Here is a 71,482-nt window from a genome sequence, read left to right as displayed (position 1 = left end):
TTTGTTCTTCCCAGTCTTTCCTCCAGGACCCCTGAGAAGCCCTCAGAGATTTCATTGTGATGAAACTTCTAAATGGGAGGCATTCCTCACTGTAGGAAACTAGCCTAAAACGTTTTGACTTACAGCATGTGCAACAGCCCTCTATTCCTAAAGACAGACTCAAAAAAAAAAAAAAAAAAAAAAAAAGGAAAGAAAGAAAAACACTTGTGCCTCAAGTTGGACTTGGTCTACCCCAATATACCCTCCACAACTAAAACTGATGTACTAAGTTGGGCGTGCTCAAACCTGCAACCTCACGGGTTTCTAGAATGAGTTGGCAAATGGTCAGAGGTTCCTTTTATCTCTACTCCTGCTCTCCCCTTTATTTCACCATTCTGCATATCAGCTTTTACTGCGCTTAAACTTCCTGGGCTTCTCTCTCAGATCTTTATCAAACTTCAGCAGAACTTCCTCCCACTCTGCCTTCCTACACGCATCTCCAACCCTGCTGCCCCGCCCCATCTCCATAATCTATTCACTGTTTCGTGTAGCTTCTGCTACCCCGCCTAAGCTCCAGGAATGGGTCACACTACCATCCCTCCACCCAGTTTCCCTTGAATCCATGGATCAAAGACACAGACACAGTTGTTTTCAGCTTGCCTTTGGACACAATTGCTGGGCATTACTATCTCTCACCTGGAATAGCAAGCCTCCTAAATATTATCACCACACCTCCCACCTGTCCTAAACTTCATTGTTTGTTTACATCTCTATTCATCCGCCTGTAGGAGCTGCTGCTCCTCCTGAGACCTCACATGGCTGCTTGACCTTTCTCTCTCCAATCATGGTGACCTCTGTCCTCTTTTCCTTTGTTTTCCTCCAGGGACCAGGAAATCCTGCCTATTCCTTCCACCCAGCAACTGGCTCATGGCTTCTTTACTGACAGATCAAGAACCAATTAGGAAACAGGACCTTAACATCAGAACCACCCACCCCTACACCTCACCTTTTCTGTCCAATAAAAAAGTATATATAAAACCTCCTCTCCCAGACATAAATTAAACAAAACCATAACAATCATGTAAATTACATAGTAAGATAGAAATATAAATGACATCTAGTCTATCATATTTTGCCCATGGCTTCTTTACTGACAGATCAAGAGCCAGTTGAAAAACTTAACATCAAAACCACCCCTACACCCACCACTGCCCTCTAACTTCCTCAACTTTCTTAAGTTTACACTCTCTATGTCTTAGGACTGGACTGCTGCTCCATAGATCTCTTCCCTGCCAGCTCAGGAGCCCCATTGCAAAGTGGCCAGCCAGCTTTCAGTTCAAGTTCAGCCCTTCAGCAGGCCAGACTGTATAAAGCTATGTTGGGTCCTAACACTTGCTCTTTCTCCTTGGCCTCCACATTAATTTATGGGTTCTTTAGGATGTCTAGGCTTTTAAACCAGTGAGTTCACTTTTACATAAAAACAAATGCCTTTTATATATATATAATATTAGCAAATTATCAATCGCTGTTTAAGATTACTGAGAAGCTAGTTCTGAATATGGAATTTGGCCCAAACATGTTTGTTTCAAAATGTCCACTAAAACCCTTCTCTTGGGTCAGGCTGGTCCCAAGGGAAAAAATAAAACAACCCAAGAGTAAAGGCATTGTGCCTTTAAGGTCAGCAAATAGGTTAACTATTTCCAGCATAAGTTATTATTTATCTCATGATATATACATGTCTATCATAAAAGCAGCTAATGGCATGCTCATCCACAGAGAAAACAGGAAGGACTTTCTACCTAGAAGTTTCTTGACCAACAATGACAAATGTGATAGTCTGACGGGGTTTCCTTGGTTGATTTTTACAAAAGGTGGTAAATGTTTTGCTGTGTATCTGCTATGTATACTCATTCAAAGCCAAAAACATGGTAATGATAGATGACACCATGTATTGTAGTTTTCTATAAGATTTACCGGAGAATTTACAAAGCCTCGAAGTTTAACTGTGTGCACAGGTAAATGTAAACTTACTGCATGTTCCTATTGCTTTGCTTTTCTATGGCAGAGCCATAGCACAATGACCTTCTGAGGTTTACATTTTTTCCATTTACTATTCTCTAGATCAAAGGAACTTAAACCCAGTTTACATGCGGCACATGTTAAGGCTCTCCCAGTAAAGATAATCCTCTGTAAATAAGTAAAAGGAGATCACCAGTGCTTACTCTGCTTGCTTTCTACTTGGGCTCTGAAAACTGAAAATGCACTTAGAGCAGGCAGGAGAAAGGCACATGCCGCTCTACATGACATGCTCCCTGACCTCTGACCTTTGTTTTCTTCTTTTTTTATAATTTATTTTTATTTTGTGCCCATTGGTGTTTTGTCTGTATGTATGTATGTGTGAGATCTTGGAATTAGAGTTGTGAGCTGCCATGTGGGTGCTGGGAATTAAATCTGGGTCCTCTGGAAAAGGCCTCCCTAAGATCAGCCCTAGGCAAGCCTGTATGGCACTTTCTTACTTAGTAATGAATGTGGAAGGCCCAGCCCACTGTGGGTGGTGCCAGCCTGGGCTGGGTTCTAATAAGAAAGCAGGCTAAGTAAATCATGGGAAGCAAACCAGTAAGCAGCACTCCTCCATGGTCTCTGCATCAGCTCCTGCCTCCTGGTCCCTGCACATGCTTGAGTTCCTGTTCTGACTTCCTTCGATAACAAACTGTGATGTGGAAGACGAAGCCAGTTTCTTTAGTCTTGGTGTTTCATCACAGCAATCGTAACCCTGACTAAGACAATTATTTACTTCAAAATTTCTAAACCTATAGGTTTTATAGCTGGACAGTGGTGGCACACAACTTTAGTCCCAGCACTTAGGAGGCCGAGGCAGGAAGATCTCTGAGTTTGAAGACAGCCTGGTATTCAGAGAGAGTTCTAGGACAGCTAAGGCTACACATTTTTTTTTTTAAAGAAAGAAAAGGATTTAATTTTGTTTACTTACTTTGGGTACCTAAATACATCCAAGATAAATTTATGCCACAAAAAAATGTAGGTAATAGATATGCTAGTTACCTTGGTATAATCACTTGGTAAAATAGTCACATATAAAAACAACATAAACACACACAATTTTTCAGCTAATAGATTATTTTTAAACTTTAAAAGTATCTCCTCTTAAGCATATTCTGAATGTTAATAACTTATTTATATAATAGGTAATTGTGTTAGTCTCTCTGGAAGCTAGAGATGGGCTTCTGAGCACTAGGTTAATTAAGGAGAGAAGATCTGCCCACTGTGGGTGGCTTCATTTCCTGGCTAGGATCTTGGACTGTATAAAATGAAGAAAGAGGAAATGTGGGATAACTGAGTAGGTTAAGGTACTTGCCACCAAGCCTGACAACCTAAGTTCAAACTCATGGACCTACATGATGGGAGAAAACATAAACCTATAGGGTGTCCTCAGCACTCCACATATGGACTATGTGCATGCAAATACACACACACACACACACACACACACACACACACATGTGCAGATATATTCTCTGTGTAGCTCTGCCTGTTCTGGAACTTACTCTGTAAACCAGGCTAGCCTCAACTCAGAGATCTAGCTTCCTCTCAAATACTGGGGTTAAAGGTATATACCACCACCACCACCAAGGAGATTTCTGCTTCTTGACTACGGTTCCAATGTTATCAACTCAAGTTCCTGTTGCATTACCTTCTCTGTCACAGTGAACTGTAGTCTCAAACTATGAACCAAAACAGACCCAGTCTCCTTTATGGTGCTTTTGTGGTTGTTTTGTAATCATAGAAACAAGATAAGTAATTAGCACGATTTCTTTGTTTGGTGGTAGTAGGTAGGGTTGTTTTATTTTTTGAGACAGGCTCTTCCTCTATAGCTCAGGCTAACAGCAATCCTCCTATCACCTCATTAGTGTAACTAAAGGTCTGAGCCACAACATGGCTAGATTAGTAAGTTAAGTGAATGTTTATTTCTGCCTCATCTTCATTTCCACCTCAAGTTCAAAATATATCCAAAATATCACTTCTTCATTAGTCCAAATAATTTCTCAATTAGATCTTTTTATTGTTTTGGGTTTTTTAAAAAAGAGTTTATTACATTTACATGTGTGCATTTGTGTTATATGTATATATACACTTTAAAGTTTCAAATGATGTGTCTGCCTACAGGTATATGCATGAGTGCTGGGGCCCACAGAGGTATTGAATTCCCTGTAGCTGGAATTACAGACAGTAGAGCTGTTTGATATGGGTGCTAGGAACTGAGCTCAGGTCCTCTGGAAAAACGAGTTCTGAGTTCTCTCTTAGTCAAGGTTTCTATTCCTGTATAAACATCATGACCAAGAAGCAAGGTAGGGAGGAAAGGGTTTATTCAACTTATACTTCCACAATGCTGTTCATCAGGAAGTCAGGACAGCAACTCAAACAGGGCAGGAGTTGGAGGTAGGAGCCGATATAGAAGCCATGGAGATTTTTGCTTACTGGCTTGCTTCCCCTGGCTTGCTCAGCTTGCTTTCTTATAGAACCCAGGACCACCAGCCCAGAGATGGCACCACCCACAATGGGCTGGGCCCTCCCTCCTTGATTACCAGTTGAAAAAAATGCCTTATAGCTGGATCTCATGGAGGCATTTCCTCAGCTGAGGCACCTTTCTCTGTGACAACTCCAGCTTGTGTCAAGGTGACACACAAAACCAGCCAGTATATCTCTTAAGCCCTATTTTGTTTGGGTTTTTCTTTTCCTTTCTTTCTTTTTTTTTTTTTTTTTTTTTTTTGTTTGTTTGCTTGTTTTGTTTTTTTTTTTTAAGACTTATTTAATGTATGTGAGTACACTGTTGCAGTCTTCAGACACACCAGAAGAGGGCATCTGATCCCATTACAGATGGTTGAAAGCCACCATGAGGTTGCTGGGAATTGAACTCAGGACCTCTGGAAGAGCAACCAGTGCTCTTAACTGTTGTGGCATCTCTCCAGCCCCTACTTTGGGTTTTTAAGACAGGGTTTGACTATATAGTCCATCCTGGCCTGGAACTCGGGATCTTGCTGCCTCAACTTCTTGAGTGTTAGGATTCAGGTCTGTGGTACCAGTCTGGCTCATTAGGCTGTGTTTCATTACAACCGCTTTTCAATAAAGCTGAGTGCTGATTTCAAAATGCAATTTGTGGGTTTAAGATTTTAGCTCAGTAGCATTATAGTTGCCTAACATGGGCAAAAGTCTCCAGAAAAAAAAAAAGAAAGAAAGAAAGAAAAGAAAAGAAAAGAAAAGAAAACCCCCTGTGACTTTCTCTCTAATCAGAACCTTTAAATGACCTTCCCATCTTACTCAGACTTAGTCACATTTATAATGGATCCCAGTCCCCACAACATTTTTGACATTAGCTTTTCCAAGACCTTCCTAAGTCGATTCCCAGACATACTGCTCTCCTTCCTACTATAACCCAGGCACGTCACAGTTAACTGCCTCACTCTGTTCAGATCAGCTTAAACTCCATGTTACCACAATTCTTTTCTCTAGAAGGCACATAACCATCCGACACTTTATGTAGTGACATATTTTCTGTCCTTTCCCATTAGGATGTAATTTCCGAGAAGTGGATGGATTTATTTTATAGTGATATCTCTAGCACTGAACCATACCTGACACATAGTAGGTACACACACACACACACTGAATGAATATAGACATACCGTGGGAACTGACCACTTTCTATTGGTTGTTTGCTTGTTTTGAGATAAGATCTCACTATGTAGCTTTGGCTGGCCTGGAATTCCCTATTTTGTTTTGTTTTCCTGAGGATCTTATCTGCCCCCAACTATCTCCCCAACACAGAGGATCCTTCATTAGCCAGAAGCTCACTGATTAGGCTAAGCAGGCTGCCTAACCAGCAAGTCCCAGGAACCTGCCCTGACAGTGCACACCACCATGCTCAGCCTGACTCCATGAGAACTGGGAGTCAAACTCAGGTCCTCTAATTTTACTCTATCATTTTCCCAACTCAAATGCTGAGATAGCTAAGCGTACCAACCAACTTCTCTGCTTCCTATACCACAAGAGCGTGAGACAGACATCTAAGAGCCAGCAGGTGGCTTAGTGGCGAAGTGTTTGCTACATAAGCCCGCCTTAAAGATTAAGATTGAAGAAGAGAACCGAGTCCACAAAGTTGTTTTCTGACCACATGTGTGTGCATGCTCATATCACACACAAAATAACAAATTAACCTAATTAAAATACCTGAACCAAGTGTGGGGTTGAAAAAGGAGACCGTGTGTTACAGGCCAACATGAAATCCTGTCTTGAAAGGAAAACTGAAGGATTAAAAAAAAAAAAAAAAAAAAAAAAAAAAAGACCAACAGAACAGGCGTGCACTGGAGGTTCAGTCATTAGAACCAGAAGTTCAAAGCCATCCCCAGTAGGGTTTGAAAGACTAGTGGTGGGGCTGGAATACAATATAATACTTTGCTTCCCCCTTGATAAATAATCTTACTTAAACATTGCAAAGTATTTAGACATTATGCAAAGATCCAAATCCAGCACCCAGTAACAAGAATCATTAATCTTCTATATCCCTGAAAAGTAGTTTAACTTCATCACCTTTTATACATTAAATGCTATTTAAAGGGATATGAGATTTATTTCAATTTACAGGATTAAATCTTAGTATACAAGAAGCCCTGGGTTCAATCCCCAGCATCAAATAAATGAGACATGGTTGCACGTGCCTATAATTCCGGTACTGGGGAGTGAAAGCAGAAGGAACAGAGTCATCCTTAGCAACACAGCAAGACTGAGACCATCCTGGACTACATAAGACCCCATCTTCATGGGAAAATAAAGCTGCCTCCAGCCTGGAATGCTAGAAGGTACTATGCATGATACATGGGGGATAGAGGAGAGAGTAATCAACAATGTTACTCAGCTTTAAACTTACTGAGCCCTTTAAACTATGACAGAAATTATCCTGGTGAGATATACCCCCTGATGTAACAGCAGCATGAATGTTATGGGAATAACCAACCATTTTCTAATTGGGTATAAGACCTGTTCCACAAAATGGAACTCATGCCTGTTACCTTTAACTCAGCCTAAAACTTGTGACTGGCTAGGTCATGTATAGGGTCATAGGCCCTAAAGAACCTAGCACTACTATTCTGCTAAGTGGACACAGTAATAAACTGCCCACTAGGTTCTTATCCTTATACCCATAAATTATTACATCTCGCAATCTGTATCATAGAGGCTTCTTTTTCCAGTAGATGGCAACTAACAAAGAGACTTACAACTGGTCAACATGCAGAGAAGAGACCAAGCTCAACCTTAAATAAAACATCTCTATATTACTCACCCCCACCAAAGCTCAGGGATCATCACAGAAGGCATGAAAAAGATTGTAAGATTCAGTATGACAGGGCCATTGAACACACGAACTCACAGCACCTGAGACTGCATGCACAAGATCAAACCAGCCACAATTCCAGCCCAGACAGGAGAGGGGATCAAGAAACCCCACCCCTAGCTAGGGAACTGGCAACTGATGACCACTGGGGAAGGAAGTGTCAGTTTTCTTCAGGGATGTAGGTTACCCATGAAGCAGATGGCCCTAAGCCATGCAGATATAGGCAGCACCAAAAGAACACATTGGGTTTTTCAGACTTTTTATTTTATGTGAGTACACTGTAGCTGTTTTCAGACACACCAGAAAAGGGCATCTGATCCCATTACAGATGGTTGTGAACCACCATGTGGGTGCTGGGAAGTGAACTCAGGACCTTTGGAAGAACAGTCAGTGCTCTTAACCACTGAGCCATCTCTCCAGCCCTTTTTTTAGATTTTTGTTTATTATTATTTTATGTGACACACTGGGTTTTTTAAAGGGACTGGAAAGATGGCTCAGTGACTAAGAACACTGACTGCTCCTGCACAGAACATTTACAAGGCAGCTCACTACCACTTGTGATTCCTACTCTACGGGACCTGAAACCTTTTTTAGGCCATTATGGGTAAAAGACATAAAAGTGGAACAGACATTCATGCAGGCAAAACACCCATATACACATAAAATTCATTTATTTTTAAAAAGAATACATACGGTTAAGAGGAAAAGGTGGTAGGGGGAATACGGGAAAAAGTGGAAGGAAAGGAAAGGGAAATGGATCTGACCAAAACATATACACATATAAAATTCTCAAACAATTGAAAAGCCCCCCCCCCTTTATAAAAGAAACCAAGCCTCCCTGAGGACTACCTTTCATGGTACCAGAAGATTGACACACAAACTTCTAAAGGGAGGAAGCAACCAATAGAGCCCTCCCTCCCCCCACCCTCCCACCCCCCCCCCCCGCCATGATGCCTATGAACTACAGCAACAACCAGCCTGGCACGACAGCCCTAAGGGTATATTAATAGCATTGGCGCTCTCGCACTAACCAACGGCTCTCTAATTAGAATCTCTATCTGCTCAACAACAGAGGAATCATGCCTGGTACTGAAACCTAGTCTCCTTAGCGTCATGGATCTTGGAGGAGTGTCATTGATGGAGAACAATCACTTTTCTAAGCCAGCACAATCCCTAACTACTTCGTAAACATTTGTCCTTATACCCACAAGTAAGTGTAGTCTTCACTCATCAAGGAAATCTCTTCAAAATACACAGACTATTAAGAAAATCAAGCCGGGGGCTGGAGAGATGGCTGTAGTGGTTAAGAACACCGTCTGCTCTTCCAGAGGTCCTGAATTCAATTCCCAGCAACCACATGGTGGCTCACAACCATCTGTAATGTGGATCCGATGTCCTCTTCTGGTGTGTCTGAAGACAGCATATACAATCAATCAATCAATAAAATTAAGAAAATCAAGCCAACCAAAACCCAGAGTTGTGGAGCCCAGTCCCTATGGATACATCTACAACATTTGAACCTAAGACTCAGGGAACACTGAGGAAGAGGGTATGGAAAGAGGGTCAAGGAATTTCTGACACCGAGTCTCCTATTTAAGGTCAGAAGCTGCACCCATAAAGTCTCACCACTATGACTGCCTAAACATGAGCTGACCAAGTACAACAGACATGAAGTTGATGAGGAAGTCCTTAAGGCCTCAGCCCTACACAAAGAACTACAGGCAACTGAGGAATGCTGAGTGGGAAAAATTCTTCCTTAGGGAAGAGAAAACCAACTGGTTATCCAATACCAAATGGCTAACCTTAAAAAAAAATGTTAGGAAAGAAGGAAAGAAGACAGTAAAACAAGTGCTGGTTAAAGGCAGAGAGCAAAACTACTTTATGAGTAGCCTGAATGACACATAAAAGGTTGTCTAAACTAATCAGCTGCTTACTTTTCCACTTAGGCCTATGACTATGAATGGCTGCAGAATATAATAATGTAATTCACACACTCCTTCCCTAGTCCCTATCAATCTCCTTTATCTCAACCCAACAGCACTCAATCACAAGCATACTGAATCAAAAATAAAGGAACTGAACAACAGCATAAGCTTGGAAGAAATCTGAAACCACTTCAGCCTCAAACTAAATTTTTTGCCTAATGAGAACAGCCCTCGGATGCACCGTGACTCAGCATTTTATGATCCTTAGATATGGAATGAGATGCAGGTGTTTCCTCCTTCCTGGCATTAGCTACATAATAGAACTAAAATAAATGGAGTATCTCAAAAACTCAGAAAATGTCCAAGGTTCTACAGTGCTCACATGGTCACAGGTTTAACAGCCTCATGATGTCAGGAATGACAGCATGTGTCAGACTGACGCACAGAGCTGTTCTGAAGTAACTTGTGGCCCTACAAAATTAACAAAGTGCTGACTACAATCACAACTCAGGAATGAGCAAAATATTATAAATAAATAAATATAAAAACCAAAAATAATTTAAAGGCAAGTAATAAATAAAATAACAGAGCTGAAGGAATTTCCAGAATATCACAAGCTAAAACTTAATCAAGTGGAGATTTCCCCCCCCCTTCCCAAAAAAAAAAAAAAAAATAGGTAAACTAAACTGAAAGTGAGACCAAGGGGAAATCCTGCTCTTTTCATGGACAGAAATGAGATGAAAATAGTTAACTACACAGAGGCACTTCCTTTCCTGTGCTGGAAAAACCGACTGAGAAGGGGAAAGAGAAATGGAACTAATTAGCAAGCATGTGAGACCATGAGAAGGGACTGAGGAACAGTAACCACAGAAGAGAGGAAGTGGTGAAGCTCAGGGAAGCCCGACACTCGAAAGAATAAGGACAGTGCAAATAGCCTGTAGGTAAGTCTGCCACAAGTAAAGCCAATGGCACTGCTTTTACTCCACGTCTGAATCACTGGGACTACAGGTATGAGCTGCCACACTGCATTTATGTGGCTATGGGGATAGAAATCAGGGCCTCAAAAGAGCCAATTTATTCATTGATTTATTACAAGGCCAAAGGGCAGCCTAAATAAAAAATTAGAGTATTTGAACCAAAAGTTCCCTTTTGTTTTTCTATCTTTTCCTCTCTCTCTCCCTCTCTCTCTCTCTTTAAAGAGGCTGAACCCAGTATACAAGCATTCCACCAACTAAGCTACAACCCCAGACCATAAATACTATTTAAAAAATACCATCTTGTACTGAGAAGATAACCCCCAAAAAGTAAACTGCACAGCACACTGTTAAAAAAAGGCAGACCAGGCTACTGGCTTACACAATCACATTTCACAACCTTATACTGTCTCTCAAGAACATCTCGGGCTGGTAAAGAGTGGAGAATTGGCATTTCATAGTAGTACAGGAGACAGATCCCTTTCAATGGTAATAGGACTTATACTCTTGAATTAATGGGGGGTCTTTGTAAAATTCAAAGTCAGAAGTGAGGATGATCTGACTTCAGCATCTGTTACTAGGGCTGTTTGGGCTGATCTGGGTGTGTGTAGGTGAGGGTTCCTTCTCTCAGTGTTCCATGTATGTCACTTGCTGAAACTGGATATTTGGTCAGAAAGGATGAACTTCCCCAATAGAGAGAGGCTAGTCTTTGGCCAAAGGTATAGAATAGCTCTAGTTCCTCGCTAAAACCTCCAAATAAGTTCTTGAAACCAGATACATAATCTATACCCTATTAAATTTTTTTGACTCACATGTGAGAACAGCATTCACGTCCTAAATCATACTTACCAGGAAAAGGAGCATAGTGGGGCCTCACATAAGACTGTAAGGTTTACTAGGTTAGGAATCAGGGAAAACATTATAGGTGAAGGAGCATTTTAACTGGTAGAAGGAGCATCTGACTTCTCATAAGCCTGCTCAGAGCTGTCAGGTTTAATTTCAGAAGTCCTTAGCATGGCAGTGAAGGACCTCCAACACTTGGACAGGAAGAATCACAAGAAAGGCATATCACCTCTACTGACAGACATGGTCAATGAGCATTTGCTTCCCAGTTCAGGTTTCAACTGACCAGAAGTGTTTTACCGTCGGAAAACCAGTTAGAAGGCAAGCTGTACATCTTGGCACTCGGTAGAAGCACAGAAATCTTCTGAGCTAAAGCAAACGAAAATCGACTGACAGCCACCAAGTACCGGCACGCTGCCATACTGCCTTTTGCCAATCAAACCTTTGGCGTTAGCTAATTTTAAAGCTGTCAAGTGGGACACTTGAACACATGATCCCGGTGGAACAGGGTGACTTTGGTTTATCTGGATGCCCCCAAACCAACTGGGAATGTGTTAAAGGGCGCTATTGGCAATGTGTAAAAAGATTTGACCTCTCCTTCGCTGTGACAGGATGACTATGCCTTTAAATCCTCGTCTGCTAGGTATACATCTGAGTGTGTATGAATGAAATAGTTTCCCCTACGCAGAGGTGCTGAGGGGGAAGTTAGGAGATGAAATGAGTTAGTGAAGGTGTTGATAAATTCACATTAGGGGTGTAATACGCCATGTGGGAACCTCACACACTCACACCCACGTGCAGTTTTTCACCGCGGCTCCCGGGGTACCACCCCAGGAGGATTCCGGCTTCTTTCCCGCAGGCTTTTTTCCCTCAGGCTTCAGGCGCACCGAGAGTTCCTTACGAACTCCGCGCACGGCTTCTCTTCACTCCGAGGTCGCTCGCGCGTCTCCTACCGGCGTCAGGAAAAAGACCCCACCTGCGGCACACCGGCGCCCACCGCCCAGCAACCCCGCCCCGGAGGCGGGGCCTTGTGGCAACGTCATGGCGCTGCGCCGGGTCAAAGTTCAGCCCCGCCCTCCTCCCCGCGCCGTCTCCTTGGCCTGCGCCGCCGCCGCTCGTGGTTCGGGTCGCGCTCCTTCCGCTCCGCCGCCTGCTTGCGAGTGCTGCCCGGCAGGCCGCCATGGCGAACGTGGCCGACACGAAGCTGTACGACATCCTAGGCGTCCCTCCCGGCGCCAGCGAGAACGAGCTGAAGAAGGTACTGGAGCGAGCCGGCCGGCGGGCGGGGCGAGGGCGCGGGGCCTGCGCGGTCGGGGCGGCCTGAGCCGGGCTGAGGCGCGGCGACGGCGGGGGCGCAGTCGGCTCTGCTGACCTTGGGCCTCCGCCCGCCGGCCGTGCGCAGACGCGGCCCGCCACCTCGGCGCCCCGGGCCACCCGGAAAAACAGGTCGGACCGCGGCGCTCGTGCCGCCCGGCCGGGGAGGAGCTGATCCCCGGCGCCGGTGTGGGGCTGAGGGCCGCAGCCTGGGGCGCTGAACAGGCTCCTCCCTCTGTCTCCCTCGCCGGGCAGCCGGAGCAGCATGGGTCTGTTTAGAAGCTTTGTTCTTGGGCTGGAGATGTCAATACCCCGTGGCCGCTTCTGGGATGAGTTGTCGTGTGTCCCAGCCAAACACCTGAGTGTGCACTCACTAAAAATAAGACAGGTCTCATTGTTGTCCTTTGTAGTAATACAAAATCATCTTGGGACTTAAGGAATTAATAAAGTCATCATCTTCTCTGGCTGTCGGTTATCCAATCTGAATGTATAAACTGAGAAAAATAAGAATGCCCCGCTAGTGCTGGGACTGGTAAAGTCCAAAGAAAAAAAGACTTCCTGTTACTCTACCGGAAATGGTAGGCTGTGTTATATAATTCATGAGTCTGTGTAAAGACTTACATGGTGCTTACCCACATCACTTAATTGTAAGTATGTAGCTTCAATACCACCTAGGACTCCAGTTAGCCGACTGTGTGCCAATTAAACATCACTTAGGACCTCCTGGGTGTTTTCCTGTTTGAGGGCAGGCGGAGGAGCCAGCAGCCAGCCTGGGGAGAAATACTTGGTAGAAGTATCCTTTGCTTAATTTGTAGTAGTGACTGGGTTTCTCTAAAATATAGTCACCCAGTCTAAAATTTGTTTGGTCATTGTGCTCTTGGTTTGGTTACTGGCCATCAAAGGCATTTGATAAAAGTTCAAAAAGAAAGAAAACAAGAAATAATGTTTCAGTATCTTTTTCTTTGTTTTGTTTTATTTGTATTTTCAGTAACTTTGGTTACATTATTGACAAGTATGCAGTATTGAAGTGGAAGATCAAATAGTGACATTTTTGGACAGCTGTTGTAACTTTAGGACATTGCTTCTTAGAAAAGTGGATATCTTAAATTGTTTGCTGTGTATAACTCTTTTCCAAAATCTTTTTGAAGGCATACCGAAAGTTAGCCAAAGAATACCATCCTGATAAGAATCCAAATGCTGGAGATAAAGTAAGTTATTTGGAGTTTTATTCCTGGGGGTTTAGTTTTAAAGTGAAATTTAAAATAGATTACCCTCCCAGAAATAAAGGAGTGACGTAGGGAAAAGTCCATTTATGCCTACAGAGTGAAACTTTTGCTATTTTAACTTACTTGAAAATGACCACAGTAAAATCTAATGCTTGTAATATTCTCCAAAAATAAGAAAAATTATAGCTACTGAGCTAGCTCAGTGTTAGAGTCTTTGCCACAATGGGAGGAAGGTTGTCCTTTGACCTCCATACCCGCTCCCACACTCATGTGCATGTGCAGTAATAACTTCCAGAGGACTGTCTTAGTTTTACAATGAGGATTCTAAGATTTCTAGCAGTAGGTGAGGACTAGAAGGAAACCAAGCGAAACCCAGAGCTTTTTATTGGAGTTAGTGAGTTCTGGTTTTTTGGAGCCTTTCTCACACTCTTGCATTTAATGCACTTGTTTTTATTTTTACTTCTACTTTATAGTTTAAGGAAATAAGTTTTGCATATGAAGTATTGTCAAATCCAGAGAAGCGGGAGCTCTATGACAGATATGGAGAGCAAGGTCTCCGGGAAGGCAGCGGCGGAGGTGGCGGCATGGATGATATTTTCTCACATATTTTTGGTGGAGGATTGTTTGGCTTCATGGGCAATCAAAGTAGAAGTCGAAATGGCAGAAGAAGAGGCGAGGACATGATGCATCCACTGAAGTGAGTCTCTTAAAGAAATGCTCCAAATGCTGACACTTCCGTGTTACTGCAGAGTAATTTGTCCTCTATTTTAAAATTCGTATTTTAAACTGTGGTCTTATTAAGTAACAAAGTGAATTAGTTAATTGGACGTATTTTGTGTCAGACCTAAAAGGGTGGAGGGGTGCTCTAGAAATGTGGGTCAGTTGGTAAAGAGTTTAACTCGCAGACACAAAATTCTGATTTAAGCCAGGTTGGGTGGTCTTTACCTATAATTACAGGACTGGAGGGGTAGAGGCAAGAGGATCAGACTTCAAGGTCATATATACAGCTAGTTTGAGGCCAACCTGGGACACACAACTCAAAACCAAAACAACCAAGGTCTTAAAGAATAGTTGGTTTTTACTGAGATCTTTTTTTTTCACATGCTGTTGAGGTAGCCTATTATATGATTGAAAATTTCAAGTGTGAATATTCTTTGAAGTATTTTAAGTCAAAAGAATAGTTGCTTGTTTCGATTATTTACTTGGAAAAGTCCCTCATTACTCGATCTTCAGTGCTAACTCTCCTAAATTGGTTTCCATGGAGCCTACTGGCTTCCAGCCTGGCATAACCGTCAACATATAAGCAGTGTGGACTTTGAATTTGAACTAAGACTCCATAGTTCCTCTACAGTCTGAAAATAGTCATTTTTCAGATTTTAAATTTATTTTTAAAAATTTATATATTTTAAAATTATTTCACTAAGAATGTTTTTAATAACAAATGCTAGAAACTGAATTGAGGTGGGGAACACTGAAGTTTTAAGACAGGGTCTCATGAGCCAAGGCTGATTATGAATTCCTGATATCCTGCCTCCACATCAAAAGTACTGGAATTACTACGGTGTATGATCATGCCTGGCTCTTAGTTGTTTATTTAAAATATTTCAGTTAGAGTTTTTGTTGTTATGGTGGGTGGCAGCAGGTGCTAGCTACCCTGTACAAGTGAAGGTCAGGACAGATTGTAGGCTTGATTGAATTGCTTCTGTTAGCATGAGGGTTCCAGGGATTGGACTCAGGGAGGCAGGTTTGCAGGTAATCCATAGCCATCCTACTGGTCTAGTTTTTTGTTTGCTTGGATTTATTGATTTATTTATGTGTTTTGCTTGCATGTATGTATGTATGTATGTATGTATGTATACTACAAGTGCCTGGTTCTCGAGGAGGTAAGAAGAGAGTGCCAGGTTCCCTGAAACAAGAGTTCCAGATGGCTGTGAGCTGCCATGTGGATGAAATTGAAACTGGGTCCACTGCAAGAATGAGTTCTCCAGCCCCACCATACATAAGTGCCAAGGATTGAACCCAGATACTTGTGCTGCAGGCACATTACAACTGATCTGTCTTCAGAGATCACCCCTTCCCCTTTATTTTAAACTAGAGCTTGCTAGGTAGTCTAAGAAATGTCCCTCCTACGTCTCGTCCTGAATGCTAGGATTACAGGTGTGCATGGTCATACATGCCTACTAACATTCTTTTGAGTGGCTTTATTATTCTACTTCATGATGATTAGGGATGTGCAGGGGCCTAGAATAGGTACTGTTGCTGTGTATTTCTTTGTATGCTCTTTTATCTCTAGCAGATTCCTAGCCAAGCATTCATAGCTTTATTTCTTTTTGAGATAGTATCACACTGTAGCTAAGGCTGACCTTGACTTCTTAACAGTCCACCTGCATCGAGCTTTCAAGTGTTGGGATCATAGATGAGAGGTAGTATCCCTGACTTGACATCTGTATTTTGAAGCTGATAAAACCTAATTGCTTTAGAGAAATTTTGCCAGTTTAAGCCTCTCTGGAAAGTGTCAATGTGGTCAAATTATTACTTAACAGTTTTTCTTGGTCTTGTAAGACTTAAGATGTAGATCAGTATATTGATATTTGGATGTGATGGTGTATTATTGGTAATTATTCATCTATAAGTGTTTTTTTTTAATTTTTGTTTTGTGTGAACATTCAAATTGGGGAGGACAGCTTGTGGGGAGTTGGTTCTCTTCCACCATGATCAAATTTAGACCTTCAAGTGCCTTTATCTGCTGAGCCATCTTGCCTGCCTATGAGTGTTACTTTATACTGTCTACAACATGTGAAATTTAAGCTTAAAGTAACAATTTGGTGAAAGGCTGAATACCATAAAATAGTGTAGGTGACTTGGAAAATGACTTGACTATTTTTTTTGTTCCTTTACCTGAATTCAAGGATTTTAAATTAATTAGGAATGCTTAAAGGCTGGGTGTGTGTAGATCGATGGCAGAGCCCACTTAGCACATGTGGAGTTTGGGGAACAAGAGACAAGCAGACCTCTTGATACTTTGAAGATGTGTTAAAAGTTATTCAGGGCCACCATGCAATGTCCATCATGAACACCAGGATACTTCCATGAAGAGAGCTTCTCTTCTGAGCTCACCCAGCAGTTGGTACAAGCCACCAACAAGCTAATCCAATACATCACAGCTTTTGGCTGATCCTATAGAAAGCTGCTTTATGACTTACAGGTTGATTGCCTATGCATCAGCCCAGATGAGATCTGTACCAACTGTTACATCATGAACTTGTTCAACCATGTCTGTAATGCTCCCATCTTGAGTGCTGTCCCTCCTTACCTGCACTGACATTCGCAGAGCCTTGCTGCACAACACAGTATTCTGTGCTCATCCACCCTTAGTGATGTCTGCTTTCTAAACAAGAAAAATAAATGGTTTAGAGGAGGGGAAAAAAAGAGTTGTTCAGATATGATTTAGCAGGGTCTTTAGAAACTGAAAAGGTTGAAAGTTTCTCTGTTGAAACTATGTTCTTTCCATTTTTTCTGCTACAGTATATGACTTTTTAAACATATACAACTTAAGTGCCTCTTTTTTAATTTTTAAAAACTTATATGTATGACTATATTCCTGCATACTTGTGTGTGCCTTATTTCTGTAGAGTTAAGCAGAAAGTCTGATCTCCTGGGACTGGATTTACAGACAGTTGTAAGCCTCCAAATGTGGTTACTGGGAATTGAACCCAGATCCTCTGGAAGGGCAGCCAGTGCTCTTAACCACTGAGCCATTTCTCCAGGCCCTTAAGTGCCTATCTTAAGCTATAATATACATTTGTAATCTAATTACCCATAGTGTACCCTTCCCTCCAGTACAGCTCTAACTCTAGAATCAGTGCTTACATGACTTTGGCCAAGTTAGTTAGCTTTTCTATGCTCTAGTTTTTATCACATAAAATTGGGTGGTAATTACAATTAGAAGCTAGGAATATAGCTTAGTTGCTAGAATGCTTGTCTGGCACAAAGGAGTCCCTGGGTTCTCTCTGTGCTACATAAAACTGGGCAAGATGATACGTGCCTGTAATCCTAGCACTTGGGAAGTAGAGGCAAGGGGATCCATATTAGTTTAGGGTCAGTTTTGGCTGCATTTTGAGTTTGAAGCCAGTGTGAGTCACAAGATTTGTCTTTAGAGAATTGAAATGATCAGTGTATAAATAGCATCAAGTTGGTTCAAAGAATTATTTTTGCTGGGCAGTGGTGGCAGTGGATGTCTTGGCTCTCTTTCATCTCAACACATAGGAGGCAGAGGCAGACAGATCCTAGGAGTTTGAGGACAGCCATGGCTACACAGAGAAACTCAAGAAAAATTTTTAGTGCAAGCGTGTGTGTGTGTGTGTGTGTGTGTGTGAGAGAGAGAGAGAGAGAGAGAGAGAGAGAGAGAGAGAGAGAGAGAGAGAAAGAGAGAAAGAGAGAGAGAGTGTGTGTGTGTGTACAAGTGCTCGGGCAAGAAGAGGGGGGTGGGGGAGGGAGAGATCAGAGGCTCTAGAGCTGTGGTTAACAGATGGTTCTAAATGTGAGGGCTGGGAACCAAACTTATCCTAAAGAGCACTGTTAATACCATGTCTATAGTCAAAGCTATTGAATTCTGTTACAAAAAAGTCAAGGTGAAATTTGCTCTGTAAGCTATTTTAATAAATATTGGCAAAATTTGGTTGAACCTGCTTTTTTTCTCTGCAGAGTATCTTTAGAAGACCTGTATAATGGCAAGACAACCAAACTACAACTTAGCAAGAATGTGCTCTGTAGTGCATGCAGTGGGTAAGTGTGTTGTTGCTTACACCGTCCCTGCTGTTTTGAGTGGCATGCTCAGACTCTATACTAGGTAAAATTTTCATTTTCTTGATTTAAAGCTTAATAAGCAGCTGGACATTTTTTGATACCTCTAATGGTCACTTTAATAATGTTGCTGGGGAGTTACAAAGCACAGTTTGTATTTTTTTAATGACTGTAATGGTTTGTAGGCAAAAATGTGATTCGTACTTTTGTTTTAGCCAAGGTGGAAAGTCTGGAGCTGTTCAGAAATGTAGTGCTTGTCGGGGTCGAGGTGTGCGCATTATGATCAGACAGCTGGCTCCAGGAATGGTGCAGCAGATGCAGTCTGTGTGCTCTGACTGCAGTGGAGAAGGTAAACGACCAGTGTCTTCTTTGCTTTTATATTTGAGTATGTTGGGAATTACAGAAGTCGAAAACATTGGCAGTTTGTTTTAAAAGATGGATCTTATGTATGTGGGTACACAGTCACTCTACTCACACACCAGAAGAGGGCGTCGGATCCCATCACAGATGGTTGTGGGCCACCATGTGGTTGCTGGGAATGGAACTCAAGACCTGTGGAAGAACACTTCTCTCCAACCCCCTATAATTTTTTAAAAGTAAGCTTACATTTATTTTATTTACAAAATGAAGATCTAATAGAAGATTGAAATTTATTATGCCATTACTGTTTCAGCATAGTGTCTCTAACCTAGGCTGGCCATGAACTGTATTCAAGGATGATCCTGAATTCTTAATCTGCCTCCACCTCTGAAAGCTGAGATACTATGCAAACTCAGCTAGAAATTAATCTAGCTCATGGCGTTCTGGGAAGGGGGGTATGAGCAATTCTGAAAAGTCCTAATCAAGTTCTGAATCTATTTTTAAGTTGGCTTTAAATTAAGGGAAGGAGAGGTGTGGCCAGTGTAACTAAGAAATTAAGTTGTTAATTAGATTGATTTATGTGGAGAATTTTGCCTCACCAACACTGAAGAGTACGCCCAAATCCTTGAGTATGCATTTCCACTTCCTATACCTACTCTATCCCTGGTAGTGGGGATTAAACCTAGGATCCTTACCACTGAACCATGTCCCCCAATCTTTCCTTTGACTGGTGGTTATTAGTATAGTTGTAGGACTTCCCTTTTCCAAATTGTTCTTGGAAATGATGAGTTCATTTTGAGAAGGTACATATTGGGCTGAGATGATAACATAGCATGAGGGCCTAGAAATGGTTATAGTTCCAGAAACCCTGTGTTAAGGCCAGTGGTACACTTTTAAGAATCTGTGCTAAGGAGAGAAGCTGATCTCAGGTGCTCACTGACCAGCCAGCCTAACCTACTAACCTCCAGGTCAGCTTCATTGAAGAAGACAGCTGAGGAATGACACCTGAGGTCTCCTCCCTAGCTTCGTGTTATATTCCAATGAGGAGTCTCTGCATTCTACGGTGTTAAGATTGCCAACTTCCCTACCAAGAAACCAAAATCAGCTGAAAACTAATAGTTTAGTTAAACATGGTGTAGTCCTCTATGCAGGAAGTAGAGACAGAAGGATAGTGAATTTTAAGCCTTTAGTAAGTTTTGACACTCGTTCATGGTAGCTTTAACCAGTGGCACCCAAATTACAAAGGTATCTTTGTATTAAGGGCACTGTCAACACACCTTAATGTTGGGGTATTCTTTCTTACTAGAAGCTTGAATGACCTCTCTTTGCAGGGGAGGTCATCAATGAAAAAGACCGCTGTAAAAAATGTGAAGGGAAGAAGGTGATTAAAGAAGTCAAAATTCTGGAAGTTCATGTAGACAAAGGCATGAAACATGGACAGAGAATTACGTTCACTGGGGAAGCAGACCAGGCTCCAGGAGTGGAACCTGGAGATATTGTTCTTTTGCTACAGGAAAAGGAGCATGAGGTAATTTCCTTTTTATTTATTCATTTTTTTCCCCTTTTTGTTTTATTCAGAATTGATCTTGCTTGTGAGAAATAGGATAGATCTGTTTGGATGCTTGGAACCCAAATAAAGGTGTTAAAGGAGTGTGGCTGAGTTAATTTTCAACTCACAGTGAGCATGGCTTACTTACTTATAGGAACTGACTAACAGACAAACCCACCGCGGTGTAGTCAGAGCACTATCAGTGTTAGTCTTTGCCCTGTTCTTATTGTAGATTAGCACTGCGCCCTTAAATGGTCTTGTCTCTACCTCATTTTTCTTTATGTAAAATAGATCCATTGGGCTGATGGTGTTATATTGGTGTGATGGGAGCCAGGGGCTTATGTCACAGTATATATCAGAGGACAGCTTTGTGGCATTAGTTCTTCCATGGTGGGTTCTGGGGTCAAACTCTGGTTGTCAGTCTTTTGTGGCAAGTGCTTTTTACCCTCTGAGCTATCTCACTGGCCCAGTTTCTAGATATTTGAAACATTTTTAATTAGTTTCTAATTGAATGTATATTGGTTATATCCATTTGAAGCAAAATAAACTTGTCTAGCAATGAGGTCAGTTGTGTGAAATTTTGATCATACCACTGAACATGTCTTACATTACTCCATTTACCCCCTTTCTTTCTGTTTTATACCCTAGGCTGACCCAGAACTTGCCATCTTTCTGTGCCCTATACCACATGCTTAGCTCACATACAGTTTTTTTTTTTTTTTTTTTTTTTTTACAAGAGCACAAATCTACTTTTATTTATTTACTCTCCATTAGTTTAAATCCGGGATGGTACAGCATCACACGGATTCTGTGTCCAATGGCCTTTGCAGGAAGGTTGCTTCGGAATTTGGCACGAACCATACCACTGTTTCCATGGGCCCGAGTTACTTTTCCCCAGATCACTCTGGTTTTGTTTGGTTTGCCTCCAGGAGTCACTGTATTGTTTTTTGCTTTGTACACATAAGCACATCTCTTGCCTAAGTAGAACTCGGTTTCATCTCGGGCATAAACGCCTTCAATTTTAAGAAGAGCCGTGTGCTCTCTTTGGTTCCGGAGACCTCGCTTGTAGCCAGCAAAAGTGGCCTTGCACCACAGCCTTCCGGACATACTTGCGATCTTTGGAAGTCCTGTTCCCAGCAGGCCTCCACAGGCGCCAAGATGGCGGAAAGCTCACATACAGTTTTTAATACCTTAGTAGCACATTTATAATCCCAACCCCTAGGAAATCAAGACAGGAGAATAAGTTTGAGATCATTCAGGGTTATATAGGTAACTCTAGGTCTTAGAGATGGCATCAGAGGTAGCCTTGGCAGGGTAGCCCCAGTACCGACTGTCAACATCAGCTTCTTGGGCACAGAAGCAGAGACAATGCCACTACCTCTGTGGGCAAGGATGACCAGCACAGGGCCTTATACCTTGCATAGGATATTGTGGGGCTTTCTAATCTTGGTTCTCCAGTACCTTTGATTCTGTCTGATCTGGCCAAACCAAGTCTGCTTTTTCAGCATTGGCATGATCTTTAAAACCTCATTCTTAAAAGATGCTTTCCAAGGGCTGGAGAAATGGCTCAGTGGTTAAAAGTACTTGCTGCTCCTATTGAGGACCCCAGTTTAGTTCCCAGCAACCACATGGTGTCTCACAACCTTCTATAACTCCCATTTCCAGAGGATCAGGTGCTGTCTTCTGAGATCTCTCTCTCTCTCTCTCTCTTTCTCTCTCTCTCTCTCTCTCTCTCTCTCTCTCTCTCTCTCTCTCTCTCTGTGTGTGTGTGTGTGTGTGTGTGTTTTAATAGTTTACTGTAAAAGATTTATTACAATGGCTTATAGGCTGTGGTCCAGCTAGTCAACAATGGCTGTCTACTAATGGAAGGTCCAGGAATGCAGTAGTTGCTCAGTCTCCATGGCTGGATGTCTCACTTAGTCTTCAGCATACATCAGAATCCTGAAGGAGGAGGCTCTAAAGCCAGTGAGGAATGGACTTGACAGTAAGAGCAAGGCAAGGAGAGGACAGCTTCCTTCTTCCATGTTCTTATATAGGCTGCCAGCAGAAGGTGTGGCCCAGATTAAACATGGATCTTCCTACCTCAAAAGATCTGAATTAAAGGTATAATTTCCTGTCTCAAAGATCCAGAGAAGTGGGTCTTCCCATTTCAGATGATTTGATTAATTAAAAAAAAAAAAAATCCTTACAGTAAGGTCTGCAATTTGTGTTTTAGTTAATTCCAGATGTAGTCAAAATAATAACCAAGAATACTAGTCATCACAATTAACATAAAAGAGATAATTGCTAGGTAAATTTAGTAATGTCAGATTCTTTGATGGGCAGAGATCTTCAAGGCCTTGTTAGGCAGTCCAGCTACAGTGATGCACTCCTTGCCTTAGGCTTTGCCTCCATGTGTTTCACAACCTCAGTGCTGCATACCTAGGTGGGGCTGAATCCTCTGGTAGCCTCTGTGGCCTCCCAAGCCTTCTCCATTTACTATTTGGTGTTTTCCCAAGGAAGGAGCTGTATTTTTTAAAAAGTAAAATCATTTCAAAATTACAACAAGGTCATATTGAAAAGCAAATTTTAGATTTTGAGTTATTCTCACAAATTTGTGACTTGATTCCTGGACCACCCTTTCTGATGTGCTGGTCAGATCTTATGAAGAGGAGTGTGCTACTGGGTATTTCAGTGTTGCATGTTTTTGGATGACTGGAAAATAAGGATAGTATCTAAAATTCTGCTTTAAGATCTCTTTTTTCCTTTGTGTTTTTTTCAAGACAGTTTCTCTGTGTAGCCTGGCTGTCCTGAAACTTGAACTCACAAGTTCTGCCTGCCTCCGTCTCTGCCTCCCAAGTGCTATTACTACCCATTTATTCAATATTATTCAATATTCCTGTGCATAATGCCTCTAAGACTCAAGAGGTGGTAGGCTAGAAACTGTAGCCACATCACTGAAAGTATAAACGGTTTATGGTTTAGATACCACTGGGGCATTCTGAGTGTTGCACATACCATAATCCCAGTGCTTAGGGTTAAGATTGTTGACAGCACTAGTAGTGCATATGGAATTGCAGTGGACTGCCTAGGCTAGAAAGTAATAACGGGTAGACGTTAAGCATTCTAGATTTGGTTTTACTGTGACCAGGGCAGTAGACGTGTGAACCAAGGATGAGGTTTAGCCAGCTTGGTTAACTCACCTCACTTGGAAGAATAAAACCACAAACTTACTTGCATTTTGAACTAGAACATAGGGAGGGCTTCTTGTATATGTTAAGAAAGTCATTGTCCATTTTGCAGCTTTGGGCTTTTTTCCCTTTGAATACTATCTGGAAAAAAAATGAGATTGGATGGGTGCAGTGGCTGAAACTATAAACGGGGTAAAAGCTAATGAGCTTTGGGGGTATTATGTCGTGTGCGTTCGTTCATCCTACTGTGTTGCTCTTCTGTGGGTGCTGGTGTCTGTACAACACAAGCATAGATTTGGGTTGTGTTAGTTTCTTCTCAATAACTGCTTCAGAAATTACTGAAACTCCTGAGTGTTTTATCTGTGTGCTTCATTCATCTTTTCACAAGTCCTCTGGCAACAGAAAGAGAAAGGAGAACTTGGGCATTTTTAATTATACATACTTTAAATTGGGTGCTTCTGTACAAGAACATGGCATTACTTTTTGCTCCTTTTGTAGCATTAACAAACATTGAAACGCTGGCATTTTGTTATAGCATTTTTTAAAACAGCATTGAAGCATTCTGCTTTTTAAAGATCTGACAGTCCTGTTAGAAGAGACCCTGAGTAAATGTGCATAACTAATCTACAGTCTTTGGTTCTCACTTGCAAACTTGAGCATCACATTAGAATTCCTTGCTGGACCAAAAATGTTTATTTCTAACATGCTCCCTGAAGCTGTTGAACCTGATGTTCTAAAGCCACGTTTAGGAGAATTTATTTTATGGGTAAATTTGGGAGAACCATTTAGGAAAAGAACAACATTTTCAGTTGTCCTTTGAACCAACCAAAATTGTTCTTCAGATTTTGCATTTCAGATTTGTGGAACCAGTAAGAACACCAATTGAGTAATGGAGAACTCTTTGACAAAAATAGAAGTGTGAGGTGAACCCTTCGGTGGGCTAGAGGTTAATAGAGTAAAGGAATGGGAGAGTGCTGGGGGCTGCTCCATGGACAACATGAAGACCTTAGCTCAGATCCCAGCACCCACATAGAATGTTGGCATGGCCACATGTGTGGATGACAGAGACAGGAGGATTGCTGGGTCTTAATAGCACTAACCTAGTGTAGGTTTAGTGAGACTGATAGAGCAGAACACCAGAAGTCTTCCTCTGACTTCTACATGTCCCTCCCTGCATACACATCTACATATATCACACTCACAGACCCATCTGAAGAAAAGGGAAGCTTATTAATGGAAGGAATCTTCCTGTGTTTTGCGGATAGGCAGAAATTTCCCAGAATTTAGGTGTTAGTTCTTTTTGTGCTTCTTTAATGGTGTGGGGTCAGTTAGCATACAAATGGGATTTAATGGTCTGGCAGTCGCTTTGGTCCAGTTTCTAGTAGTCTACTTGTGGCCTATAGACATCAAAGATTAGCTTTGGGTAGACATTAAGCTGGCTTACTTAGTACTCAGGAAAACCAAGACACTTGTTGGGTTTTTATTTTTTGTTTTTTTTTTTTTTTTTTTGAGACAACAAAACCAAAGGGTCTACAAATTAGGCTGGCTTTGAGCTCAGAGCCTGTCTCCTGAGCACTGTAAGGCATGAGCCACCACTCTGGCACACTTTTTTTTTTTTTTTTAAACAAATTTTGATGACCTTTTCACTAAGTTAATTTTATTTCAGTTTAAATATAGGTTTGGCAAATTTTAAGTAAAAATTACAAGTTGAATTATTTTGAAATTGATTTTTTTTTCTTCCTCCCAGACATTGAAGCCCAGTACATTCTCAGTACTTACTCTGCCTTTGCAATGCTGATGCAAAAACTCAGCTCTCATCTTGTCTCAAGGGGACAAGAGAATTTATTCTGTAGCCGAGTGTGAATGGCTATAACCTGTAACTCGAATTCATGTTACAGCAAAATCAATGTTACAGTATTAGAAGCAGTAACCAAACAAAGTCACAAATCAAGATACTTTCCAAATACATCAGTAGAAAGTAGGCAATTACAGCAAAGTACAGAACTCTCAGCTGTCGGCCTCGGATGTTTGTCAGATGACTCTTAGCCTTGGGTTGGTAGAAAGTACAGTTCTGTTAATGTATTCTGAAAGGTTTTATTTAAGTCCTACATAGTGATGGGCAGAGTAGCTAATTTGAGGGACTAAAGATAGCCCAAGATAAATTATCAGGCTCTGAACTTGTAGTGTTCTGGTTTTATCACTCTCATAGAAGATGTAGCTTCTCCCTGGAAACTTTGATTGATAGCAGTATGTAGTGTATAGGTGTATGCTGTAAGATGGAGTAAGTCAGCTGTAGTGTTTGCTATGTAATTTGCATTAAGCAAGTTTTGATGTTGAGAGGGTATTTTTTGTTTGGCGGTTTGTTTGTTTGTTTGTTTTGAGACAGGTTTCTCTCTCTAAGAGCCGTCCCTGGCTGTCCTGGAAATTACTCTGTAGACTAGGATTCCTCTGTTTTCTGAATGCTGGGATTAAAGGCATACACTACCATGCCTGGCCCAATTTTTGGTTTTTTATGTATATGCATGTTTTCTCTCATTGTGTGTGTATGTACCTCGAGTGGGCCTGGTGCCCAGAGGGCCTTGGATTCTTTGGAACTGGAATGTGGATAGTAGTGAGCCACCATGTGGGTGCTGGGAACCAAACCTGCAACAGCAGCAAGTACAGCTGATTGTCTCTCCAGCCCCAAGTTTGAATTTTACATGAGATAAAACTTCTTTGTACATATGAAGTGCAAAATTGAGTCCTTAGCTTTTCCTGGCTGCACCTTACTGGTTTAGCTTTTTTTCACAGAACACTGATCTTAGACTCCCTTCTTGCCTCTTTGGAATCACGTAATAGAAGTTTCTGGCATACTCCTTGAGAGTAGCTAGCTCTACTGATAAAAAGCTTTGACATGAGGGACAGTGGCATTTCGGCTCTGAAGGTGAATGGTAGAGTTAAGATTCTGAAATTGACTTAAGCAGGGTGGTGTGATTCATGCTTTTGTTTTTGTTTTCTTAAGTATGTTTTGTGTATACTTTGTAGGTTTTCCAGAGAGATGGGAATGATTTGCATATGACATATAAGATAGGACTTGTTGAAGCTTTATGTGGATTTCAGTTCACATTTAAACATCTTGATGCTCGTCAGATTGTGGTGAAATACCCCCCTGGCAAAGTAATTGAACCAGGTAAATGATTTCATCTTATCCAGGTCATCTGTGTTTTGTTAACAATTCATGTTTATAGTGGGTAACAAAGGAATATTATTGAGTATCTTTCTTGGGTAAAATTCTTATCTAATTTCCTTTTTTAAAATAATAGGATGTGTTCGTGTTGTTCGAGGTGAAGGAATGCCACAGTATCGTAATCCCTTTGAAAAGGGTGATCTTTACATAAAGTTTGACGTGCAGTTTCCTGAAAACAACTGGATCAACCCAGACAAACTTTCTGTAAGCTGGTTTTTAATGTTCTTAAGCAGCTGACTTGTGGCTCTCCCTTTGGCTTTCTCTCATTTTTTTTCTTGCTTTCTTTTGTGTTTCTTCTCTCTTTATTTTGTCTTATTATAGGGTCTCCTGCCACCTGGACCCCAGGCTGGCCTAGAACTCACGGTTATATGTATTTCCCATCTCAGTCTTTTGATTGCTGAGATTAATCACTTTTGAGACAGAGTCTCTATAGTGGCTTCTCTTTTAATGTTAGCATGGTTGATGGTTTATGGTTGATGTTTTTTCTGTTTGTTTTGAAAATTATGTTGGCTGATGTAAATGTTTATGGGACAACCAAGCAAGGTGGTTATAATTGACTGAAGTATGAGGTACTGGGAAGGCTTTGAACTCTGAAGAGCACATCCCTCAGCCAGCACTGTCTGAGGTGAAGTTTCTAGTGTTTAAATATTTATTTTGTGTGAATGTTGGCTGTGTAGTTGAGGCCTTGTGTCCAAAAGTGTGTGTGCATGCACATCTCCTGTTTTTGTTTCATGAAGGAATTAGAAGATCTCCTGCCATCTAGACCAGAAGTTCCTAATGTAATTGGAGAGACAGAAGAAGTGGAGCTTCAGGAATTTGACAGTACTCGAGGCTCTGGAGGTGGTCAGAGGCGTGAAGCCTATAATGATAGCTCTGATGAAGAAAGCAGCAGCCATCATGGACCTGGAGTGCAGTGTGCCCATCAGTAAACTGCAGGCGATGCACAGGTGGATTTTCTTTCCACATTTGCCGGATTTGCCAGCTGCTGGAGTACCTGACGAGTCCAGAGGAACTGATGGACATCTGCTGATCTATGTGTAACTTCTAAAATTGGTATAGTATCCACAGAGTGTATAATTTAAACTAACCACAAAGCTTTTCATCTTCATTTCGACTGTTCTGTAGCAGAGTAAAGCACTTGAAATAAGACTCCCTTTCACATGTGGGTTATAAGTTTCAGTCCTGGTATCTGCTTGATTTTTATCAGTTTTGTGTAGACTTTATGTTTCATATTTTAAACTCAGATCCAGCATTGTAAAGTTTGTACAATTTGTCCTGAAGCTTTGTGTTTGGCTGCACCTGCATAAGCTGCTACAAATAGAATAAAGAATTCATAGCCTGTATCTATCATTTAGATGCATGGAAAATGGGCTTTGCACACAATGGGTTTGAAGCTGACTGGGAACAATGGAAAAAATTACATTAGCCATGGTTGTAAAGTTTTTTGGCTTTTTTTTAAAACCATTTTGTGAAAGGTTTCTGAAACTTGATAATAAAAAGCAGTTGGTGTAAATTATTCTGTGTCACATTTTTAGAAAGAACATATTTTGAACTGTTAAAGTATCCTTACACTGAGGAGTGAATCTTTAAACAGCCTCTAAAAACCCATCAGCCCGAGGCTTTTGCCTTAGGTATCTGCCCATTTTATAGTTAAATAACACTAGTGTTGGTTGAAACAGGCCTTATTCACTTCGGTTGATGCTCTCTAGTATCAAGAACATCCTAGTTATCTGACTCTTCTTTACCTGAATATTGGGACAAACCCAGGCCTCTTACCCTCTTGCATCCCACTTTTTGAAAATAAGGTAATAGGTCAAAAATAAAACCATGTTTACATAGACCTGTTAAAATGCTGTCTTAATTAAATATTATGAAAAGTTGCTCTGTCTCATTAAGTTGAATATCTGACTTTAATTCTCTATGTAGACAACTAAGATCCTTAGGCTAGCAGAGATTCGCATGCATTGTCGCTGAGCCAGCGCCTCACTTGGATTATATCTGTCCTAAGGCGATAATGAAAGGATGTGTTTCCATCTCCTGAGGATGAGGTTTTCACTCCTGGAGTATTTTTAAAACATGTCAATTTGCGGTCCAAGTCATGCTAGGTACACACCTTTTACATTTGTCAAAGAAACAACAAAACAAAAGTGGAAATTCAGATTTGTCAATGTATTATACCATCTCTGAGCCTAATAGCACTTGAGTACATTTCTAGAGCTATTAGAACTTGGATGTAAAAATGTCCCAAAACTAATCAAGACCTGTGAGGGTTAAATTACTGCCCTGTCCACTCTACCTCCATTGTACAAAAATACTTTACAACAAGCCTGGGCAAAACTCAACCACATAATAGTTTTGTATTTGAAGTTATTTCCCCACGACACTTTAAGCTTAAGATGCAGTGATAATATAAACTTTGTAGCCTTTCCAATAAAGGTTTATAAAATCAGTTGCTCAGCAGTCTTCAGTTCTTCTGCCTAGGTTGTGTGTGTGTGCGCATTCTCGTGTGGTGCTGGGGACTGAACTCAGGCCCTTCTATGTGCCAAGCAGCTGCTTTCTCAGCTTTGCAATCCCCAGCTGCTCAGGATTTTTTGTTTTTGTTTTTTGACTAGAACAAAGAAAATTGCAAGCAGAAAACCTCTGACCTGCAAGTGCTTCTAACTGAATCACTTTCCAGTTTCTCCATACCATAAAGTTTATCTTTAAGGAAATACCCATTTCCTATATTTTAACATCTCAGCACCAATCACCAGTCTCTTAATTCTAGAGTTTTCCATCATGCCAAAAAACAAACCTCATGTCCTAATTAGTCTCATTTCATTCTCTCTCCAACCCTTTATGCAGTCACTAATTCTGTTCAGATACACTGCACTGAAATGTGTTACTGAGATTTATTATGATAAGTACACTGTCTTGTCTTCAGACACATCAGATCCCTTTACAGATGGTGGTGAGCCACCATGCGGTTGCTAGGATATGAATTCACCCTTTGGAAGAGCAGTCAGTGCTCTTAGCCACAGAGCCATCTCTCTAGCCCCCGAGATATAATTCTTACCCGTTTTGTAGGGTTTTGGGGGGGGGGTTGTTTTGACAGGGTTTGTGAGTGTGTGTGTGTGTGTGTGTGTGTGTGTGTGTGTGTGTGTGTGTGGCCCTGGCTCTCCTGAAACTCAATCTGTAGAGCAAGCTGGTCTCAAACTACCTAGCATAGAATTACTTTTTTTTTTAAAACCAAGCATTCAGTATATGAATATATCACAGGTTTTATTCATATCCTGGAGGATATTTGGGATACAGTATTCAAACTAACTATGAACACAAGCATGTTTTGTGTGGGATAAATTCATTTAGGTGTGTACCCAAGAGTAGAATGGAATTGTCATAACACCATCTAAGGAACTACCAAATTGTACCTTTTTCTTTTACATTGATGTTCTGCCTCCACATATGAGGAGTGCGGGTGTCATATTCCCTGGAACTGGAATTACAGTTGTGAACTGCCATGTGATTGCTGGGATTTGGACCCTGGTCCTTTGGAAGAGTAACTAGTACTATTAACCACAGAGCCATCTGCCAGCAATGCAGGGACCATTTCCGTTTGACCCACATCTTTGGCAGCACATAACGTCACAGCCTCCCGGTGGATAGAAGGCATCCTTTCATGTGTTGAATTGGTCACTTCTGCATCTCAAGTACTTTATTCTTTTCCGAGTTCCAGAGCCCTGCATAGTCATCTCACGGGCACCTGCATTAGGCACCTGTTGGCTCTGATGACGGTTGTAATTCATTTGTTTTTCAGGGCTTTAGACATTTGAGAAATACTTGTTTTGAGACAGGGTCTTTGTTTTCTAGGCTGCCTTTCAAGAATTCAGGGCAGTCCTGTCTCAGCCTCCCAAGTGCTGGGATTAAAACCCCACTCCTGGTCCTGGTTCCAGTTTCTTACCCTTCATTTCAGCAATTCCTTTTGAAATGTATACTTGGGTTCCTACTCTCCTCAGTTAGATTGTTCTCTGTACCATAGTTAGATCCATAGGTAGCTCCACTTCTGGAGGGTGGGCCTTGTGCACAGCTGCTCCTTAGAGCTCCACTCTCCCCTGCTCTGCAGACTTGTTGAGACCCAACCAACCAAAAATACACCAAAGAAAATCTAATAATGCACAGTATGATCCAGTTACTTAGTTATGTTTCTGGTGAGAGATGTGGACCAATTTGTGAAGGTTAAGTACCTTTTTTACAGCTAACGTGGAACAGCCCCAAAGTTGAGCAACAGATTGCACTTGATCCTGGCTCTCTGATTAACCTTGCATTGCTCTACCTTGTGTTTCTCTATGTGAAAGAGCTCACCTCCCTGTCGTGGTTTCTACAGCCCCTTTGTGAAGTAGGATTCTATGTATCTAGAGATGTGTGAAGGTGGTGAATCCATATGCATTCTACAAAAGAACTTGATTAGAGGGATGAAGTCCCTGCTCCAGTAGCAAGCCACTTCTCCGGAAAACTCTTGGTTCTATGGTGACCTAGGGATGATGCTGTAACCCATCTGGCAAAAATGACAGTTTGTATCTCAATCTGAGAAAACAATGGATCACCAAAGAAATGGGAATTTCTCCAGGAATTTCATGCTGGGGGAAGGAAAGAGTGCCAGGTGGAACTTGTTTCCTGGAAAGAGATTTCACACAGTTCTATGACCTGTAAATCCCCTGACAAGATAAGACTGAAGCCCAGACAATTGGGCAGAGCCACACCTTGACTGGAACTGGTTAAATGTTCAGATCCTTAGCCCTGTTTAAACTTTGATTCTACCTGAGGACCCTGAAGATGGACCTGAGGAACCTGCTGAACTCTTCATCCCATTCACAATGTGGCCACGTTGAATAAACCTTTCTCTGCTTTCCACTTGTTTTGGCTCTCTTCATTGGCTTATTGGGGATAAGTGGTCAGGCTTGACTTAGGCACAAGTGACCACCAAATTCAATAATGCCAAGTTGTAGCTTTTTCAGCACTTGACTACAGCTCAGCAGCTTTCTCTCTTGGCACATCTTTAGGATAATATTTTGCAAGACTTAGCCACAGCCACCACCACTGTCATCACCAACTGGTTTTGTTGCAGCTGCAAGAACAAGTTTCTCTTCAACTTTGAAGTTAGCTAAGTGTTATATGCAGGGCCTCTCTGAAATGCATGGCAGAGAGGAGTACCTATCTGTGCGTTCCACCTAACCAAAGCCCTGAACTTGCCCATTGTGATTGTCTGCAGGGTAGGATCTTAACTAAGAAACATGTCTCATGGCCAACATGTCTGTGTGGGCAGTTCTGGAAGGGACGAAGGGAAGAAGCTACTTCTCCAGAGCAGGCAGCACCCTCTGGCAGTTGGCCTAGGTTTAAAGAGGCCAGAAAACCAGTGTTGCTTGTCTGTCTGCCTTTGCTTCTTGCTAAGTGGGTGTATCAGTGCCATTGCTGACCTGACTGCCACCACCTGTGACATTGGAATCCAGCTTCAGACTGAACTGAGACCTGCAGGAATTAGTCCTGCTGAAATACCCAGCTCTCTGAACTGAGGAGCTACTGTGCTCTTGGCATGCAGTTGGTCTATTCGGTTCCTATCACGTGAGCCAATCTTAACTGCTCACACTATCGGTTCCCCTCCTGTACAGATACCATGTGGACACACTGCTCTTGGACTTTCAGCACCGATGTAGAGTTATTTTTAACCACACCCATGCATATCAGGTGTGCCTCCACATTTCCAGTTCCTAGTGTATAGCTTCCTGGCTTTTCACTTGCCATCTTCCAAGATGGGAAAGAGAACCAGCTCTTCCTTATGTTTGTAAATTATTGTTTTATTTTATGGGTATTTATTCTGTGTTTTCTGACCATGCCTAGAGCTTGTGTAAAAGCCAAGAGAGGGTGTTGGTTCCCCTGAAACTGGAGATAGGGTTGTGAGGCAGATTGCAAATTTTCTAGACAGGTCATGAAAATCAGTGTAAGGGCACTTGCCTTACATGAGTACTGGATTTGATCTGTAGCACCAAACACACAAAAATTCTTGTGTATAGAACATTGGCATAAAGTAGATTCCAAATGCTTACAGAAGTACTTGATGCTTTTTTAACTTAAATCTTAGATGTGGAGGATCTGAAGGAGCTGAGAAATTCTGAAAGAACATTATAGCCATTAGTACAGGATTGGGAGACAAAAAAAAGTCTTTCCCCTTTCAGTGGCCTTTGCTTTTCTATAGCTTATTATTAGCTGGGGTTATAGATTATAGGCAAGACATAAGTTATGATGCTTGGCTTTTTTTTTTCCAGATAGGTTTTTGCTGTGTTGATCCCCAGTGCCTGGAATCAAGTTCTCCCAGTCATCCTGGGACTATTGTGCCATCAAGCCTGACTCAGATATGTTTAAAATGAATATAGTCCTGCAGTGCTGGACACCAGCAGGTTTTATGCAACCTTTTTTTTTTTTTCTAAACCATCAAGGCTCTCATGATGATGTATTTGGCTTCTCAAACAAGTAATGGTTTGTACTTAAGTATAATTTTTAAATATAGAAAGCTGTGCTATAACTCATAATAGAACAAAACTCATAAAATGGGGATCTGCATTTAATGGCCTCTACTTGGGATAAATGAGGACACTGGCTGCAGCATCTGTAACTTGGACCAAGACTGAAGTAAGTCACAGAGGTCCAGAAACTAACGGCCAATTTCAGATCACTGGTATTCAAATCCATTTTGGTTCATATTGTCTCACAGATGGAGTGGATTGTGTAATGACCAAACAAACACAAAGACACTGTTTTGTTGGTCTTACACTTCAACCTAAGACCTGAAAGCCTCCAGCTATGAAAGCAACATAAACAAATACTAAAATATCAGTAAGGCACATACCTGAAGAGCTGATGTCAACCTATCACGTGATACTCAATTTGTACAAGAAATTATGAGCATGGGGCAGTGGTTTAGGATGCATTCAGTCAAGGACAATGCTGTATAGATAGCTGAGAAAATATCAGCATTTATTAGTGAGATATCCATGTAAAAAGCCCAGTACCAACCTCTGCACCAAACCTGATATCACCAGGAGCTGATATCAGCTCCTCTGTGGGCCACTGGCTGTAGCTGGATTGGAATCTTTAAATTTTGGCCTTTTTGTGGGCATCTAAAGATTACTTCTACAGAGTACATCAGGGAAACTGAGCCATTCCTTCTGAAGGTAGAACTTGTCCTGGCCCCAAATATTTTGATTCCTGGGGTCTCCAAACAACTCTTTGAGAAGAACATAGTAGGACAAAATGGCTTCCTCACATTCTCTTCTCACCCATTAGTTCAGAAAGATACATCTTATAGCTGGAACTCCTGGAGTCTAGTTCCCCATGTATGGTTCAAACACTTATGAGATCCCTTTCTCTTGGGCATTTGAATAATTGTCTGCCAAGTTGGTAGCTAGTTGGGGAAGATTAGTAGTTGTGACTTTGCTGGAGGAAGTATATCACTAGGGTTGGACTTCTTTCAAAGGGCTCTTCCCCTTTTGAGTTAACCCTGTCTGCTTCCTGTTTGTGTTTAGAGATGTGTGTTCCCAGCTACTGCTCCAGCCAATACACCCACTACTTGCTGCCATGTTGCCTGGCCATTATAGAATTTCATTCCTCTGGAACCATAAGCCCTACATAACCATAAGCCTTCCCTTCTACAAGCTGCCTTGGCTCTATGTCACAGCAACAGGAAAGTGAAGAAAGCTGGCTTAATCCTGGACCCCAATCACAATCTGGATCATCAGTCCATGAATGTCTAAACGAAGTCACTGTGGAAGCCTTACTGCAGAAACAAGCCCGGGGGACTTCACTTTTTCCCATAGAGGCTCGACCAATGTTCAGTTTCTTGTCATCAGCAAGGCAATGCCAAGGCTTCAGAGAAAGAAAAGCAAACTGGCCACATTCCTATCATTTCTTTAGAGACCCACATCTATCTCAAATGCATTCACAGCTTCCTTATCTTTTCACATATTAATTCATTGAATACCACTAATTACTAAGTACAAAGGTCAAACTAATGAGTCAGCAGGAAGTCAGAATGCCTTTGCTAGTGTTACATGTTTCTTTTTATTTTTATACTTTTTAACAATGTCTTTTTTCTGTATTGCTGTTTTGCCTGCATGTATGTGTACCACATGCAGCATGGTGCGCTGAGATCAAGAGGGTATTGGCTAGAATTGAACTAGAATTACAGATGGTTCTGAGCTGGTAACCAAATCTGAGTCCTGTGCAAGAGTAGGAAGTCATCTTGACTGTGGTGCCATCTTTCCGGATTCTTACTATGGTTGTGTAAGTTTTTGTTTTGTTGGGATGGAGAAATAGATGGCTCAGGGGTTAAGAGCACTGGCTGATTTTGCAAAGGTCGTGAGTTCAATTCCCAGGAACCACATGGTGGCTCACAACCATCTGTAATTGGAGTCTATGCCCTCTTCTGGTGTGTCTGAAGACACACAGTGGTACTCACATACATGGAATAAATAAATCTTTTAAAAAAACATTTTCTGTTTTGGTTTGGTTTTTTGAGACTGAGTTTCTCTGTCGCCCTATCTGTCCTGGAACTCACTTTGTAGACCAGGTGAGCCTCTGTCTCCCAAGGGCTGTGGTTAAAGGTATGAGCCACCACTCCCTGGCTATTATAATTTTTTGAGCACTAGCTAGAAAAACCTTTGAGTCTACACAGGCAGAGTTTAGTGGTTCAAGCCCATGGGAACCTGGACAATAACTCCCAGAGAAATGGGGACAGAGGGCCTGGCTCATGAGGTTTCAGAGAGCAGGATCCAGTGAGATCATTCATGGGTATCCTGGTAAATAATCCACCTGTGCCTTAAGAGACTGAATCTGGTGGAATTTAAAGGCTTGTTGTCTCAGTCCAGGCCTCTGCTGACGAAGAATGTCATGGTGGGGAGCACATGTCGGTCCAGAGAGGAGGGACTGAGGAGCAGGCAGATCTTTTTGAGTTCAAATCCAGCCAGGTCTACACAGTGAGACGTCTCAACATTATCCCCTCCTTCCATCTAGAATGATATCTGCAGTTCCTGATCTGTATTTAATATACTCAACTGTACAATAAAGTATAATTTAACCTCCTAGATAGCTGGTGTGTGTTCCCATGTGAGTTCCTGTGAGGGAAGATACATGTCTGTCCACTTAGCTACCAACTAGCTGTGACTCCCACAAGCAGCTCACTACCCAGTTCCAGCTCCAAGGGATGGGATGCCTCTGGCCTGTGAGCTCCTGTACACACACACACATACACACACATATACACACACACACACTTCTCCTTGAACACACATTCCTCCATCCTCACACTAAAGTGACCTGTGGCAAATGAGGTTTGTTGGCATTGCACTGTCTCGACCCCTTCTCTATGAGGAGTATCTTGTGATTCAATGTTATTCAAGACTGGTGATCCTAACACCCCTTCTCACTCCTCTGTACATGGTCCAAACCCCCCCCCCACACACACACACAAAGCACCCGATTCTCACAAGCCATAAAAGCTGACTTAGGAAAAGGACACATGGGACTATGAGATTTTATATATGCAACCGGGCAAGGCAGCCTCTGCCTGAGTGAACATTAGAAACAGCCAGTTTCCCTACAACTTACACAGGATAGTCAGTTTCTTTGTTTAAGCTATGTTGAGTGGGTTCTTAATGATTCCTAGTAAGAGTCCTAGTTGTGTGTGTGTGTGCTCTCTACATTTTAATAAAGATATAGAAAGCATAGTTTTAAAAAATTTAAAATTTGAAAGCATATTTCATAATGACTGTGGAATGGAAAACCTGGGTAAAACCAATACAATGTCTTATATTGACACAACTTGACCCATGGCTTCTCCAGCTCCTATCCCCACCTCACCAGCCTTATGAAGACTCTATCTCTTAGCAAGAGTTCATCAGTTTTAACATCTTGTTGGAGCGGGGAATGATGGCACATTCTCATAAGCCCAGTGTGGAAGGTAAAGGCAGAAGCCTCAGGAGCTCGAGGTCATCCTCAGCCTACAGAGTGAGTTTAAAGTCAGCCTGGGGTACATACGTCTATTATACTAGGCGGCCAGATAGTAAGATACCACTTCAAAACAAAAATAGAAACAAAAAACCCACGAAGCTTCTCCAGCTTCCTGTCTTCAGGGTCAAACCCCAAGAAGCAGAATCTACTGGTTAGAGTTTGTGATTTTTAGGCACATTTAGTGTTCAGGAACACATATATATATGTCCCTGTAAAACATATATTTATGCATATATAAAATATATTAAATATACAAGATATTAAGATATATATATGTATGCACACACATGGATAATGAGTGACATCCACTCAACCATTTATTGCTTCTGTTGTTTTCAATTTTGACGTGACAGGGTTTTACCATGTAGATTAGACAGGACTCTCGCACACCCGTCTGCCTCTGCCTCCCCAGTGCTGGGACTGAAGTGTATGCCACCACACTCAGCCCCAGGCAACTTTTAGTTTTTATTGAGGGAGCTGATCAGTCACCCACCACTCTGGGTGTGTTTTATTGTTCAGAGCTCGGAAGAACTAACAGTAAGTAGCAAAGAGCAGGCAGGCCTGTGTCTGCTCACATCCAAATGGAAACAGTGTCTCTGAGGTGGGGCTGTCCAGGTCCAGCCTGGCAGGGCTTCCACAGCCCCACCCACATGCCACTCTTGAGTGATGCTGGAACTGAAAAGGCATGGGAACAGAACCTGTAGAAAATCCAAACTACCATAACCAGCATTCCTATTTGATGTTAATCTCTTAGAACAGCTAAACTTTTATTTAAAAAGCAAATCAAGCATATTTGTCATCTTTTAAAAAAACCTTGTAAACATTGCAAAATTTGAAGGATTATTTATAATTTGAAGACACTTATAAAAATTATTGGACTTGTTAGGACTATAAATACTAACCCTTCCACCTCCACCCCCTATGAAAAAAGCTAGTTGTTACAAAAATATAAAATATATACTAGCTTCTAGTTAACCTTTCATGGAAGAATCTCAGAACTCTGGAGCACATCTGGATGATACGCCTAACAAGCCTTTGTGCTACCTTCAGCTTTTTAAGGAAAAGTTGTAGAACATTACATCCTGTTATGGGTGTGGCTACTTCCTTCATGAGTGTTCACAACTTGAAGTTCTTTTTCAAAACTGCACCCCCTGCAGTGTGGAAACATAGGCAGGAGGCTGGTTCCCATCTTTCTCTCTGGCTCCTTAAGCTCTCCTGACTCACTGGGTACCCAGGCTCCTGAGGTGGAGCTCCTCCATGGCTTCCCCCTACTCTCACTGAAGAACACAGACAGTTAAGAGATGGGAGAGAAGCCCGGCCTGGCTTTCCCAGTAGCACCTGTTTCCTTGGCGTGCACATGGCCCACCCAGGTGTGCTAATTCAAGGAATATACTTGCTTGGTGGCTGCTGCTTTATGACACAGGGATGGCTGATTTTGATGCTGTCCACAGAGGAGGGAGGGAGGCAGGAAACTGATGTGAGGAGAACACTGAATCTGACTGTATGCTCCTTCTTGGCAGCCAGTGTAACCAGGCACTGGTGATCAGTTAGTTACAAAGGAACCAAATTCAGCTTAAAACAATTTTAAAAAAAACTTTCAGGGCCTTGTGAAAGGATTGCCGCCATTTTCTGCCCTTGCTTATCTCTGCTGCCACCAGCAGAGGGCAATGGTATGCATAAAGGCTCAGCCAAACCTGGAGAAAACTTCTAGGTAGCCAGAGCAATCTAACATGGTATCTGATGACCCCTGTCCTACTACTGATTTCCTACATATTTTTGTCTGTGAAACGCTGCCTATCTCTAGACCAGAATGCCCAGCTTCCTCTGAGTCCTCACTAGACTCAGGTTTACTGTCCAAATTGCTACAGTTTCACACTGGTAAGGGTTTTATTCCATAGCTCTCACTGGTGACGTCTGGATTCCCAGCCCTTATCGTGTTCGGTCACATATTTCCCAGATCTGAAACACCTCATTTCAATGTAGCCTGGCTGCTTAAAACCCAAAGGAACTTTCCAAACAGAACAGCGATTCAGAGAATCCCAAGTACATCCGCCAAGCAGGTTGACTCTACTTTGGTTGCCTTAAAAACAAAACAAAACAAAACAAAAAAACAGGGCCTGCGAGACATTGCAAAAAATCACTGTTTGCTCAGAAGAACTCTCAAACATCAAGGCACAAAGAAAGAAGTCTCCTTGGGAAAATGATGGACAGGGTTGGTGACCTACATGAGGTCTGAGGCAGAGTTCATGAGGAAGGCCTGGGTGGTATTGGGGTGTCGCTCTGGCGCCTGAGGCATCCTCATGAGTACTTCTCCAGGAACTTTAGGTGAAAATCTTTCACCTTGTGGAGCACTGTCTTCAGTTTCTCCACTGGAGGGAGAATTGTCATTCTGTCAGAGAAAAGGAAGACGTCAGCCTGGCTGCTCACAGGATGAACCCAACAACACCCCTTGCTGAGTGGAGACAAGTTGGGAAGGGTGAGGAAAACGGCTCCACCTTGTTTGCTTTGACAGCTCAAGGCCTGGAGAGCACCTAACCTTGTGAAACTACCTTAGCTCCTTAGCGCCTTTGTCCTCACCAGCTGCCCAGAGTCGGGAAGCCCTGGGACCGAGCAATCCCCTTGCCTCAGCCTCCAGAAGGCTGGGAATACACACACACACACACCACAACCGAGGTTTACACACAGACATCTCTACTCCAGTCGGACCTGTGTACTAAAGCAAAACACTGGATTGTGAGTCACCAAAATGTATTTTTCATTACCGCAGAAGGCTGCATCATGGTTTCGTTGCTGTGGTTGTGTATTTATTTTAAAATGGGGTCTCTATGTAGCCCCAGATGTCTTAGAACTTGCTATGTAGACCAAACTGACTTTGAACTCAGAGAGATCCACCTGCCTCTGCTCCCTTTTTCCTCTTCTTTTATAAAACAAGGTTTCACATGGCATTAACATTTAATCTGAAGCTCAGCCTGCAGCTCAGGCTGCCTTTGAGGTCACAGTAATCCTTCTGCCTCAGCTTCTTAATGTGATCGCATTACAGGCATGCCTCACCACATATGGCTTCAGCAGCACATTTTGACTGGCATAGAGACCTTTCTAGAACATGACCTTTTTTATTTTTCTTCCTGTTTTGTTGTGCTACGGTTCATGCACGCTAGGCAAGTGGTCAAACTATCTAATCCTAGAACATGACTCTTAGCCTATCTTTCAGAAATCGAACCTCTCTGTCTGTCTCTCCGCCACCCTCTTCTGTGTGTGTGTGTGTGTGTGTGTGTGTGTGTGTGTGTGTGAGTATCCCAGTATTCAGTTTCTGACAGTAAGTCAAGCTCAAATCACAGGTTTGTTTCAAACCTCTCCCTGCAGTCCTGACAACAGTCTTCCCAACACAAGGACACTTTTGGTGAGGTGCTGGGCATGAAGGCCAGGACCTCACACTCATGTGATCTACCACTGGGCTACACCGCAATCTTAGCTCTCCACTTCAGATGGACCATGAATCACAGCAGAGAAGCCGGCCAAGGATAAAGGGCCAGGTAGGCAGTCAGTTTCTCTGAGGACACAACCCCTATCTTTGTGGAAAGACTTGGCTCTAGATGTCAGCATCTCATGACAATTCTTTTTTTAGCATCTGCTACAGGAGACATAGGGGCTGTGAAGAAGTAACCACGTTCTGAGGAACATTTACCTAACGACTCTGGGAATCCGTGTGTCCATCTGTACAGAGATGGACCAGGCATTGCTGTGAACAAACAGCCTCTCAGTTTGTGGCCCTAATTCTGTCTCAGTGTAGAGGCGTTGGGGTCCAGGATAGTGGCATGGTCCACAGTGCAGCCATGGGCCAGGCTGTCCTGGTTGGTTTCTCTGTCAACTTGACGAAAGATAGATTTATCTGGGAAGAATTTCACTCAAGAAAAAGACCCCACCCATCTGATTCACCTAGAGACAAGTTGGTGGGGGCTTTCTCTTGATTAATGATTGATGTAGAAGGCCCAGACCACCATGGGCGGTGCCACCCCTGGACAGATGTCCTGGATTATATACAAAAGCAGACTGAGCAGGCCATGGAAGGCAAGCCAGTAAGCAGTGTTCCTCTGAGCTGTTTCAGGTCCTGCCTTTAGGTTCCTGCTGGCTTTCCCTGAGCATGGACTGTAACCCATGGCCAAATTCACCATTTCCTTTCCGAGTTGCTTGTGTAGTGCTTTTTATGATGGTAAGAGAAATCTAACTAAGGCACTGGCTTTGTCCCGTGCATTCAGAAGCACAGGCCGTGAAAGGGACAGGAAGCAGCAGAGAGACAGGACAGTCCAGGAACACTTAGATGAGCTGTAAAGCACTCTGTCTTCCTTCTTTTCTGACAGAGGGACTGATCTTGCCATGATGGGAACCACTCAAAGAGAAGAGAGGCTCATACCCTACAGTCTCTAAAGCAAGAACCCAAGGGACCAACACCCCCGGCACCCCAAAGAAAGTCTCATACCTGAAGTGGTAGGTGCCTTCTCGCTGCCCAAAGCCACTGCCAGGCACAACACAGATGCCAGTCTCCTCCAGGAGTTTCATGCAGTAAAACATGTCCGGAGCCATTTTATGGGACTGTGGGAAGAGAACAAAACTTAAGAGCACACATTAAAAACCTAAACCAAAAAAAAAAAAAAAAAAGTTGGTTTTGGTTCACACCTATAATCATAGCACTTGAGAAGCCTAAAAAGAGTGCCTTGAATTCAGCCCAGCCTGGGCCATAAATATAAAGCAAGACCCCACTTGGGGTGGAGAGATCAAAGCCAGATAGAACCAAAATGCAGAGGGGTGCCTCTTCTCTGTGGCAGACTCCTCCCCCTTTCCTGCCTGCAAAGTAAGGCAGGATCCCAGGTCACAGCCAGGAAGCTGGTTCTGGGACCCAGGCATCTGAGGCAGGCTGGACAGGCAGGGCTGTGGCCCTCCTGATCTCTATTCAAGGGTTCTAGTATTTCCCATTCCCATCCCAGTAACCGTTCAATGGGCCCTGACTGCAGGCGTCTAAGTGCCAAGCAATGGACCCTGGGATCTAAAACCAGCAAGGGCTTTCAGGAGATAAGCCTCGGAGCCACCGCTGACAGTGCTAATGACAGCTAAGAAAGCTAACCCGATTGGATTAGAAAAGCCTCAGGCATTAGGGAGGCATGCTTTTAAACATGTGGCTGAAGGCATTTCCAGAAGAAATGGAGAACGTGCCCATCATCTGGGATATAAGGAAAAAGACAACCTGCATTGGCTTCCTCCTTCCTCTGCTTCCTGATCCTCACCCAGAGGTGAGCAAGAGGCCTTGTGCTCAAAGGACTCAAGCCTGTCCACCAGAGGACCAAACCCGTAACCCAGGGAGCCAAGAGAAATCACTTTTCTCTTACACTGTACTTTGTCAGGTGTCTGGTCACAGCAATGAAAACAGCATCAAACAGAATGGGTTGTACAACAATCCCTTGGGGATTCTCAGCTCTGGCAGGGGGAGTCTGATTCTGGGCATCGAGGGATCGAGGGTGGGCCTGGACCCATAGTGTCTAACAAGGTATTCAGGTACTCCAGGGCAAGATGGGGGTGCTACTGTCAGACACGGTACTTTCCCTTGAGCTTCAAAGTAAGGTCTGCATAGCATATGAGGACTTGGAAGCTCCCCGGAGACTCAGTAAACCAAACCCAAGGCATCTACTGCGAATATTCAGGCTTAGGAATCACTGTTGCTGGAGGCAATGGCTGGGGGAGGTGAGGATTCTCATTGCTTCTCCAACATCAGTAACACACCCCTCTTGGGTCCTGCCCTTCAGAGTCAGTGTGTTGCTGTTTTAATGGTTTTGAGATGTTTTTATTTTATGTGTATGAGTGTTTCACCTGCTCATATACCTGTGTACTACTACATGCATGTCTGGGGTCTTTGGAAATAGAATGAGGGTTTGGCTCCCCTTGAACTGGAGTTGTGATGGCTGTGAGTGACCGTGTAGATGCTGAAGACCAGACTCAGACCTGCAAGCAGCGAGCACGTTAACAGCTGAGCTATGCCTCCACCTAGGGAGTAGCACCGTGGAGGTCCACCCTGTACTCTCACTTGGGGTTAGCCCCTTGCTTGTTCTATTACCACCACACCCTGCTGCAGCTGGGACCCTAAGAAGCTATCACACAGTAAATTGCATCTGTCCAGGAGGTAGCACCATGGCTCGCCAAAGCAAAATGCCAGCCATGTGAGAGACAGTTCAAGTGAATCCAGGAAGCCGGCCAGCTGTCCACTGACCTGAGCTGCCTCCACGGCCTTGGCAGGAATGAGAATCCGAGGGAACGCATACATGGCTCCTTGCAAAGGGTTGCACTGGATCCCCGGGACTTGGTTAAACAGATCTTCTGTCAGCTTTGCTTTTTTGGCCAGGTTACCAAGGACGGATTCTTTTTCCTGACGATAACAGAAAGCACAGGAATCAATGGTCCTAGACAAGGCTATGAATGCTGCTCTTTATGCACAGTGATGCAGAATGAGCTGCATGTAACCAACACTGTAAATGCGCAGGGGACGAAGGCTGCACCGACGCACAGACAGGTCTCTCTGCAGGGATTTTCTTCATCTGTCAGTCGGAATGGCCCTGGGTGGAATGCCCTAGAAACACTTCTGCGAGAGTCACGAGTCCCCCTGGAGACTCATGTCATCTAGGGATTATCCCTTCGTAGTCTCTGTCAGTGTGGTATACATGAGCACAGACTCAGGCAGGGCAGAGTCGGCAACGGTCCCAGAGCGGGACAAGAATCCAAAGCGGGAACAGAATCAATCGGGAATTCTGCGAGTCCTGTTGTACAAGAGGGATAACAAGGTGAGGGCCGAGGATGAGAAGATAAACAGTATGTGGTACAGCTATGCAATGACATCCGACCCAGCCTTCCATCCCAGAGAGGCCTCCACAGGATAACCCAGAGGACAGTGTGCCAAGTGGAACGAGCCAGTCACAGCAGAACACACATGGGGACAGAGCAGAATGCTGGCTGTCAACAACTGGGGAGTGGGTGAGTGGAGAACTGTGTGTTTACTAGGTACGTCTCAAGTGTCAACCGGGGATAGACGTTCTTAAGATGGGAGGGGACAGCACAACCATCTGAATGGCTTTCCTTAAAGAAACAACTGTCTGTCTATCTGTCTGTCTATCTGCGTATTTAGACAGTGTCTTTCTGAATTGCTCTGGCTGTCATGGAATTTACAATGGAAACCAGGCTGACCACAAACTCACAGAGGTTCTCCTGCCTCACCTCCTACAGCAGGATAGAGGTGTATATTTAAAATGAGAATACGTTTAGTTGTTTGTATTTTACTTAAAAAAAAAAAAAAAAAAAAAAAGAGGAGTAGGGATGTGAAAGAGAGGAAGGAGGGGGGAGTACGGTAGGTACACCTGTAATCCTAGCCTTCAGGAGGCTGAAGCAGGAAGATCTTGAATTAAATAGTTTGGCTATGAAACCCTGCATCTAAAAAAAAAAAAAAAAAAACAAGCCAACCTCTCCCCTCTGCACACCACCCCTCCAGAGAAGGGGAGGAGCCTGGGAAATGATATTTAAATTCTACAATCTAAAATGGTTTTGTGGGCTTTTTTTTTACATTGATGCTGTGACATAGGTACTTCCCCTTCTTTTCAGGTTAGTAATAAAAAATCTCTGTAAGCCAGGGCTCTCCTCCTGGGGTCCTGCACGCCCCATGCTCCCAGTGAGAAAGAGCATCCGCTCACACAGGAAGCCTTCCCACTTCCAACCCATTGCATCTCTGTTGCATCTTTAGACCTTACTCATGAGGGTGGTTCAGCAGCCGGGAGACATCACAGTGCCCGCTTGAAAGATGGCCGTGGATGGACACACCCAGACACAACATCAGATGCATGGCCATATGGAGTGGTGGCTGTTCATTTACCGTGACCCGACAACAGCAGTGATGTCTGTAGGCCAGGCGGACTTACCCTGCTGAACTGCCCAAAGGACTCCTCTCCTGGTACCGGTGGATTCACAAGGATGTCCATAGCAGCCTGTCCAGACACTGGCGGGCAGAGGCGGACAGAGAGCAGCTTTACCAGCTGGCCTTTGATCTCAGGGTGCAAATTGATCACCTCCATGTAACCCCCTCTGTAGCCGCACCTGGAGAGTTGAGTGGAAGGAACACATCCGCCAGTTAAGGACGACCTCACAAATGCAGTGTGGACACCAGGTCTAGCACACCACACCCTCGGCACCCAGCAGGCAACTGTAGCCGAGCTCTTGCCCGTGGTGGGTGGACGGACAATACTACAAAGTCACTGTCCTACAAGGAAAAGCAAGCACTCTCTTCCCTTCTTGTTTCCTGGGAGGTGGAGATGGCCCCTGTCCTAGAGGTGGGTACTACACGTTGAGGAAACAGACTCTCAAGCCACAGTCCTTGAAAGATCTCAAGGAGCCCAGCCCCTGTCTTCCTGGTGTCTGTGAAACATTATGTCAAAAAAAGAGATACATTGTCACCCTTTTGGGGCCATTTTGTTCACTGAAACCCAACTCATACACTTAATTGAATTAAGCCAAGAACAATGTAAGGAGGAGGCTCCCTTGGCCTAACCAAAACATTTCTTCACACTTCATTCTGCCTAGACTGCTCTCCCAAATGTCTCCCTTCCCCTAATTCCAGTCCCACCTGCGGCCAGTCCTTCCTCTTCTCTGACCTCAGTTGTCCACACACGTCTTTCCTCTTTGCCTAGTTCTTCTCACCTTGGTAACATATTGGCTTTGTGATGGCAGGAAACTCATGTTAAGTGCTCAGTAAATACTAGTCACAAATATAGGCCCAAACTAGTCCTTCAGTCCTAGGTGCGAGACTGCCCCAGTGCTAAGGCAGTCTCGCACACAGAGCTTGGCACCTATGCCTTTAACTCCTCTCTTCATGGACCCTCAGACTTCAGGCAATGTTAGAGCAGAAGGTTCCAGACTTAAGAGCTGCCAGGGGAACCTGTCTTCACTTCCGTCACTTATCCAGTCTGGTTTCTTTTGAGCATGGCCGCATTTCCCTTGAGCCTCTGCATACAAATGGTTCTTGGACCACTAGATTTATCAGAGAGATGCCGCCTGTCTCCCCCTAATTCTTACACCAGCAGCAAGTGATGAAGGCTGCTCTTGAACCATATGGGCGTACCACAAGTAGAGCAGCAGGCAGAAAGGAGGGGGCAAGCACAGGGACCAAGCAGACCCGCCAGTGGCAGAGAGGAGTAGCGGCCGACATACTCGCCCATGTAGCCCTTGGAGGTGGAATGGAAGGAGGCAAGCTCCACGTTGCTGGAGTACTCGTGCCCCATCTGGTAGAGCACTTTCTTAAAGGAGTGGAATTTGCAGTCTGGAGAGTACACGTTGTCCTGGTATACCTGCGGGGAACACGGCAGCTGTGATGAGTCGGGGAAGGCCTCCTGAACAAATACATGCTGTGGCTGAGAGTAGGCGACGTCTACACCCAAGAGAGGTACGTAGGTACAGAGTTAGCCTGTTGTCGGGGTCTCATTCCCAATGCTATTTCCACATCGAATGAGCCTGAAGGAATCTTCCAGAACAAGCAAGGGAAAAGCCTCAGACTGGATCCTCAGACAGCTTAGGCGCTTCTCTAACTTCTGCATTCCCCGTCCCCAGTCTCCAGCCTGCCTGTCTGGTGCATCAGGTCAGTGGTGATACCAGGGAGTCCCATCTCTCCCTCCCCCACTGTTCATTCCTCCATTAGGGGAGCAGCTTCCAGTCCTCCGCCTGGGGTGAACTCTGTGGGGCATCATTTATGCCACTAGCCAGGTTTGTCTCTTCTCTTTTTGCCAGAGCACCCTGCCCCCACTCCCGTCTCTAGATTTGGTACCCACAGCCTGTTCCACACTCAGGGAAGCTGGCTGTCTGGATCAGTGGGGCAGCCTGAGGCCCTGCCCTCCTCCCAGACCAGTGGAGCAGTCAGTGCGCCTTCAGAGGGAATCCCCAGGTCTAATGATGCCTCTTTTTTTTTTTTTTTTTTTTTTTTTTTTAGTTTAGAAAGTAAGGTTTTTAGGTCCATGGTTACTTATGGCAATTTAAATGTGGTAACAGAGCAGGGTGCTTAAGGAGAAAGGAAAAGATAATTCTAGAAACTACAACTAACCAGAAAACACACTGAAATGAAGAGAAAGTGTCAATGGGCCACGACAGACTCATAGTTTCCTCCAAATCAGGCAAAGAATGGGAAGCCCAGGCCTCGTGATTGGCATTTGAGCCTCACAGGCTCACAGACAGGAGACAGCAGCCACCAAGAGGCAGGTTCTGTACTGAGGAGTGACTTCAGTCTCTTCCCCATGGGCAGCTACACCCACACACCCTCTTAGGTAGGAGCTCATGCCTTTCCTCCAGGGAAGCCCTCCCTGGCTCCCCAAGTGACATCTGGGAAGGGCTGGCAGACAGCACCTGGCCTGGGCCTGGTCAGTTTGCATATTGCAACCCCAGGCTACAGTGGTCGGCCCAGTAACTGTGGCTCAAGTTGAACCAATCAGGTGTGAACTTGCTAGAACTACAAGGATGGAGAGCTGCTTTCAAGGCTGGGAAGACAGTCTGTGTACTAGGCCAGCATACAGAGATGAAAGTAGAAGAGTCTGGAAGACACAGTTTGAGTCCAGGCTCCAACCTGTGACATCCTCTTCATCATCATCACCATTTTCATAATCATCATCTTCATCATCATCACAACCATCATCACCATCATCATCACCATCACCACTGTCATCACCACCATCATCACCACCATCATCACCACCATCATCATCACCATCGTCATCACCACCATCACCACCATCACCATCATCATTACCACCACCACCATCTCCTCCTCCAAGTTTAAAGTATCTGTTACAATCCTGAAATGTAACTGAGTATACTGGCTGACACCTGAGGTGTGAACACGGCGATGAGACTAAAGCAGAGGGATTGCTGTGAATTTAAGGCCAGCCTAGGCTATATAGTAAGTTCTAGGGTAGCCTGGGTTACATAGGAAATTCTAGGTCTCCCATGTAGATGGAGAATGTGTGTCTGTGTGCACAATACATCTAGAGTCTAAACCGACAGAGAGATAATTCACGTCCCAGATTCATAGGTTAAGAACGGACATCCTTACCTTTGCTTGCCTAGAAAGTTCTCTCTGGCTGTAGAATAATCAGACCTGGATTCTCCCCTGTACAAGAGGGCTCCCCCACGCCCCCGCCAGCTTACCCAGCAATCTCTGGGGCTGCTCTTACCTCATCAGCCAGGAGAAAAAGCTTCTCTTCCCAGGCAAAGTGAATCACATCTTCTATGCACTTTCTGCTTTGTACCTGGCCTACAAAATCCCCAAGAAAACCACAACGTAGGTCGTAATGCTATGTAAGTTGTCCCCTCCCACCCTCATCACTGGGTGTCCTAAGTTCCCTGGAGGTCCCAGGAGGCCGCCCTCCGACTTTCTCAGCATCATGCCTATGGGCTCCACTCCTGTCCAATTCAACGAGGGCAGGCGTGGGGAAGGAATGGCCTTAACTTCCTTGTCCCGACATGCACATGTGTGCGTGATGTGTGTCTTCTCTGGAGGACAGGAAGGCGTGGTAGTGTCACAGTGGGCAGGGAAATAAAACTGAAGGAGTGGAGTTCGTCGGGTCCCCACTGCTCCTAGACTATGCACCAGCAGCAAGCAACGCAGAAACCAGTCCTGGTTGATATGGTAACTGAGCTGGAGTTACTGAAGAGAAACTGTGGGTGTCTTCCCAGAAAGACAGATGCACACGCCCACAAGGAAGCGGCAAGCTAATCCCAGCTCATCATCGACCCTGAGAGCTGGCCGGCGAGTGCTCAGATCAGTGCTTGCAGAACGCTGAAGGGAAGGGTCAGGCTGCCATCTTCTGCAGCTGGCACCACTAGGAACCCTGAGAGCACACAGCAGTGCCTGGCTTCCTTCAAGACTTGCCTCAGCACCAGCAAACAGCAAGATGCTGAGTCAGCAGCCTTCAGGCTCGACACTGGGACAGAGGTCCAAGGGTAAGGAGGTGGGCGTGGTACCTTCCCCCTGTTTTCCTCTGGCTTTGAATGCGACACCAGGAAGTTCTGGCATGGTCAGTCGGGCCTTGCTGATTTTTTTTTATTGCGTGTACAGCATATATGTGCATATATGCACAAATATAGACAAATGTACATGAATAATGTCTGCATGTATAGACATCAAAATGGAGAAAAGTATGTAGAATGTTACCTTTTGGCTAAAAAGTCTGTATCTACAGAATGATACAAAAAATGTCTATAAGAATGTAGAAGTGTATCTTAAAATAATTTAGTCAAGATTTTCACCTTAAGGGAAATTAAGCCAATTTCTTAAATAAGATACTAACATTTCTTTGGCTATCAAGCGCCGGGAAGGCTTTACAGGAAGCAAGCCTGGGTCTCTGGGACCCCAGCAGTGACAGGCCTTGGTTTCTACACAGAACCGGCACTACTCTTGCAGACAGGACCTGGCCAGTTTGTGGGTAGATGCAGCCTGCAAACCCTTCGTGGCCTCTCGTGATCTCCTAACTATATCCGATTGGAATAGAAGCAGAGATGTGAGCACTAGAATATCCCAGAACATGTTCACAGGATGCAAAGGAACGGAGGGACCAGAGTCTCGAAAGGGATTCAGCCTATTGGAGGAAAAGGTACAAAACTCCCACGGCCATACCTGATGCACGCTTGAAATAAGAGCAAGCTTGTGTTTACCTAGAGTGTGGGACTCAGCAATCACTGCACATGAAGACACCAAGGAGGCAAGCATGGGCAGTTGAGAGAATAGGAGAAGTCATATACGGCTTTATGGGGCCAGGTTATGCCCAGTTTAAGGAGACGTAACACACAGCTCTGATACAGGCCCAAAATGCTGGAGTGAGGTGCCTGAGGGCCAAACCAGAAGATGGGTTTAAGGAATTCCCTATAAACTGACAGAAACATCTGTGATTACACCTCCTCTCTCCCCCCAGCAGGAGATAAGAGAAATGGCCCTGGCCTAACCATCAGGTGTAGTGACACACACCTCTAAGCCAAGCACCTGATATGCTGAAGCAGGAGGGTTGCAAGTTCGAGGCCAGCCTAAGGAAGACTTCTAAGGGAATAAGTAAAAGAACTGTCTTATCAGAGTCCTAGTGGTTTGACGTGTTCCGAGATGGAGCAGTGAACTCCTGGATAGGACTCTCAGTGAGATCACAGAAGGCGTATCCTAAGGTTTCATCTGATGAGCAATGGCTAAAGTTGCTGAAGGCCCTCAAAGGACAGATTCTCCTAAGAAATCCAACTCAGAGGACAGCGGAGCTGAGAAAGGAACACAATATCGTTGATTCAGGCTTTATGCCAGACTTCACAGCTCCACCATGTGACTCTTCAGTTTTGAGCCGTCTTGAAACCAGAAGCACCCTGACTTAACATCTCAAGCCTCTTTGACATCTTTAACCAAGCTGGCTATGGTATGTGGTTGAAAAGTCTCCATTTCCAGCAGCTGACTGATTTCCATACACTAAGACCCCAGGAAGCAAGGAAACATGGTGCCTACTCATAAGTTACTCTCGTAAGAAGTACCTGTGAGGTCAGACATGATGATGCATGCCTTTAGTTACAGCACTTGGGAGGCAGAGGCAGGCAGATGTCTGTGAGTTCAAGGCCAGCCTGGTCTACATAGTAAGTTCCAGGACAGTCAGAGCTACACAATAAGACCCAGTCTCAAACAGAGACAGAGGGAGAAAGGGAGGGAGGGAGAAAGAGAGAGAATATTACTTATAATAATATACAGTCACAGGATCTCTTTACTTAGAGCAGGAGGTATGTCCTCTGAGACAGCTAGGTAAAAAGATTTATATAAATGTCTGAGTAGAAAAGCCTGATGGGCTGAAGAGATAGATGGCTCAGTGGTTAAGAGCACTGACTGCTCTTCCAGAGGTCCTGAGTTCAAACCCCAGCAACCACAAACATCTGTAATGGGATCTTCTGGTGTGTGTCTGAAGACTCATATAAATAAAAGTGAATGAATCTTTAAAAAAAGAAAGAGAGAAAATCCTGACTTAAAAGACAAGTAACCCCAGCGCTCAGAGCCTCCTGCCCAGTGACAGAGCAAGTGTGAGACTAGACAGGAACAGCCTCCAAAGACACAAACACAAAAGTACTGACTCAACAGCCGACTCAGCATACAAATGCTGCAGGACTTGCTGTTCCAAGCGTGGCCCTGGGATCAGCAGAAGTGTCATCTTGGGCTCAGTAGACCTGCCAATTCCCCAGCCCTAGCCCAGTCATTAAAATGTCAGTGAGCACAGCCTCCAGTTCCCACTTTAACATCAGCTGTGAAGAACACCGCAGTCTGGTCTGAGAGGTTCTCAAAGCTTGCTTTGTGATGCTGATATTCAGCACAATTGAGAACACAGTGCTGTGTCATTTCCCTGGACTGCATCTCGGGTGGAACTTCAGCCCGCCCCACCCCAGCAAGGCACGGGAGCGCACACCAGCGACTGCACCAGGTGCACCTCCGCTTGCACTCAGGAATTAACTTGGCTGTTTTCAGCAGGCTGAAGCATCATTTCACATTTCAGAGCAGCAGATTCCACTAAGGTATTCTGACCCCAATTCAATTTAGCTCAGCAAAGGAGAAAGGAGTTCTTGCTCTGATTCAAAGAGCCCTGGAGACACACATGAGCCAGCACCTCAGGACCTCAGGAGTCTCAACAGACAGATAGGGCTATTTTGATTTCTTTTTTAAGAAAAATAAACAAAATTTGGGTGCTTGTCAACATCTAGAAACAGGCTTTTTTGTTGATTGCTTTAAATATATATATATATATATATATATAGATAGATAGATAGATAGGTAGATAGATATAGATAGATAGATAGATAGATAGATAGATACATAGATAGATATAATTTTCTTCTCAAAGGAAAAGGCAAACTCCATACACCAGCATTCTGAATCCAGTTGAGAAACAAGAGGAATTTAGCAACAAATGACCTTAAACTGTGTGAATAACCTCAAGGACATGAGTCTTTACAATTAGAGGTAAAATATGAAAAAGAACAGGTCACATCAGTAATACAACCCTGCTCAAAACAAAAACCAAAATAAGGGGGGCCTGTTTCTTGTCTCCTGAGCTGGCCTGAGTCGAGTCTCCAGCTGTTAGCAAATCGGGGGTGAATTGAGAAACTGGAACAGAGAAAACCTTTCGTAACTTAATTTTTTAGCAGTCAAGTGTCTGGCACACCAGCCACTCCAAGCCCCTAAGAACGTGGCAAGAGAGAAAGTACCGACCTGTGGGGTTTCCGGGGTTGATAATACAGAGAACTTTAGGGTCACAGTGGTCTTTGGCTTGCCGCAATGCCCGCCGGAGCTCGTCCACATTCAAAGCCCAGCAGTTGTCCTCATCCAGATAGTAGTTCACCTGGACGGCGTCCAGCTCGGAGATGACCGCAGAGTACAGGGGGTACTGTGGAATGGGGATCATCACGCCTGTCCGCGACCTGCCACCACCGGAGACCAGGAGCTTCAGGATTGTCTGCAACACAAAGCAACATATACAGCGGTGGCTCTCAACCTTCCAAATGCTACAACCCTTTTACAGCTCCTCAGGTTGTGGTGACCCCCACCCTGAAGTCATTCTTATGGAAACTTTGTAACTGTAACTTTGCTACTGTTACAAACCTTATATAAATCTCTGTGTTTTCCCGATGGTCTTAGGTGACCCCTGTGAACGGGTCATTCAACATTCCCCAGAGAGGTTGAGACCCAGTCATCTACAGGGTTCCTGCTGTGTCTCCCATCCTCCGAGAGGCAATGGGCAGACAAGCCAGATGAGTCCCAGCTGTCTACCGGGGCCTCTAGTACAACCCCATCAAGGTTGCTTCATCTTCCTGATTGTTTCCTTAATGGGAACATGAGGGTGCCGTGGGCAGTAAGAATCAGACTGTCTTAAGTTCTTGACATAACGCATGGCACAGAGGAACAGACCAGACACTTGGCAGGTATGTAGCAACAGATGCATAATCCCAGAACTTGGGGGGCTGAGGCAGGGCCAACATGAGTTGCAAGCCAGCCTGGGCTACACCGTGAGATCACGTCTCAAAACACCCAACCAACCAATCAACCAACCAAACAAGCAAATACTTTCTAAAACAGTATCCAAGCTGGTCCTGCCCTAGGATTATTCAGACCTCACCCTGATAGTCTCATTTAATCTCAACTCTACCAAAATAATCATCAGTTGACCCACACATGGCTTGACAGACTCCTAAAAAAGAGACTGTTGAAATGGTGCCACCAGCTACCAAGAGGTACCTCCACCTCTTTTGAAGCAAAGTCGGGTACATCTTTGTGTATTTCTTAAGAAAACAAACTGTGGGGTCGAGCGAGGTATTGCTGAAAATGGCAGTGGTTCTCAGAATTAGTGAGCTAAGGTCACCTGTTGGGAGATGTTCCATTCACATGTGCACAAGGTTCATCTGAGGTTCAGTTCCTCGCTGCAAGAATCCCGCCAGACTGAAAAGCATAATGCGCACTTACTGTCTCGGGGCTGTTTCCTCATGGGCTTGAGTATGAGATTAATGCATTCTCTGTTTGAAAGGCTCTGGGAAGCACACACTCAACTTCAAAACAAGAGCCCGTGAGGAGACAAAGAGCCCCAATAGGATAGAAAGGATAATAGCAACCATGGCTCATGTAGGAAGAATACTCAAGTTAATGGTGCTTAGTGGAGGGCTGGAGCCTAAGAGAAATATGCCAAAAGTGAATAGAGGTGTGTATAGCCGAGTGAGGTATAGCCCAGCATACTGAGGGCCAGTTTGATCCTCAGCATTGACAAATATACAAAACTAGCCAACAAATAAAAACCCAGGAGGCTGTGCCCTCCACAAGCCTAGAATTTCAGTCTTCGGCCACATAACCACTGATTCTAGTCCACTTTACTAAAGCCACAGCAGACTCTGCAGCCACATGACCACTGATTCTAGTCCACTTTACTAAAGCCACAGCAGACTCTGCAGCCACATAACCACTGATTCTAGTCCACTTTACTAAAGCCACAGCAGACTCTGCAGCCACATGACCACTGATTCTAGCCCACATGCCCCACGCTGCTGCTGAATGACTCCCAGCCTGAGTCAGACAACTCTTGCTCATCTCCTAAGCGCTCCTTCACTTACTGTTACTTGGCTCTTCTGACCAGGCCAAAGTTGAACTGCATATTGATTAAATCATGTGAACTCCTTTACTGCAGTGCCAATGTTCTGACTTAAAACCTCAGCATGGCTTCTAGGGCCCTAAAGAACTTAGCCATTACTAGCTTCCCTGGCCCCATCTTTGGTAACTATCCCCCCACTGTGTGAGCTCACCCACCTGGGATTCATTTCTAAAACACTGGGCCTCCTTCCAGACCAAGATCTTTGCATACATCGATCTTCAGCTTGGAAAACACTCCCTCTTCTGCCTTCCCCCACGCATTCCTGCATCTTTTAGTCTTTTTCAGAAGGGCCTTTATAGCTCCTGCTGCAATTAGAGCATTTATTCTTTTCACTATAGAGCAGAAACTGAACACTCAGGAGGTGACCTTTATGGATGGGGTGTTAATCCTTGTAAGCATGTAAGAGTGAAAGGCCTCTCCAACATCTAGCACAGTGCTTGGCACAGGAAGAACACAGTATGTGCTGAGCAAGAGAGGCCAGTGGGCACAGGTACCCTATAGCACCCCACCAGATGCACCTGCTGGAGGATCCTCTGGAAGAAAGGGATGTTGCCGTTGTATCCAGGATCATAGAAACAAACTATCAGGGACTAGAAGCCACTGGGACAGGGGTACCAGAGGGTGGCCTACTCTATCTATCAAGCCCGTCTCCTGCCTGGCTAGCTACTTCAAAAACTTGGCCCTAACCTGCAAGGTTGTTCCTCACCAAAGTAAACAATGGGATAAGTTTGGGCCACCATCAGGTGTGGTGCGTGCCTTTAGTCCTAGCACTCTGAGAGTTTGATGCCAGCCTTGTCTACAGAGAGTTCCAGGAATACATAGAAAAACCGTGTCTTGAAAAACAAACAGGGGCTGGAGAGATGGCTCAGTGGTTAAGAGCACTGACTGTTCTTCCAAAGGTCCTGAGTTCAATTCTCAGCAACAACATGGTGGCTCACAACCATCTGTAATGAGATTTGATGCCCTCTTCTGGTGTGTTTGAAGACAGCTGCAGTGTACTTATATATAATAAATAAATCTTTAAAAGAAAAACAAGCAAACAAAGGCCATCTTTACACATACAGAAATACCGTCGCTAGCTCCAGTAGTCAGGTAAATGTTGTCTGGGTCTGCAGGCACACCATCTCTCCTGGTGATAAAGGCTGCCACATCCTCACGGATACAGTTAACGCCCTGGCTGGCACTGTAAGATCCTGCGAGACAAGCAAGATGATGATTAGAGGCAAGATGCCTGGTTCAGTGGAATGACTGTGACATCCATATAATTAACCAGGGATAAAGATGGCCATGAACACTAAGGTGGGGCCTCTTTCCTTCTCCTCTGGCTATGGAAGGATGCTTACCTACTTATTTGGGCTCATCCGCCCACCCACAAATCCTTCCATGCAGAGTTCATTGAGCATCTTCTATCTATTGAGCCTTGGTTTCTAAAGTGTCAGGTAGTGTCCATACCTGGGATATAGGCACATTTTACAACAACAGTACCCGTTAGATCTAGGATTTCCACATTTTAGACTTTGGCTCACCTAAGGCTCAGACAGACAGTGAGAGGGACCACACTAGCAGTGGGCAGGGCCTGGTTGTAATGTCACCTAACATGAAGATCTAGCAGACACGCCAGCCTTTCTTACAAGGGCAGGAGGTAGAGACAAAATACTTCCTCATTTAAGAGGAAGGCTCAGAATCCATTTCCCTCATCTGCCCTCACATGTTCCTGGGACAGACCCTAGCAGAACACAAAATCCTTTTGGTTTACTGGTCTGCTATAACACCCCAAGAGCGCCCTTCCATAGGCACAGTCTCCCACCTACCCCTAGCTCTAGCTGACAAAGGAGGACAAAAATCAAAAGATGAGATTTAGTGGGCAGAACAGAGGTCAAAGATCATTCTGTCCCCACTCACATTAGACACACATAAAGCCAGCTCTCTTCCCCAGCCTCCCCTGGAAAACTTACGGAAATCTCAGGGCCACTGGGTCTTTGAGAAACACATTCATCCTCTGTGCTGGGTGAAGGGTACAGGGAAGGAAATGCCCTGGCACACATGCCACTCTCTGCCAGCCTATGGCAGGCAGGGAGGCAGGGGACGCCGGCCCCTTCCTAACAGAGATCCACTGTGTCCAGATCAAGAGTGCTAATGGGGTCACCACAGCTAGCACGTAAGCACAGGGCCCACAGCAAGATATGGAGCAGAAAAGCAGAGAGGGAACATGGAGTGAAGCAGAGACCAAGGGGCTGTTCCCTGACCGAGCAATTCAGAAAATTATCTATCTTACACTTAGCTCTAGGTCTCAAATATCAGGGCGTGCAGCCTAAGAAAGCTTTAGGAACAACTGGGTTTTGTTTTTTTATTGAGATACACTGTACTTGGGCTGGGAGATAAACAGGAATCAAAATGAGATGAGAACAAAGAGCTAGAGGCCAAGAGTTGGATTCCAAGCAGGGTAGGGAGGAAAAATATCATTTTCATATCCACAGGAGGTCAAATCCCAAGAGCCTCTTCTACGGATTCAGAAGGTACCTGGTGCTCTATGAAGAGGCAGACAGACTGTTGGGCCTGGGCCTGGGCTTTCCACCAAGAGGAACAGAGACAGTGTGGAAGCTATACAGCAGAGTGGGAAGGGGTAATAAGAAAAATTAAACTGAAGAAAGACAAACAAAGCCCGGGATGTTTCCTAACCTCAGCAAACAGTAGCCATTTCTCAGACAATGCTACAGACACAAGAAACAAGAGCAAAGCTGGGAACAGACATTCTATTTAGCCTCATGATGCTATGGGGAACTCACTGAACTAAACCTTTGCTGACCTAAACAAGCCCGAATTCAGAAGGACAGAGGTACTCACACTTAGGTGCCCGACTCGACAAAAGATGGCATAATGCCACAGCTGAATACATCAGAAGGTGAGTATGCATCCGCACACACTCTGAACACCAGCCACCTTCCACACACTCAACAGTCACCTCACAGCCCTTTGCTTATGGGCCTAGACCCATCCTGGAACCCACATCCACTTCACATCCTTGAGGACCTTGCAAGTTGGGCCTCACCCAAGCTGTTTCCCCCACAAGCCTGCAGGATCCGCCGGGCTCGTTTCTTAGCATCCTCGGGAAAGCTGGGGCTGCTCAGCAGGTTTGGGTAGGTGCAGAGTGCCATCACCTATAGAAAGAAGGCACAGCTGAGTTTACAATATGGTATCCCAAGCACACAAGACACTGGGTGTATTGGCAGGTTTTGTGTCAATTTGACACAAGCTGGAGTTATCACAGAGAAAGGAGCCTCCGTTGAGGAAATGCCTCCATAAGATCCAGCTATAAGGCATTTTCTCAACTAGTGATCAAGGGGGGAGGGCCAGCCCATTGTGGGTGGTGCCATCCCTGGGCTGGTAGACCTGGGTTCTATAAGAAAGCAGGCTGAGCAAGTCAGGGGAAGCAAGCCAGTAAGTAACATCCCTCCATGGCCTCTGCATCAGCTCCTGCTTCCTGACCTGCTTGGGTTCCAGTCCTGACTTCCTTTGGTGATGAACAGCAATGTGGAAGTGTAAGCTGAATAAACCCTTTCCTCCCCAACTTGCTTCTTGGTCCTGATGTTTTGTGCAGGAATAGAAGCCCTGACTAAGACACTGGGCAAGGTAAGGTGAAAAGAAGACAACTCTAAACACTGTCGTAGCCCCTCCTTGAGGGTTGGGCCAGGAGGAGCTCAGTGTAGGAAAGAGGAAGATGCTAGCTCTTGGCAGCAGGAGAGAATCTGATGGCCAAGAGGCAGCACTACAAAGGCTTGACCCAAGAACGGGGTGCCAAACGAGGGGCCATGGCAGAGCCTGAGGGTTCACCACAGCGCTGGCTTCCGCTCATCCACAAACAACGCTGGATCCAAACATCCAGGATCATACGTACTAGAGAGTCTCCTAGGCAAGGGGCCAGGCCTCAGTGGGCAGCAAAATCTTGCTGACAAGGACCAAGGTTGTAAGACCCCTAAAGACACATAGCCTGAGCCCTTCTGTTCTTCCTTTGGTCTAATCTTCAGATCTCAAAGCCGGAACGGCTTTTCCTCTTTGTAACAGAAAATCACCCCACACATGAAAACCGAGAGGATTAACTAAGGCTTTGTGTGACTAAGTGCCAATAAAACCAAGCACACCTGTCTAAAGTTGGCAGCTGAGGAACCAAGCCAGGCTTACCAAAAGGAAGACCAGGTCACAGCTCTTGATACCAGTCAGGTGACTAACCAGCTTCTTGGCTTTTCTTCCTCTGTATAATGAGCAATAGCCTAGCCTCCCCCTCTCCCAGGGGCATTGTGAAGATCAGAGAGACAGATGAAGGCTACAAGCAGCTGACACCATGCAAGTTAGGACAACTGTGGCCCCGGGGCTGGGTTGGCTTTGGGGGTGAGTTTAACAGCCTGTAAAGTAAGTAAGCTTCAAACCTACTCTCCACCCAAGACCAGATCCACACTCCTACTTACAAGCAAGGACTTTGTCCTTCTTCTGGCCTCTACTTCTCTGGCAGAGGTACTGTTTGTCCCCCAGCTCCACATGCTGGACCCTAATACACTCATCCCCAGTCTTCTGAAACTCAGCAATGGTTGCAGGATATTCCTCAGACCAGGATCTGCTGCACCCTCTGCCCAGTTATGCAGGGGGTGTGGCTGGGCCCCCAACAGGCCTCTGCTCCAAAGGACAAGGTAAGGGAACCCCCACTTTGTGCCCCTTCTGAAGGTGGTGACACAGCTTGGGAGAAGAGGACAAAACTGTCTACTATCAGTTTGTTACCTGCCTAGCCTGTGAACCTTATACATGTGGGGCTGTTGTTATTTTGGCCAGAAAAGACTTTCCATAGCTCGGCCTCCTGCCTAGGTTCAGGCTGCCAGTGGCATTTTCCTAACAAGCTTTTCCTGTCTCTTGCCTGCTGATCCTGTACTGTCAGCCCATGCAACATTCTGCCAGTGATATTCAGACATAAACCCTGAAACCACCATCACCTAGAGCCCCTCGGAGGGAGCTGTGGTACACTGGAGGGAACTGGGACCAGGTGGCTGCGGCTGCTATAACCTGCACTTTTTGCTGGGCTGGAGGAAGACCTCCATCTGCCCTCTGAGGCACCCTGATGATGTCCACATGAGCAAAGCCAGCTAGCTGGTCAGCAGCAGACCCAACACTCAAACCCAGGAGCTCCCTGTGGAGCTATATTTTCACCCCGAGGTACCTCCCCCGACCCTGTGCCTGTACCTCTCTGTCCCACATTTATACACGAACACCTCTGCGAAGCTCTTCTGTCAGGATGCCACACCTAACAATAAAGAAGCTTCCTGGAAGCGTCCTATCCCAGACCTAACCCCAAACATGTTACGGTATATTTGATAACATTGGAAGGGAAACTGCTGAGAGAGAAACAGGAACACCGGGTACCTGAAAGGGCTGCTACTTCCGTGGCACACCCCTGGGGGATGCTAGTGCTTGCAGTACTGCTCCCTCCCAGGTTCCACTTCAAGGCCCCCAGAGGCCCGTTCCTGAGGGCTGGCTCACCTGACGGAGGAAGGTGATTGGCTGCTGGCCCATAGCATGGGCATCCCCAATGTTGGCTCGGATTACCTCAGTGAATGGTTTTTTGATACCCTGCAGAGAGAAGGTGACAGGTGGTTACTAACCGACTCATAGACCCTACATTCCTGAGGCCAAGCTGTAGTATTGCCACGAGATATTAAATACACAATTCTATTTTGAGCCTCACCAAATGTCAAGCACGGCTCTAACTAAGCCTGGGACACGCCTGGTCCTATTTAATCTTCATAACCATCTCCATGAGAAAGGACAAGTAGCAACCCCATTTCACAAATGAGAAAAATGAGGTTTCAAAAGACTAACAAACTTGCTCAGTGTCGCAGATTGATCAATGGGATTATTAGGAATTGAACTCCAGGAGCCAGTGTGCTCAGCAGCCACTCTGTTGTAGCAGCTCCCACTTTCTGGACAAACTGGAAAAGCTGCTAGGTGGCTGGGACATCCTGAGACAGTGCCATGACCTGTCACCTCTCAGGGATGTCTAAAAGAAGGAGCTTAGGCCAGCTGCAAAATATGACAAATGTCAAGGAGGGAGAGCCTAGATGTTCCTGTCCCCTGTGCCCAAGCAAAGCTTCACTTTGAAACCATAAGCAGAGGCCTAAAGATACAGACTACGTGTTCACCTCCAGAAGACAGGCAGCCTGAGAGTCAACTCCTGGCTTTGTTCTCTTGCCATTCTGGTTTTGTAACATCGTTAGTTTCCTTTTCTTCTTCCTTTTTTTTTTTTTTTTTTTTTTAAGAGCAGGGACAGATGAGGTAATGACAGAGAGGTCACAGAGGAACTAACAGATATTTGGATGTCACTCAGGAGATGAGGACACTTCAGCCGCTACAAAAGGTAAAAAGGATCATGGAGATTTGAAAACATGGGGATTCTCCACAGTGCCCCCCTAGAAATCCAGAATTAGCCTGGAGGCATAGACTAGACAGGTTCAAGGACCTCCCCATGGAAGTGAAAAGATAATCAGGAATAAACACTGCCTTACAGAGCTAGTCCAGGAAGTAGGGCCTGCGCGTCACTATGAAGGAAGAGGGGAGACTCTTCCTGGGAAGGCCTGGTAACCTCCCATTCCAGGTGCGCTTTCCCACCACAAACTTTAAAGATACAATTCCATGGGCTTGATACTGGTGAAGTTTGTTCTGAGTGTGTGTACAAGTATATGTGTGTGTCCATATTCATACACACTACACACGTGCACCACACTCAGGTATGTGCTTAATCATGGGCAAACATGTAGAGGCCAGAGGAAGATTTGGGTATCCTTAATAGCTCTCTACCTTGTTTCTCTGAGACAGGAGGATATCTCCCTGTCCCTGAAGCTCAGTTTTTTAGCTAGGCTGATTGTGATGGTTTGCCTATGCTTGGCCCAGGGAGTGGCACTATTGTTGGATGTGTGTGTCACTCTGGGGGTGGGCTTGGAGACATTCCTTCTGATGATGCTCAGTCTGTTCCTGGCTTCCTTCAGATGAAGATGTAGAACTCTCAGTTCCTCCTGCACCATGCCTTCCTGGACACTGCCATGTTCTTGCCTTGAAGATAATGGACTGAACCTCTGAACCTGTAAGCCAGGCTTGCCTTGGCTGTGGTGTCTATTCACAGCAGTAAAACCCTAACTATGACACTGATCAATAGCCAGCCCTGGCAATCCTGTCTGCACTTCTACCAGCACTAGGGTTTCAGGTACAGGTGAGACCATGCCTGGTTTTTTGCTTGGGAGCTGGGGATTTGAACTCGGGTTCGTGTGTTCATAACAAGCAAACACTCTTACTGAGTCATCTCTTGTTCCTTCCCCACCATGCTTTCTTACAATCAGTTAAATAACTCTCAACTTGAAACATAAAACAGGACAGTGGGCTCTAGAAACAGAAACAACTGCCACCTAAATTTTATATCCCTAAATGACAAGACACAGTAGGCCAAGAAACAGAAGCCTAGAAAAGGCCCCAGTGTTCACAGAGCTCAAGTCCCTGAAAGGTGTGTCTGGGAGACTGGGGACCCTGCAAGTGTCTGTGGCCCATTTTCTGAGCTATTCAGAGATGGCCAACATAGAGTGATTTTCCTGGCAGTCAAACGCCACCAGGCCAAGGCAGGTGGTGGCACTACTCACTGCCTCAGGCTGGGTCAGGCTGAGAGCAGGAGTGGAGGTCATGTGACTGCAAAGCTCATCCCAGAGGCACCTACCCACCCAAGTCACAGTGCATAAACGGCAGGCCCCCACGCCCTCGAGATGGCCTGGTTCCCGTTCCGGAGCCCCACATCCCTGGAGCTTTCCGGCCCACAGTGACTGAGTATAGAGACTTCTGTGGTATTGCCTATTCTTCAGTAAAAAAATAAATCTGCCACAGCTGTGAAGACCAGGCTTCAACACACAGCTGTAGGCCTGGGCCCTGGGCCAGCCCACAGGAGGAGATAATGCCTGGAATCTAGCCCTGGATGTCCCTTCCCCGTACACTCCCCCAGCACTATTCAGCCAATTCAGGGTTTGCTGACACCAAGCCTGGGAAGACTAAGCACCTTCTTTCTTGGGTCTTTGTGCCTAGAGACCATAGACACTTTGCATGACGGATGAGCCTGGGGCAGGAAACCAGCTCCCTTGAATAGACAAGCAGGGCCGCTCTACACAGCCAAGAGCAGCCACTCAGCAGGGTGTTCTGGGCAGACAAGGTCAACATGGGTTGAGAAATACCAAGGTACCCCAGAAAGATTCTGACCCAAAGTGCTTATCCAGGCCTGTATGAACACTCAGTGGTGCACGGCCCCCAGTGCTAACAGACTAGTAAGCATTTAGTGTGACTTCATCTGTCTAATGCACTTGCACATCTGCAGCTCCCAAGAGCATCCCATGCAGCACAGAGGGAGGGTCCAGGGAATGTGGGGGACTCTTCCTGCCACTTTTACTTCTGCAGGGGTCAAAGGTGGTGAAACATTTCTTCACACGAAAAGCTAAAAAGATTTATCTTTTCCCTTCCAGTCCACTGTCCAACTGCATTAAAGGCCACAGGACTGGCAGACAGGTCAAACGGGAACAAAGCAAGAACAACGCAGTTATCAACGAGACAGGAAGGTTGAGGTCTCAGTTGGTAATGTGCCTGAATTTGATCCCCAGAATCACATTTTAAACAACAACAGCTTCAAATGCATTGGTGTGTGCTTATGATCTCAGTACTGAGGAGGTGAAGACAAGTGAACGCCTGGGGTTCACCAACCTAACTGAATCAGTGAACCCCAGGCCAGTGGGAGCCCTGTCTCAAATCTAAGTTGTACAGCATCTAAAAAGTGATAATAATGTATGGTTTCTACATGCACCTGACACATGTGTGCACCTGTACATGCAAGAAAATTGCGTGTGCATGCATGCAGGCACGAGAAAAATGCTATTTAAATAAGGTGATGGTACATGCCTTTAATCGCAGGGCTTGGGAGGCAGAGTCAAGTACAGGCTTTCTCAGAGGCTAAAAGATGGCATGCCCTGGAGTTCAGTTTACAGATGGTGGTGAGTTTCCCAGTGTGGGTTCTGGGAATCAAATCTGGAAACCCTGTAGGAGCAGCAACTGTTCTCTGACATGGACACCTGTTACACCTGCCACTTACACACACCCCAGTAAAGCTGGAGAGGAGGCAGGGACAAAAACAAATTAGTTTCCTTGAGGCTATGCTGAAGAAGGCCACAGTCTCCCTTTGGTTCCACAAATACTCCTCATACAGTAAATAAGGAGCTGGAGAGTGAGAGGAGATAGGCAGGGACCAAACAAAGAGAAAAACCAAAGCAAATACAGGAAGTGAAGAGTAAGAAGTGGTCCAGAGGCTGCAGAGACGGCTCCACTGAGAAGAGTGTGCTCTACCGCTTTGGCAGACGACCAGAGTTCAGGACCCAGTACTCATGCCCAGCAGCTCAGAACCCCCTGCTACTCTAGCTTTCCTCCTCTGGCTTCTGTGAGCACCTCTATTCACATGCACAGGAACACACAAACACACATGCACACAGACACACACACAAACCTTGACCAAAAGTGCGTACAGGGTGGGAGCGAGGCCTTCCCAGACCCCAGGAACATTTTATGAAAGGCTCCCCGTTCCCAGATTCAAATGGACAACTAAATCAAACTAGAGCAGGTAGGCAAGAAACACTGCAGACAAAACCCAGTGAGATCCCACTGGTTTTGAAAATGGATTCATTTCACGGAAGACTTAACACAAGGTAACTCTCTGCAGCGTTAGGTCTCGAACCTGGGACAAATGCCTAACACAGTGCCCATTTAACATATCAAAGTGGTGCTGGCTGCCATGTTCTCCCAGCATCCCTCAGTCCCTACCCTAAACTCCTCCATCCCAGGGGCTGGGCTTCCCTTCCCTAATGAAATCCAATTGTTCTTAGTTACCTTACCCATTCCTCTGCCGTCTACCCTTTACTCTCTTGGTTCTCCCATCTGTCCTCTGGCCTGGCTCAGGGCCATGGCCACTCTGGACTCCCCCAGATGTCCCTGCCTCTGGCTGTGCTCTCCCTCATATCTACAGCAACCCTTGCCCTCTACCACACCTAGAAGGGATCATGCCCTTCCTTTTTTTTTTTTTTTTTTTTTGTTTCCTTCTTTTTTTTCAGTTTTGTTTCTCATTCATGCAGACAACAAGAACAGTCAAGATTTATGACTTGACTCATCGGGACAGAGTACTACCTACTCTGACCAAAGACCTGGGTTTGGTTCCCAGCACACCCACATAGTGACTCACAACTGTCCATAACTGCAGTTCTGGGGGATCTGATACCCTCTTCTGGCTTCACAAGCACCAGCACACAAGAAGTGTACAGACAGACAGACAAAGCACACATACACATAAAATAATAAAAATGTAAAATAAATACATCTTTTTAAAAAGATTTGTAAGTGTGATGGTTTGTATATGCTCAACCCAGGAAGTGGCACTGTTAGAGGGTGTGGCTTTGTTGGAGTGGGTGTGTCATGGTGGCCAAGGGTTTAGGACCCTCATCCTAGCTTCCTGGGAGTCAGTCTTCCACTAGCAGCCTTCAGATGAAGATGTAGAACTCTCAGCTCTGCCTGCACCACACCTGCCTGGAGGCTGCCATGCTCCCACCTTGATACTGGACTGAACTTCTGCACCTGTAAGGCAGCCCCAATTAAATGTTGTCCCTTAGAAGTCTCGCCTTGGTCATGGTGTCTGTTCACAGCAGTAGACCCTAACTAATACAGTAAGTAAAGTCGAATTCTCTCCATGCAGCATCATTTATTATAGCAAACCTACAGCTAACCCAGAGAGCGGAACGAGATTCAGACGTAGGAAAGGAGTCTTCCACGCTTTTTATCCTCACAACACACAATGATGTCAGCAAAAGTAACCAGCCCTTTCTCATTCTAAACCTTCTGCTCTGGGTGAGCTTGTTTTTGCTTTGCATACTTTGTTTATATTCCTACTTGTGTACACATGGAGGCCCAGGCCAACCTTGGGTGTGGTTCCTCAGGAGCCGGCCACTTGGAGTTTTGAGACAGGGTCTCTCATTGGTTTGAGTAGGCTAGTGAGCCTCAGGGATTGTCCCAGGTGTGCTTCCCTGGCACTGAATCACAAGTGCACACGCCATGCCTGTCTTTACGTGTAAGTTCTGGGGATCAAACACAGACTCTCATGCTTACCTGGCCAGCACTTGCTATTTTAATCTTTGAGACAGAGTGTTCCTATATTGCCCAGGCTGGCCCTGAATTCCTAAACTCAAGTAACCCCCATATCACGGACACCTAACAGGTAGGACACAGGCCCCAGCCACAACGCCTGGCTGGTGTTTACTTTTACAACTGGAAAGGTAAAACCATTCCTTCGTTTACTACACCAAACCCAGATCCTTTTTAGGGAAGGGAAAAAAGAAGTAGGTTGAGAAACTGTCAGATTTCTTCAAAAACCCATTTAAATTGCAGCTTATTTAAAAAGTGCTATTCCCAATGAGCAATGGGATCTGAAACCCCAACACAGACTCTCCCTTGGTGGAGCTGCTGTCGTGGTGCACCAACCTCCCTGGCCTGTCTATTCACACCCCTTAACCTGTTCTCCTTGTCCCTCGGGCTATCTTATCGGAGAAGCAAAAAGCTTGGGGACTAAGCCCTGACCGCCACCCTGAAGACAAACACCAAACACCAACATCATCTGGCCGGTGATGTTGACAAAGCACCCACTGAAACAATTCCGCAGGCAACATAAGATTCTGGGACTTAACACGGAGGCCACCTCAGGTCCCCAGGGACAACACTTAGAGAACGGGAAGCTGATGCCCAGAGAATACACAAAATTTGCCTGGAGACTTCATATTCATTTACAAACTTCCCGACCAGATCAGATCCCTCAGAATATTGGTCCAATATGCATCAGAGATTCAAAACAGAGATAGAAAAAACAACTACGCCAACACAAACAAAAAATAAATGAGAAAAACAGAACAGAAAAACAGGAATACAGCTCTAGGTCAATGGTAGAGTGCTTGCCTTGAGTTAGTAAAGTCCTAAAGATTAAGTGCCAACCCCCATCCTCCATAAAGAAAGGAAACAACCGGCAGAGATAGCTAACTAAGTGAAATGAAGGCAGCAGAGGGTGTGGTAGTCTGTGGCTTTTATCTCAGCACTTGGGCAGCAGAAACAGCAGGATAGATGGCTGTGAGTTCCAGGTCAGCCTGATTGAAACAGAAATTCCAGGTCTGTTTAGACTACATACTGAGAACCTGTCTTAAAGCAAAAACAAATATCAGAGAATGTGGGTGGACAGAGAGAATGTCTCAGCTAACTTGGGGGGCTCAAACTTAAGAGTGTGGAAACCCTTCCTGGCTCCCCATGTTCAACCAAGATGCCTGGTCAAGTCCTGAGTCATCCAAATGACTTCTGTCTTCTCCAAAATCACTCCACCTCCTTCTGCCAAACACACTTCTACTGAGTACAACCCCTACCCCTAGACCCAGAACTTCCCAGCTTCTGCCTTTGATCACAGCACTGTCTGCTCTTGGATCGTTCTCACACATTCTCTGCCTGCCAAATGATCTCTCCAAGCCTTAATGAACTTGGGGAGACAGAGCTGGAATAATAATATGGCAGCAGAAACTAAGGTCAGCCGGTGTTCTCTTGGTCCTCCTCATCCTGGAGCCAACAGGAAAGTTGCTATTTCGCAAAAGGTAGAGATAATTCCTGGACTCTCTCCCAGCCCCGGGACCAGAGAAATCAGCTGTGATGGGATAGAACAGGGAACACTTTCAGCCCAGCTTTGTTTTAGCAGGGGGACTGCTACTTCAAGGAGGGACAGCTGCAGCCTCCCAGATACCAAGGTTCAAAAAAGGCAGGCACAGAAACGGAGCCAGCCTTCTCTGGGCCAATCTTTCACCAGCCCTGTGGGCGGGGAGAGATGCTGGACGGTTAGTAGCAGAGATTCAAGCTCAGTTCCCACATCACAAGCACCTCAAACTTCAGCTCCATGAAAATCCAACTCTTGATTTGCTTTGTTTGGTTTGGTTTTTAGAGACAGACAGGGTTTCTCTGTGTAGCCCTGGCTGTGGATTAGGCTGACCTCGAACTAAGAAATCTACCTGCCCCTGTCTCCTGAGCACAGAGGTTAAAAACCTGTACCACCAATGCAAGGAAACTTCTCTGGCCTCCATGGGCACTTTCACCCACATGCACATAATTACACACATACACATATTTAGAACATAACTACACACATACACATATTTAGAAATAATAAAAACAAATCTTAAAAAAATAAACCCAGCCCTGCAAAGAGTCAGCGACAGACACTGACTTATCCAACTCTGTTTTGAGTAGAACTGGGCATCTGATGTGGGTAGACTTCATAAAAGTTCCAATGGGAAGAAGAAAGAGATCCTGAGAGTTCGTCTCACAAAGTCAAGGATACTGAGTGACCACACTTCTCTGCAGACACTGGGATCTGCTGAGTGTAGAAACAGAATCAAGAAACCCTCTCATCCATCCACATCTTGGGTCAGAATGATCTAGTGACATTTTCTTTTCATTTCTTTCTTTTTTTTTTTTTTTCTTCGAAAGTTTTTCCCAGGCAGGGTTTCACTGTGTAGCCCCAGTTGTCCTGGAACTCACTCTGTAGACCAGGCTGGCCTCAGACTCTGCCTGTCTTAGCCTCCCAAGTGCTAGAATTAAAAACATCCACCACAACCATCCGGCTAACATTTTCTTTTTAATCTTAGAAGTGTTTCCTTTTGATGTTCCCACTTGACTCTGCCTTCCAAATCTCACCCAGGCTAAAGCTCAGTTTCCTAGCAGGGCATTGTGGTGTGTACCTGGACACCTGCAAACCCCAGCACTTGGGAAGTGAAAATAGGAGGATGTGTAGTCCAAGGCCAGCCTGGGCTACATAGCCAGACCTTGGCCCCAGAACAAAGAACTTGGTTTCATCTAAGGGCATGCATGTCTTGCATACAGCCAAAGCACCCTAGTTGGTAGAGGGAGAAACAGCTATAAGTTCAAGCCAACATCCTTGACACCACCAAGATGAAGTCCCAGGCTCACCTCATTAAGGTCCTAAGGACCTAACTCTCAGACTATAGCAATTAAAGGTTTTTGGGGTACAAAATAAGGAATTCTACCCATCTTTTCTCCAGAGTCTTGTCTTGTCAAGCAACTATGACTGGCAAACGCCCAGCAGGCCTCAGCCAGAAAAAAAAGGGTTCAGGAACAAACCAGCCAGCAGCACAGCCTTCCTTCCTCCCTCCACTCCTACTTAACAGGGCTTTCACCTCGCCACCCCCAGCCCCTTCCTTCGTCTCACTTTAAAGCACTTATTCTCTATCTGAAACTCTCACTTCTATATTTGCTTGTTTTCCTCCTTCCAAGGGATCCACGAGGGTAGGGCACTTAGGGAACATGCAGTGCCTGGCAGCTGAGCCCGTTCAATAATTGGGCACAATTCAACAAGTGAACCGTCGAAGGCCTCACTTTGTGCCAGATGCGGGGCTCTGGTGGGTGACGGGAGAGGAGGCGTTCTCTCGCTCTTGCCAAAAATGGCACAATGAAGAAGCTGGAAGCCAGAGGGGGGCGGGGAGGGAAGTTCTGCTGGAGGACCCCAAAGTAGCTTGCCACGGCTCTTCCCGCCTTGAGCGCCCCCTGGCCTCGCGCCCCGCAGGCCCCGCGCTCACCCGCTGCAGCTCCATCTCGATCTCGCCGGCCTTGAGCACGATGGGTCCCCGCACAGCGTACTCCACCGCCTTCACCTGCGGGTTCATGGACTCCAGGGTGAGGATTCGGTCTCGAGGGCTGCGCTCTGGTCGCACCTTGAGCGCCGCCGAGGCTTCGGCTGCAGCGCTGCTGTGACTACGGCCCCAGGGGCCCGAGGCGCGGGGGCAGGAGCCCCACCGCACCAGCACCGCTGCCCGCTGCATCGCGAACCTGCCGAGGTTAACCCTGGCCCAGAAAGAAGAAGAGCAAAACATCGCGCACAGCCCCAGGTGGACACTAGTCCCCCAAGAGCCCAAGGCTCTCGGCCAGCAGCGCCAGCCTAGCGCTGGGGCTGGATTCCCACCCCCTGGTTACGGGGACCCTGCACCCTGCCACTGCAGCACTGAGACGCTACCCCGCTGTTGCCGGGGCTGCACCTAATGCAACGTGCGAAAGCAACGTGCCTGTCACCGCCGGACAGTCCACACCGCGCCGGTTAAGGTGAGCCCGGGCTGCTCCCAAACCCGGTGGCCGGCCACCGCATCCTGGCGCCTGGCACCCGCACCTCCTGGCTCCCTGCATTCGCACACCCACCGCCCAGCCGACTCCGCCTCGGGCCTGCGCGCTGACTTCTGGGTCTTGTAGTTACCTTGGCTGTACCAACGATGCAGTGACGAACAAGATAAACTACAAGTCCTCTAAAGCCTGGCGCAGGCCAGACCGGGCTGGGCAGGGGGTGGGGAGCGGGGTCTGGGCGGGCTCTTGGGGGACAGAATCCCCACTTTAAGGCATTGGCTGTCCTTTCCAGAGGCTTTTGGAATTTTTTGTCGCTTGGCTGCTTCCTCCCAGCCTCCCTTCACCCTCACCTTGGGACACCTACAGTGACGTGGATGGCGTGGTGATGCACTCTTCGCCTTGAGTTTCATCATCCAAGCCATATGGTTCTACTGGCCGGTCAGAGGCAGCTGGTTAGGGAGTAGGGCCACTGAAACTTGATATTCCATACTGTCTCCTTCTCAGTTTCGATGTTCTTGTTAGAAAAAAGCTGTGTGTGCGTGTGGAGGGGAAGGGTCCGGAAAGGACCACACACCAAGTGCTAAGGTTTTGCAGCACCTCTCTATCTGAAGCCCCACCTCGCATCTATTATTCCATTCTACTTCCTTTCTAGCCTTCCCGGCATCTAAAATGACCTCATTTAGATACTTCTCGAGGACTCAGAAGGACAACAATGTTTTCATTTTGTTTCTGTTCGTTGTTTTCACAACATCTCTAACACATAGGCACTTAATAAGTATTTGCTGAACAATGAATACAGAGACATGGTGGCAATTCCTTTGGGCAAAACTATCCACCCAGCAGGCCCCTCCACCCATGCATTTTGCACATGCAGAGCAAATTTGGGACAAGACTAGGTTGAGTGTGTAATTGGTGCAAAGGTAGAAATGTAAGCTAAACAGGCTGAGCTACAAAGAAGACATAGGGAAGTTGCCTTATCTCTGCTTCAGACAGACTTCCCATCTGCTAAATAAATTGGGTTAAATGGCCTCCCCTTTCCCTTGCTGCCTTGAATATTTTGTAATTCTAGGAGTTTTGAGGCAAAACAGCCCAGAGTTTGCACAGTCACAACAAACACATTTGTCTTGTGAAACTTGGGAAGAGGAGACACTGAATAGACTGGGTGTAGGGAAGAATCAGTATGGGGGAGACAGGAAATCGGGGGGGGGGAGCAAGGGGCAGGGCTGAGAATAATTGCACACAATCACTTCTGAGTCACCTAACTTTAAGCATGTCACTGTCCTCCCATGTGAAACAAAGGTAGCAGTACCTGCTATGTGCAACCAAGGAGAAAGTTCTGGTGGGATGTGGCAGAACTTGGATCCTGAAGTTGCACAACACTCTCCCCGATGTCTCCTCAAGGGACAACCGTACACTTTGATCATACAGATTGGTTACTCACAAAAGAGGAATGTGTCCGGGAGAACAGAAGCCAGAGATAGCTCTGAATGTTCCTACCTTAGTAAACTAGTCTGACTTTTCAAGTCCCTGCACAGAAGTTATTTGGGTGGTATAGGAAGCTGCTGCTGCCTCTTCCTCCTCTGCTGTCTTCTCTCAGAGAAAGAGATGCTTATTAAGGGAGAGAAGCAGAGAAGGACCGAGATGAGGCAGGCCTTCCCTGTAGGCTGGCTCCCTGAAGGCAAGCAAGAAGAAAGGCTGTCTGGGCTTTTGTTTTTAATCTTGTGCATACAAATGGTTTGTCTCCATGTGTGTCTGTGCCCCCATATGGGTGCAGTGCCCATGGAGGCCAGAAGAGGGCGTCAGATTCCCCCTGTAGTTTTGTATTGTAGTTACAGACAATTGTGAGTGGTGATGTCATTGCTGGGAACAAACCTGATTCCTCTAGAAGAGCAATCAGTGCTCTTAACCACCGGATATCTCTCTATTCCCATGTTTGGGCTTTTAATTGACTAACACCTCCACAACAAGGTCTCCTTCCCAGCTTTTGTCTCCTTGCCAAGCATTTAGTCTCCAGGGTGAAGATTCTTCCAGTGACGGGGAACCTCTGAGTACTTCAGTGGTTTTCAATGTCCCATTATCACTAACTCTTACCCGTCAAAGAGCCACACAAACAAACACATGCCTCCACTACCAAAACCCACTTATCTTCAACCTACACATGAGGTAAATTTATTCCCTCACTTTCTGTGATGACTTGTACATGCCTAGCCCAGG

General features: G+C 45.0%; 3 protein-coding genes across 3 annotated transcripts; 1 reads left to right on the top strand and 2 right to left on the bottom strand.

The window, feature by feature from the left end:
• Window positions 1–11,892: 11,892 nt before the first annotated feature.
• On the top strand, window positions 11,893–28,290 carry DNAJA2 (DnaJ heat shock protein family (Hsp40) member A2; the record flags this gene model as incomplete). The annotated part of the gene is made up of 9 exons (XM_080936646.1): window positions 11,893–12,384; window positions 13,589–13,648; window positions 14,140–14,363; window positions 18,371–18,451; window positions 18,685–18,818; window positions 20,161–20,357; window positions 26,573–26,717; window positions 26,851–26,978; window positions 27,512–28,290. 9 exons carry the CDS (start codon window positions 11,893–11,895, stop codon window positions 27,701–27,703), a joined length of 1,653 nt encoding a protein of 550 aa, XP_080792772.1. The 3' UTR covers window positions 27,704–28,290.
• Window positions 21,135–21,535, bottom strand: LOC308435868 (large ribosomal subunit protein eL33-like; the record flags this gene model as incomplete). Its single annotated transcript, XM_080936624.1, has 1 exon — window positions 21,135–21,535. Exon 1 carries the CDS (start codon window positions 21,483–21,485, stop codon window positions 21,135–21,137), a length of 351 nt encoding a protein of 116 aa, XP_080792750.1. The 5' UTR covers window positions 21,486–21,535.
• Window positions 28,291–36,320: 8,030 nt separating the features above from the next.
• GPT2 (glutamic--pyruvic transaminase 2) lies at window positions 36,321–69,351 on the bottom strand. Its single transcript, XM_080937203.1, has 12 exons — window positions 69,217–69,351; window positions 68,734–68,998; window positions 59,543–59,632; window positions 57,069–57,177; window positions 55,082–55,212; window positions 52,096–52,339; window positions 48,053–48,132; window positions 46,047–46,183; window positions 44,762–44,936; window positions 43,069–43,224; window positions 41,290–41,402; window positions 36,321–39,201 (listed from the first exon to the last, which is right to left on the bottom strand). The coding sequence occupies exons 2-12, from the start codon at window positions 68,974–68,976 to the stop codon at window positions 39,111–39,113; spliced, it is 1,569 nt and encodes a 522-aa protein (XP_080793329.1). The 5' UTR covers window positions 68,977–68,998; window positions 69,217–69,351; the 3' UTR covers window positions 36,321–39,110.
• Window positions 69,352–71,482: the final 2,131 nt, after the last annotated feature.

The sequence above is a fragment of the Micromys minutus genome (assembly GCF_963924665.1).
Source record: "Micromys minutus genome assembly, chromosome: 24".
In the NCBI taxonomy this organism is placed as follows: domain Eukaryota; kingdom Metazoa; phylum Chordata; class Mammalia; order Rodentia; family Muridae; genus Micromys; species Micromys minutus.
Note: the sequence above shows the minus strand (reverse complement) of the source record. Positions and strands in the feature narration are given on the sequence as shown.

What these genes read in the sequence shown, in the direction of transcription:
- GPT2 (XM_080937203.1), bottom strand. Translation starts at nt 68,976, where the DNA reads ATGCAGCGGGCAGCGGTGCTGGTGCGGTGGGGCTCCTGCCCCCGCGCC. An exon ending in TTGTGGGGGAAACAGCTTGG is followed by an intron (nt 55,213 to 57,068) that starts GTGAGGCCCAAC and finishes CTTGTCTCGCAG; the next exon opens with GATCTTACAGTGCCAGCCAG. An exon ending in CCTTTGGGCAGTTCAGCAGG is followed by an intron (nt 43,225 to 44,761) that starts GTAAGTCCGCCT and finishes TGTTATCGTCAG; the next exon opens with GAAAAAGAATCCGTCCTTGG.